Source organism: Mya arenaria, chromosome 13, assembly GCF_026914265.1.
Source record: "Mya arenaria isolate MELC-2E11 chromosome 13, ASM2691426v1".
NCBI lineage: Eukaryota > Metazoa > Mollusca > Bivalvia > Myida > Myidae > Mya > Mya arenaria.
In genome coordinates, this window is record NC_069134.1 from 46,306,904 (window position 1) to 46,378,992 (window position 72,089).

At 34.9% G+C, this 72,089-nt stretch overlaps 3 long non-coding RNA genes across 4 annotated transcripts in view; all 3 read left to right on the forward strand.

Moving 5' to 3' along the window:
* The first annotated feature begins 7,415 nt into the window (after positions 1-7,415).
* On the forward strand, positions 7,416-7,788 carry LOC128213465 (uncharacterized). Its single transcript, XR_008257739.1, has 3 exons — positions 7,416-7,499; positions 7,557-7,658; positions 7,769-7,788. It is a non-coding gene; the product is annotated as an uncharacterized LOC128213465 (long non-coding RNA).
* Positions 7,789-23,423: 15,635 nt separating this feature from the next.
* Positions 23,424-24,461, forward strand: LOC128213368 (uncharacterized). Of its 2 annotated transcripts, none has more exons than XR_008257719.1 (3): positions 23,424-23,512; positions 23,846-23,939; positions 24,289-24,461. It is a non-coding gene; the product is annotated as an uncharacterized LOC128213368 (long non-coding RNA). The 2 variants fall into 2 exon arrangements; XR_008257718.1 differs by lacking the exon at positions 23,424-23,512 and adding an exon at positions 23,563-23,588 and having other exon boundaries at positions 23,850-23,939.
* Positions 24,462-66,724: 42,263 nt separating this feature from the next.
* The window catches only part of LOC128214535 (uncharacterized), a 14,466-nt gene continuing 9,101 nt past the window's right edge, over positions 66,725-72,089 (forward strand). The window contains exon 1 of the long non-coding RNA XR_008257934.1: positions 66,725-66,959. This is a non-coding gene — a long non-coding RNA (uncharacterized LOC128214535). The remainder of the gene's footprint in view (positions 66,960-72,089) is intronic.

Here is a 72,089-nt window from a genome sequence, read left to right on the forward strand (position 1 = left end):
AACTGCTCGAACCAACTGAGCTTTCCGGACATGTAGGATTTCTTATCCACACACTCTCTAATTTTCCCCATATTTACATTTAAGGGTGATTCTGGCACTCGGTTTTCTCTTTTCTGACACCAATACAGACATCTATGGAGGTAGTGAAAGTACCCAGTATGGTGGCTGGACACATGAATACCAGAACAATAGCACAGCCCTCTAACCAATTTGCTATCTGGGCAGCTGGTTTTTACACACGCGCGCGCACGCACGCACGCAAGCACGCACGCACGCACACACACACACACACACACACACACGCACACACACACGCTTCATGCCTTCCACCAATAACCTTTTAGGCTGATCCAATTTCATATTTGAAAATTATGTTGATTTATACAAATTGCAGTGAATTTTATGAAAAAATCTTGACATGACAAACTTATTCACAGCATAATGTTTACATAAAGAAGTGATAACATGTCTATTTACCATTACCCACACACTGTTTACTCCACTACGCCATTGATTTTGTAGCTTGTTCTTGCTCACACATTTTACACTCCTTGGCCCCAATTAACCTATTAGCTGATTCTGGCATTTTTACCTTTTATTGACACAAGTAAGGAAAACAATTTTGAGGAAATATTGTTTGTTTGAATAATAGCCTTTTTTTGGACTCAAACCCATGGCGGCAGGAACACTAGCACAGTTCTCTAACCTATTGAGCTTACTTGGCTGGTGGTTCTTACCCACACAAGGTACAGATACATGTAGGCCAATATATTGCTAGAAGTAAAAATGTCATATATTGCCTTGTTTCTCAGCCATTTCATCTAAGCTCAAAGTACTTGTTAAAGTGATTGGTGTATACAAAATGTTTTTCTTAAGTTTCTAGTCAAAGACCTTCTTTCTTTTCACTTTTCCTGTTTAAACATCCCACATATCAGTCAAGCTAAACTGAATAATTTTTTATGTACATGGACAAACAAGAACTCCACACAACCACTTTTTAAACAGTTTATTACGTGAAAAGAAAAGGAAAAATGTTTTTTTTATTTAATACCAATTAAATTCCATGCGCCAATCATATCACAAAATATGGTACTGCGTATTCCATTCCATATTAATTATTGAATTAAATGTTTCTTGATTGATTTGAACCATCCAATACCAAAATAATATTATTAATGCATCAGTCAATTGTAACCACGCCCCCCACACCCTTTCGCACCAAAAATAGCAAGAAATGGTCCTTGCCGGGGTTAGGGTTAGGGTTAGCAGTTCGTCCCCACAGGGCTGGGGTTAAACCCGGGATTTGCTGGACCGAGAGTCAAAGTCACCGGTAATCTGGACCCAAAGGGGTGGGGGGGGGGGGGGTCGTGGTTAAAGAAAACATAAAAGCAAAAGCTACCATTGTTCAGTTTACCTCAATTGTAGGAGCCAAGTTTGTGAATGACAAGAAGGGATTTGTGGCAGTTCTGCAGCTTTCATTGAAGAAGGAGTTTTACCATGTGTTCATCTTGGCCCCAATGATGTTCAAGCCAGAGAGGATGTGTTTTATAGGTACACATTAAATATGTTTGATTCTATTACGTAAGAAGCAGTCTCTTCAATAAGCTTCGTCAAGGTACCAGTTTTTAAAAACTCCCTTTGGCGTACTCTATTTCTATGACAACCATTTTGTCTACTAAGTAACAAAACAATTTATGAAATTTTATTTAATCTCCTTTTTCTCAAGTTTTAATGTTATGAAATATGCCTGATTCAAGAAAGTTATGACAAAGTGTTATTACAACTTTATAATGCTTTATTTGAAGAAGTCACTACTTGTTTGCCTTGGCTTAATTAATAGTCTAATAATGTATATTTATTTCAGTAGAGTCACTGAGGTATGTGATAGTATCCACGAGACGAGTCCGGAAACTGAGATTGTTTTATGTTCTATTCTGCCACGAAAAAAGAATGACAGACGAGTATCTTCAACATTAGCGAGGAGAGTCTTCAACAGATGGATCCAGAATGCTAACACCATGCTAATGGACATTTCAGAGGCCATCCCATACATCAGATTCCTTGGATATGGAGCTCAGGTATAAATCAACAAAATAAGTTTATGCAATACAGAAATAAAAGTTGTAGATATTTGGCAAATTTAAGATGATCCTTATTTATATTGACAGGTAGAAATATGTAACTGTAATGCATTTTTATGCCTTTGTGGATATGGGTTGTCATAATGATATTGTTTATTTCATTGGTATACATATATCATTATTATAAGTCACGTGACCTGCCCATGTTAATTTCTCATATACAAATATACATCATGGGCAATTTCGTACTGTCACACACTGACAGTATCGTTTTGACCGGTTGACATGATACTGTCACATAGCACGCGCGTCTTAAATAGGCATTTTTTGGTTTCCCCAAGTCTGAGGTGGTAAGCGCTTATTAAAATGTATTGTGAATCTGGTTACAACCGGTGTTTGCCTTATTTCTAAATGACATTTGCAACAAAATGACAGCTTATGTAAACAAACAATAATTACAGAATAAATTGATAAAACTTGAAAGTTGTGTTATGGTAAAAATCTTATATATCATGTATATAAATGAAACTGTGTTCGGTATAATAAAATAAAAAAATGCATGGCTTCCAGTGTGACTGTACATATTGTCAACATTCGGGTAAATACTGTTACCCTCGGCTTCTCCTCGGGTAACAGTATTTCCCTCATGTTAACAATATGTACTGTCACACTGGAAGGCATGCAATATTTATATAATATTCACCAACTTTTTCATAAACAGTATATGAGCAATATCATGATTTTTGTTTCTGTATCTCGGTTAACAAGATATAGTATATTGAAGATAGCAAAGATGAAGACTTAATATTCCAATGATTGAAAAGTTTGTTAAACCATGCGTTCTGTTTTTATATACAATTAAGGACTGTGCTGATGTGTTGGGTCGTGATGGACTTCATCTGAGTCGTGTTGGTGGTAGACATTGTAGTCATGTGATTGAGGAGGATGTGTATTCCTGGAGTGAAATAGCCTATCAGCAGGATGTACATTGGAATGAAGACATACGCCAACCACATTCAGCAGAGATTGATGCATCAAGCTTTGACCAGTGGTATTTGTTTCAAATATATTTCAATTCAGCTGAGTTAAAAAAAAAATTGCCTGTGTAAAATATCTGAATATTGTCATTGCCTCAGTGTTGTTTAAGGGTATAAGATGAACATATCATGTTGATGAATTAACATGAAATAATTTACAATGATAAGAATTATATTAAATGTTGGCATTGTTCGATACTGTCTTACTTAATTGCTTGTTGTATGATGCAAGGTTAAGTATGACTCTTGTTCGGTTTGTAATATGTAAGTCAGTTAGAGAAATGATGTCCATTTAATTATAGTTCATATGGTGTTCCTATCTCCCTACATCTGAGATATTTTCCTGGTGCCTTATTGTTAGCTCTGACTATTTTCAAAGCCTTGCAGCTGCTGTTGAACCAGTCAGTGACCAGAATATCCAGGCCAGCAAGCAGCCTCTGTACTCGGAAATAGTCCGTTTGGTAAATACAACACTTGCTCTAAATGGATGGCATTTGCTAGATCAATAGTTATAATTTATCAAAAGCATTGAATTATCTGATAATATCCAGCTGATGCTTGTGTTGGTTGGTAGATATAGGATCTTCATTCATAAGTTACCATTTACAGGTAATTCAAACAATTATGAACCTTTTCTAATTTGATATTCGTAACATTTGGTCAGTCATCAAGTTCTTTTTGAACAAGCCCGAATTCATGTACAAATGCTTGACATTTGATTTTTGAACAAGCCCTGCAGTATAAAACCCAGAAATTGAGGAAGCCAAAAAACATTTTACCAGCGCAGTGATGGGGCTTGTGCTAATTTCAACCGCTGTTTTGTATTGAATGGCAACAAAAGAACAATTATATTAATTTTAAGATATTTTGAACAATGCCGAAATATATTTTATCTATTTTGTGTTGAAAGGCAAAAGAGGTCAATGTCAAGTGTTTTAACCTTAGCATGGAATAATGAAAATGTTGTTTTTTTGCCTCAACTCCTATTTTGTACCACTGTTCTTTTTATTTTGAAAAATCCTCTCTTCAGAGGAGATAAAGTTATTCTTTTATAGTGTTTGTTTTGAACTTAAAATATCTATTATAACATAACTATTTAATAAATATAGGTAATAGTGCAAAAAAACTTATGTCAATCTGAAATTCCTGTGATCGGTATGATACAGTGCTGCTGTTCTTTTTGAAAGCCTGTTAAGCTGTTTCAGATGGGCAATGCAACAATTTTAATAAAGTTTAATGAGCATTTACATAACTAAACTTAAATACATTTATTGATGAAATCATTTAAAGCATATCTGTTCCTTGTCTACCTTTGGTAGGGACAAGGGTTAAACAACCTGAAACATTTCCATATTTTGCTTATATTTTTATATATCCTGATTGAAGGATTAAATTAAATATATTTGCTGATGTTAAAGCTTCTGTTTAATTTCCTTGTCAAATCAATTAATTGATGTTACAATTTATGTTTCCACATGTATATTTGTAGATCTGAGCAGTATAAAGATCACGTTGAAATTCTGTTGACATCTGATGTAACGGTAAAGGTGAAGGCAGACAATGTACATAGTATCTGGATGGTAAGTTACAATATTCCTGTAGTGATGTAGTTTCTTCAAAGAAGATTAAAATCAACATAACTATCCTGATCCTTTTCTGAACCATAATAATGTCCTATTGTTCTGATTTGTTCTTGAAATAAAGAAAAAAACACTTTTGATGGTGGTTTTTGATAATAAATTCTTTGATATCTTGCATAGTTAGTGCCCGAAAGAAGACGCCATTACCACAAAGAAGCGCCTACCTGTCTGCTCTACAATGACTGGAGTTAGGAAGATAAACAAGGTAAGAACATGCTACATGTAATTGCAATTTGTAACAAATTGCAGCATCATTTAAATTAAATACAATTCAGTTTATTTCATATTTTTTTCTATGTATTTCTAAGAATGTTTTGGTGTAATGCTTTGATGCTTTCTGTTGAAATGTTTTAACGTGCAATATTACGAAAAGTGTCGAAGTGAATTGTAAACACCTCATTTTATAACTTAAAGCAAGAAATATTGAATGCATTGTGTCCGTTAACTGTAGCAGACATGGTTTGACTGCCCCCTATGCCCAGTAAAGTGTTCTAGAGAAGACTTCCTACTGGACCATTTCTGTCGACGCCATGTACCTGGAGGGACCAAATACAAGAAGAACACCGACAATTCTTTCTGTCATCGGGTATGTTAGATATTTACTGAGTAGTACGGTATACAAGTTTTTTTTATCAGTGAATGAGTTTTACCTCTTAGGCCTAAAAAAAAAATATGTCCGTTTCGGGTAACCCGACCCTGCCTATAAAAATGCGCCGACCCTAACTCTTTTTTTCTGTTTCTGAGCAAAAAAAATATTCGTTAGCGAATAGCATGTTACAAAGGGCGGATAAATGCAGGTTTTAATCAGAATTATTGTTAATATGATAAAACAAAGTCAGGCAATGACAGTAATGTAGAAAAAGACTGCCATGTGCAAGAAAACACTCTTAACTTAGGACAGATTTTGATTTTTTTTTATAAAAAAAGAAAAAAAAATCCCTACCTACCCTACCTAGAAATTTTAGGAAGGTTACCCTAAACAAACATTTTTTTGGCCTTAGTTTATAATAATACATTGTATAATAAATTTTCCATAGTCCTTGGCATCTTCATTTCTTACATGACTACTTTGTAAGTTTTCGGAAATTTCCCCCTGGCCCCTTAAATTTATTGACTGATATAAAAAAGCTAAACACGGGTCTAACCGTCTTGCATATTGGTCAGGTATTGGAAACAGCTTAAATTGATACCAGCTGGTGTTGATGTAAACATTTACATGTAAAAAGGGAGGATTGTTACATGGTGTTATGCAATAAGACAGAGCATGAACACATATCCAAATGTGATACAGTCATTTATAAAAAAACACAACCCAAACCCCTATTTGATGAAAATGTGGCAATAAATTTATATTGGCGTAAGATACATTGGATTGTCTACTTTCTCTATGTGACATTCCCCCCATCCCCAGTGAAAGATATGTTTATTATTGTATATATGCTTTAGTTTTGTTTATTTATGAATCTTAATGCTCATTAGATAATCAATGATTCTTGCTTGTCAACAATTGTCATTTCATTGTAATGTTAATTAAATTTAATTGAATTAATGCCAAAAATGACAGATTTATATGTAATATTCATTATGTGCTTTCTGTCTAATAAAAGAAATTTATCAGTAAAACAAAATGGTTATTTACACTGTGAAATTTTAGTCAGTTCTAATGTCAAAACTATACTTTAGTGCAAACAGGGTCCAGGAACTCAAATTATAAATTTATGATATCCTTTCTGAAATGACATTTATCTTGCTCGTTCAGTGAAACAAATTACAATATTGAACTGAAAAACAAAACAAGCATCATCTATATATAATGAACTTCCCCTTTGGGTAATTTTAATGTTAAAATAATAAAAAGGGATATTAATGTTTAATGAACTTATTTTATTACAATTTACGAACAAGAAATCAACGAAGAGCAGCAGAAGTCAGCCAAACTCGAAGAGCACCATTTCAACATCCAGCCTGAACCCTGTAGCAAAAACTTCACCTGTCCTCATCAAGGTTTAATTTCTTTCTTGGGTACTAAATCAAACATTGTTTAGATATTTTTTTATGTTATTCATGCTTCTTTTTGTCAACATGTACTTATCAACTTAATATCTGTGTAAAAATAAAATTTATTAAGGCTCAAGTGTACATGAATTCAGAAATTTGTGTTTTTCTTACAGATGAATTGGATATCGCAGATCACGTCGATTTCTCCAAATTGAAATTACTTTTATCAAATGATGTTGAGCAAAATCCTGGACCTGTGAGTTATAAAGTATGTTAACATGAAAATAACGAAGAGATCAAAATTTATGAAATATAAAGTTACTATAATTAAGTTAAGTGCCAACCTTCATCTTCTGCATGTTATCCTGAAGTTTGTTTATGACATTAAAAAAAATAAAACAGTTTAAACTGGTCTTGCGTTAATGACTAATATTAAGAAACATGCAATATAACAGATTTGTAATAAAATTTGCATGTTCTATGGTCTGATTGAAGGTAATATTTCAGAAAAAGATTAATTGATTTATTTACCATATAAACAAATTTCTTCTGTTTTTGTCCCCAAGACCTATCACTGTGAATGGAATAATTGTGGATTCATCGGGCTAACAACAACCAGAATGGGACAACACCTGCGACAACATGGACGAGAAGAGCAATGCAAATGGGCGCAATGCAATGGATTTCAGCGAACGAGCTACGAAGACCTGGAGTTACACATTATACACGACCACTTCTTTGATGTATGGTGCAAAAACATCTTTCTGTCAATTTTATTTCCCAAATGATTTTTTATTTAGGACAGAATCACCTTTCCTTCCCTAGATGATTGGCTGGAATATCTCCCAGAAAAAAGAATCGACCCAGAAACCACTGATTTACGCTTCTGTCCAAAACACCTGGTAAGACTTTTTCAATAGTTTTCATATTTGAACTTAATGTGGAAATAAAGGAGTATTTTTTCAGCAATATTTCACTCACAAATATGAGAAATATTCAATGTCTTTTACAGAGAAGCAAGCTGAAGTTGTTGCTGTTTGATGAGGACTACCTGGACATGCCGACAAACAAATCCTACACAATGAGCGACCACCTGTGTACACCTTTTCCTCTTCTTAGATGGCCTCTCTAGTGCAGGAATTTCTAAAACCTCACATTGAACCGCATTTAAATCTGGGTAATATGTTCTATACTTGTAAATAATAATTGTATTAATTTTATTCTGCAGAAAGAGACTGAAAGTAAGATATCTAAGTGATGTTCTGAGTCCAGGTTTTTTCTTGTTTATGAAGTTGGATGCAAATTTTGGATCACCTATGAATAGTTCGGTTTTTCTTTTGACGTCACCTGGTAAACAATTTAATGCCTTTAACTGACTTAAAACGGTTTCTTCTCCTTCATATTGCTGCTAAAATATTTCCCTCGAGTTTCGAGGAACCTGTTCCAATTTTGAGTGCCTAAAATCTAAAAGCAAAGCTTGAAGACGGTCTTCCTTTCCTGCAGTACAAGCATCCATAAACTTGGCAGTTGAGGTTGAAGAAAAGGGCAAAATTGATACTGCAAAGGATAAACAATTTATATTATCAGTGTCCTTCATTTGTCTTGTATCAGCAATACCTGGAATGAATTTTTGCTTAAAGAAATCATTAAGTCTGCTGCTGGGCTTATATTTATTCGGCTTTTCCTTTTTATCTTTTATATGATCAGATTCCATGTTCTGTATATCTTCCACTGTCAATGTATTATGCAAAAACATATTATTGTCAGTGTAATGAAATGTATCTTTGATTTCTTTCAAATATTTCTATTCCATTAGGCCAGCATACACTCCAGACTCAACAGAGCGAATGTACAGATATTCAGCATTGTCTACAATGATTTTAAATACATGACAAACAAAAATACCTTTGGTGCAGGTTTTGGCTGATGCTAATACAGCAGTGTCATATTCTAACTTAAGAAAACTTTTTTGCAATCAACAATTCCTCATTCTAAAATCAAATTCAGAAATAAGTTCTGCATAGTTATGGAATGAGAACAGAATTGTAAATTTGTCAGCAAGATACTTGACCATTCATTTGGAAACGTACAGGAAGCTTTTCTTTTTACAGGCTTTAACTTAGTTCCAGAATGAGAATTTGAACTTAATTCAGGACGTGAAGTTTGGACAAAGTGGAATTGATATTTTCCACCATGGAACTGCCTGTGCTTGCGGACTTTTGGATCTGGACTTAAAAGTGAATCAGTGTCATTTTCCTCAAATTTACTATTATAATCTGACCAATCTTCACCTAACAAAAGTCTTTTTTCAATATTTTTTTTCTCAATATTTAAGAAATTTTTAGTATAATGATTACTTTCAAAATCTAATCATATTTAATTAGAAAAAAACAACATAGGATATATTTCAACACATATAGGCGCACATATACTAAATGTTATAATACTTATCGTTTGAAATGTCCAATTGTTTTATAGATCAACTCGAAAATTATTTTTTGTTTTTGCATTTTTATTTGGAATACTAGTCCGTTTTATAGCAACCGCTGACTTTCCATTATGATGTTTCCGACGTTATCTTGAAAATGTCATCGCATAATCGCCCATTCTCCACGAGTCATACTCTAATTTGTCGTGTGTAAGCCTTTCACATCTTAAGTCGTCAAACGCGAAAACAAGGAATGATAAGCTGAATAGCTCAAACATGTCCGAAATATTAGCACCAGGATCGCTTAACACCTCTAGAATATACTCCACTTCAGCTTCCAACTTCACTTTGGAATAGTTCCATACTCTCATCATCCAACATATATCGATCGCTGAGCTCTAAACAACTTAATCTGCTCATCAAAGTACTTTTTTACAATCCGCATTTGATATTTTTAAAGTACGATTTTATTTTCAACTTTAAAAGTTATTGTGTTGAGTTTGTTTTGTGACGGCTTTTTATGAGCTGGACTTTATATAAAACTATTGAGAGAGGGGATAACTCATACGGCTCACATAGTTTGTTTAATTATTATGGGCGGTTACGATGGAAGCATTTTCAAAACACATGAATACCCGTTTGTAACAGGCCACTCAGTTTTGTGTTTTGTTTTGGTTACGGTGGAAACATCTTGAAATGCATAAAAGTGCGACTCTTTGCTTCCTCATACCTCCTCATTGCTTCCTCATACCTCCTCATTGCTTCATCACTACCTCCTCACTGCCCCTCCTATTTCCTTTGCGGTTCAATAGAGACAATGAGATGGACTTTTGAGGGATAGAAAACTTCGGCAAATATGGAACGAAATGCGCAAGAAAATAGCATATTTCAATGTCCCAAATGCGCCTACGTGTTCCTCTTTTGGAGAAATCTTTTGCATCATTTAAGAATATGGCATACTAGGACGTATTATTCTAATAAGTCCGTATGTTGCGATAAAACGTTTCAAGATAGGAAAACATTTTTTGATCATTTGAAACTCACCTGTGCAGAGTTGCTTTCGTGCTAACAAACTGACGTTTATATACAAATGCATTTGATATGAACGGTTAAAAGAAAAGGATAAATAGTGAACAAAATACGGTGTTTGCTTTTGTTTTTCATTTAGCATATGCAATTAGGACGGATTGCCATAACAACGCTATCAAACGCATAAACGAACAAAGTATGAATCGAATGAACAGAAAGAATTTAAAAAAAGTCAACTCGGGAATTGTTTAAAAATTCGGAAAAGATTATGGATTCAAACCAAGTACTAAAGAGTTAAATGGATCCCTTATCGAATACATTCTATACCTGAAAGCGCGACACTATAGTATCGCACGTTTTAAACATGATTGATTTTTAAAATTACCTCGCTTTTGAAAGCCTTATCATATCGGGTGTTTATCTAACAAAACGGTTTATCACATTTTGCTATAAAACAGACAACCACCTCTGATATGATTTTAATTTCATTTCAATAACGCCAGCAAGTTGCGTCATTCCATCATGTGAATACTTTCAGAAAAGAAAACAAAGAATACCAAAACGGAACCGTATTCAATAAATGTAATAGAATACTAATGAATATACTATTATCGGAAATTGCGCGCGAAAATGAAAACTACATTATTATCGCCGAGTCAGGCAACCTTTTCACATGAATGACATTCTGAAATACGACACTCGATTCGAAATTAGATTTGGTTAATGTGTTATAAGAATAACAACAGGATTTTAGGCAACATTTTTTTTAACCAAAATGAACTTGAAATATTGCTTGAGATAACATTTAAACAAAAAACTTCGAAAATTAGGACATTTTTGTATAATGACCTTTGATTTTGGTGTTGGTTCCTAAACTCCAACAGTCTCATTTGAGCATAAAACCCCCATGGAAAACGCAAATCGTGGCTTAGAACATTTCGCAACATGTATTGGAATGGCATTAAGTTTTTTAATATCATTAAATCGGACCCTTTCCTCTTTAAACCGAAATTATATTATATAATAACTTATATGACAACCGTTCCTGTAATCATTTTGTAAATGCATATGCCGTAATGAGCACTAAAAAACTTTCGAAATGGGATATAAACAAGAAATCTCAACTGCGAATCTTTTAGCAAAATATCAATCGTGTCATCGCCTTTTGCACCGTGTAATAGTTCGAAACCATGGATATTTAAGACAAAAAATAAAAACAATAACCCTAAAATATTAATTCAAATGAACAACATACCATTAACAGTTCTGCAACTACTTTTCACGAAAACTAAATATAACTAAATTTAAAAAAAGAAAGAAAGGTATATACGAACATTCTAAGGTATTTTTTTGGATTTTGACTTTGAAATGACCTTGACTTTAACCATAAGTTCGTCAATGTTATATGTCAATTTGAAGTAAATAACGGGAGAAGTGAAATCCATGTTAATATTTACTAGTATCATTTTGATAAAAATAGCCATATTCAAATGTAACATTCTATTTGAGTTAGTTGCAACTTATGGTGGCCATTTTGGGCGCTATCTTGGATAATTTGGTCTCCACCACGAGCTGGCAATTTATGCAACCATACATACTACATACTTTTCTGAACAATTTGGTATTAAACATCGTTTTTTAGACTATCTGCGCATGCGCGCAGGTAGTCTTAAGACCGCAAACTCCAAAGAACTACTTCTATTCATGTCGTTTTAACCCATTTTTTGTCTCGATGCGCTCTATGTTTAGTAGCAGAATGACGTCGAAACCATAATAATAGATTATCCGATTATGAGTTCTTGCTTGCTCGGCTATTTCCGCGCTGTATTTCTGTATTCCGGCGTTTTATTTTTAGCAGAATATAACTATTTATAGATCGTTATATTTATCAGATTAGTGTGGGTCAAAATAATAGATGCTTTGGTAGGAAGGTAACATACTGATATTCACTCTGAGTTCAGACCAAGATGTTTTAGAAATTATTACCGACCGCAAGTGTACCATCGCCTGCAGGGTTTGTTATTATAACCTTGTGTGACCATGAAGCACGCTTATTTGTAAGGGTGAATTTCTAATATAACTTTTATGAGATAAGAAACAAAAATGATTGTCTGAAAGTCAAAATAGTTGTGTCCCAGGTTTCGCTTTGCTAATGCTTCAAATACTATGATTTGTCTGCTATACAAAAACAAAATACTATTAATTCTATGATTTTTAGGCGTATATTTTTCTAATAAGATGTTCACATTTTTTTGCGTAAAAGCTTCGTTCCGGTGTATTATTGGCATAGTTTTGGACATTAGCCTTTCAATTTATTCTAACACACGTTCCCTGATACGACAGTGAGTTATGCATACTTTTGATGAAGCAAAGTAGTTCGGATTTAACCTGTAAAACACCCAAAGAGTGCGAAGCATTCATAACAGCACTAGTATTGTGTCTACACAGATACTTACATAAAACATAAATAGCATGTATTTATCAATAATAATTGAATCAATCATAGTCCCATTCTTAGAACAGACAATTTCCGATAATCTAGAAATAGTTTCAACTACATTAACTGACCACATGTTTGCCCTCACCGCGGGAAAACGACCATCTGATTGGCTCTGCATTTTTAATCGGATAGGAATTATTGCTAATAAAAGTTATTCGTAAAAATAAAATCAGTTAAAACGTGTATGTTCATAAAACTTGCATAACGTATGATATATAATCAAAGCACGGCAAATCTTTAGAAGCGATTGAAAGGTGCATGCATTGTCGGGGGCGTAGCCAGCGTCACGCACTAACGCATGTGCGTAACATTAATTTGAAAAATGAAAGGTCGAGGGCTAAGCTAAAAATTGATATCAGAATAAAAGGAAGAGCAGCCAAAGAAAACGTTGCTTCCCTGTGATAGATAGCTTTCTGAGCCGAAATCAATCCTTTGGTAACTACAAAGTCGGCGGCCTCGAACTTATTAATCCCTCCAAATACACCTCAGAGCTCAACATGTTCGTTCCATTTTCCATTGTTTTCCACTGGGTAGACCCCCCCCCCCCCGAACCCCCAACCGGCTACAGGGATATTCCCCATCCCACACCTTCCCCCTTTAGTGCGTAGCATTCGGTAAAGTCTGGCTACGCCTCTGACTGTATCTTTAAATACATGGGGATACGTCGACTTAAGTAATAAGCTGTGCATCTTGAATGGAATTATTGCTGAAGTTGTTTGTAAAAAAATGATTTTCCTTAAACAAAACGTGTATGTTCATTAAAGGAAATGATATATGATGTATTGTATTTTCCTATAGTATGATATTTAATAAAAGCAACGAAATATCTTTAGCATGCATTGTCACATTAAATACATGGGGAGGGGGTTTACGACGATTGAAGTGACATTTACATTAACATAATTACACAAGACGCCATAAAATAGGTAAAGATGTTGTTGTTTCCTCGCCCAGTGTGGGCAAAAGCGCCCTCGCCCTCGCCCTCGGCACATTTTTCACTTTTATCAATGTGCCCTTCACCCATTAGTTCAAATAAAATTTGCAGCTCTCACATATTTGCCCGCAGATAGTCTTTCACTCTTTCCCCACACTCCACTTATTGTCACTCCACAATTAATGTGTTTTTGAGGTTTAACATACAGGTGGTATGTCACCTTCAAATGACCTTAATAGTGGAAAAATTAAATTCAACTGATTCTTACATGACCACAGGTCATTTATTAACTAAGATTTGAAGCATCAATGCTTATTGATTAAAACAGCAATATACTACATTACCTTTAAAGTTTGTTAAAAAATGTTGCTTGTTTAACAACATTACAATTTGAAAAGTTTTAGCAAAAATTGGAATAAAGTGGTTGTACGTATTCACTTCCGCGTCTTACCTGTATATCTTATGCTGCCCTTTATCGGATTTTCTGATGGAATATGATAAAGTATTGAAATAAATTACTGCATTGACATTTTGACTCTGCCAAAGTGCATCCTTAATTCATGTTTCATTCTCATAAACACTATGTATGCATGTTCATCCACAAATAATATAATACAACGCTAGTATATGTAAGTAAGCATATGTCATCATAGTTCTGAAATAACGTTTATAAGAAGTATTTACCGATTTAGGAATTCCTAAAGTTGTCAAGGAATTGTCATTTCCGCCATTTTGTGATCTGGGAACTTGAAAGTGCGGCATGATACATCGGTTAATTTTCGGAATATGAATGTTATTTACAAGTTTTAATGTAATTTTAAACTGTCTTACAATGTCATTTGTTAATAGCAAATCGTAATTCTACAGATGAATTACATGATGCACTACTCTGAACTGATTATTATTTGAACTATTTTGTAACATCCGCGCGTTCCTTACTCTGAATGCCAAGGTTATGAAATTATGTTGATTGTGTCTTTTGCAAATGAACCAAGGTCTCAAAGCATCAAATTGATATCTCCATGACGACAGTTACTGCCCTTTGTTAATATCTGTATGTTCAACTCGATGTTTATACATACTATTTTTTGTTGCTTACTCGACCGAAGTACTGCTTTTAGTATTAGGAATTCCAAGCAGCGAAGCCATTGGCTGGTAAATTCCTAAAGACTTTTTGATTGGTCAGCATTTCTTATTCCTAAAATCAAAACCCACTGTCGAGTATATAAGGCGGCGCAATCTTGCAGTGGATCTGGATTTGTGGACCGTCTCCGTGGCCTTATGGTTAAGGCGTCCGCATACGGAGCGGGGGGTCATGGGTTCGATCCCGGGCCGCGTCATACCGAAAAACGTTAAAAGCTGGTACAAGTAGCTCCCTTGCCTGGCGCTCGGCATTTAAAAGGTAGTGCTTGGAGAAGTGGTGTACTTAGTACTGGTTCAACCCAAGAAAGTTGTATCCCGTGTATCGGTGCTTTACACCGAGCACGTTAAAGAACCAAGATGTCTCTTCGCAAAGAGCTAGGGTATCGCACCCAGATCTCTTGTATCTCACTCTGTTTCTTCAAGTCTTCCAATGTCTGGATTTGACTGCGAATTGCTGTCACTTCTATCTCATGTCACTTATGGCATTTAAACACAATTTAAGTCGTGATGGCGTCACGGCGGGGTCAAGCCATAATGCAGCCAATGGGCGCGGGCAGACCTTAATAAACTCAAATAAACAAAACAAACAGTGGATCTATCTTATATTTTGATCTTCAGCAACAATATCTTAGAGATCCTAAAATGGCATCGGCATATATAATTCCAAAACTGATAGGCACTAGCGCCGCTATGGATTCGTTAATGCATGTGTACCTGTATATTTAATAAGGAAGCTATAAATTGGACGTTATTGAAAAATGAAAGACTTTGTTTTTCCTTGTTGAAATTGTTTCCATCGGTCGACTAGAAGCCATCCTGACAAAGACAGATGTGTTACAGTATTTTAGAAATTTGCTTTTAAATAGAAAAATTGCATAAGTTTGTTAATTATTAAAAACTATTATAGGTAAATAACTGATTTTTCATCACTTTTTCACATTTCGACCTTGAAATTCCCTTGACCTTTTGAGACCATAATGGGTAGTATAACGTCCCCGCGACTTAAATTTTAACAATGAATGTGAGCGCCAAATACAGGTAATCAAGCGTAGAATTACCGAAAAGGAATGAAAAGGATTAGAGGTACAAGAGTTAACTCCCTTATAACTAAGCAAAAATTGCAAATGAATTTCAGACATCTTCCAACACAAAAACACAAAAAAGCGCCCGGGACAAAAATGCAAAAAACAGCTTTAACAGATGAACACCAAAAATACACATGATTATTAAATACTAATATTTACATTTCTACTGACATTCTTATCATTATACATATTGTTGCATTGTTCAATAGAAATTATGTGTATCTGGCTTTTTGATCATTTGAAGTCTGGAGGCGAATTCGAAAAACTCAGAATATGACATACAATTAGAATCTTTACATACAAGGATAAACATTTTGATACATAGAATAGGTCATTTTAAGCAGTTTGCAACTCATACCAGTTTGCATAAGTTTAATTCAAAGTGCTTCATGTATAACAGTGTTAAACGCCTTTTCAAACACTCATTCCAATTTGTTTTTATTATATTCTGAGTAATATATGTAATGAAAATACAATTCGTGATGCTACGACTATATCTAAACCCAAAATGCGATGAGTTAAATATCTCGTTAACACCACTTGTAAGTTATATTCCGTAAACATTATTTAACATACCAGAACTTTTGTGTTTATTCAAATTTGAAAGAGTGTTCAGAATTTCGGTAATTGTGAACGGGCAATCAAATTCATCCACATTTTATGTTTTATTGAATGACTTGAAATGTAGAGAATTCGATATTTCATGAAAGTGATCGTTTACAATGTTTTTGTTCTTTGCAAGTTACATCAAACCAGAGTGATTTTCTGGTGTTATTTTTACGTGAAGGGTTAACACTAACTTACCGAGTTTCCGCAAAACACCATGCGCGAGGGTTGGGATGAACATATCTAACACGAGCGGTTATGGTAGATACTTTTTCTCCCACCTCAGTTAAACAAAATGAAGTAAAAATGTATTTTTTGCTGTAACTCTTATGTGCGTATTGAAACTAAATGCGTGTGGATATGTGATAATTCGTGGTTGGCATGGATATGCGAGCAGTGATTCAGATTATGTTAATAGTCAAATCGGTCTTTAAATATGTCTGAGGAGAGTGCAGCATTATTTCTTGAATGGTGCGTAAAAGCTGTTTTATGGTGCCATTTGAAGCGAGAAATAATTAATTAGCATTCTAAATATTGCCACAAGACAAGGTTTCCATGATGCTACAGACGACGGTCTTAACAAGGAAGGTAATTGTGTGATGAAAATAAAAAGGGAGTTCAATATGGGTACTAACTTTATCTTTGCCCGAGGGCAAGATAAGAATTTCTAGCATGACCAAATTTTTGGATCTACTTATCTGAGGTTGGAGAAAGATATATCAGAAGGTCAATAAAAGCAATCATCAAAAGTTTTATCCTCATCATCGGTCATGCAATGGATTATAGGTAAAGTCATCATACAAATATTTATTACCGTCTAGAGAATGCCGTGAATCAGCAGGAGCACAATCTTCCCAAATAAACTAAGTTCAAATTTGTATCAGTATTAATAGTTTTACAATTTATCGTAAAATCAATAGGGCAATGATCAGAAAATTCAGTTATGTCAAGTTCTTTGAAGTTTCTAAACAAGTAAATTAATTGTAATTAAAATGACGTAGTCAACTACGCCAGCAGCACATTTGTTTCTAATTAAGTTGAGAGCGGCTATGCTATTCGAGCAGTGTATATGTCAGCAATGTGATGTTTCCGTGCTGCTCATTGTGTATTCCTTCCTTGAGAGCAACTATGCTATTCAGGCAGTGTATGTGTCAGCAATGTGATGTTTCCGTGCTGCTCATTGATAATTCCTGCCTTAAGAGCAACTATGCTATTCAGGCAGTGTATGTATCAGCAATGTGATGTTTCCATGCTGCTCATTGATTTTCCTGCCTTGATTGCGGCTATGCGATTCGGGCAGTGTATGTGATAGCAATGTGATGTTTCCATGCTACTCATTGATTTTCCTGTCTTGATAGCGGCTATGCTAATCGGGCAGTGTATGTGTTAGCAATGTGGTGTTTTCATGCTGCTCATTGTTTTTCCAGCATTAAAAGCGGCTATGCTATTCCGGCAGTGTACATGTCAGCAATGTGATGTGATGTTTCCGTGCTGCTCATTGTTTTTCCTGCCTTGAGAGCGGCTATGCTATTCGGGCAGTGTATGTGTCTGCAATGTGATGTTTCCGTGCTACTCATTGTTTTTCCTGCCTTGAGAGCAACTATGCTATTCGGGCAGTGTATGTATCAGTAATGTGATGTTTCCATGCTGCTCATTGTTTTTCCTGCCTTGAGAGCGACTATGCTATTCGGGCAGTGTATGTGTCAGTAATGTGATGTTTCCGTGCTGCTCATTGTTTTTCCTGCCTTGAGAGCGAATATGCTATACGGGCAGTGTATGTGTCAGCAATGTGAAGTTTCCGTGCTGCTCATTATTTATTCCTGCCTTGAGAGCGGCTATGCTATTCGAGTAGTGTATGTTTAAGCAATGTGATGTTTCCGTGCTGCTCATTGGTTTTCCTGCCTTGAGAGCGAATATGCTATTAGGGCAGTGTATGTGTCAGCAATGTGATGTTTCCGTGCTGCTCATTGTTTTTCATGCCCTGAGATTGTTTTTCCTGCCATGAGAGCGGCTATGCCATTCGGCAGTGTATGTGTCAGCAATGTGATTTATACATGCTGCTCATTGTTTATTCTTGCCCTGAGAGCGGCTATGTTACTCGGCAGTGTATGTGCTAGCAATGGGATGTTTCCATGCTGCTCATTGATAATTCCTGCCTTGAGAGCAACTATGCTATTTGGGCAGTGTATGTGTCAGCAATGTGATGTTTCCGTGCTGCTAATTGATAATTCCTGCGTTGAGAGCAACTATGCTATTCGGACAGTGTATGTGTTAGAAATGTGATGTTTCCGTGCTGCTCATTGTTTTTCCTGCCCTGAGATTGTTTTTCCTGCCTTGTGAGTGGCTTTGCTATTCGGCAGTGTATGTGTCAGCCATGTGATATTTCCATGCTGCTCATTGTTTTTCCTGCCTTGAGAGCGGCTATGCCATTCGGGCAGTGTATGTGTCAGCAATGTGAGGTTTACATGCTGCTCATTGTTTATTCTTGCCCTGAGAGCGGCTATGCTATTCAGCAGTGTATGTGTCAGCAATGTGAGGTTTACATGCTGCTCATTGTATATTCTTGCCCTGAGAGCGGCTATGCTATTCGGCAGTGTATGTGCTAGCAATGTGATGTTTCCATGCTGCTCATTTATAATTCCTGCCTTGAGAGACACTATGCGATTCGGGAAGTGCATGTGTCAGCAATGTGATGTGTCCATGCTGCTCATTGATAATTCCTGCCTTGAGAGCGACTATGCCATTCAGACAGTGTATATGTTAGCAATGTGATGTTTCCATGCTGCTCATTGATAATTCCTGCCTTGAGAGCAACTATGCTATTCGAGCAGTGTATGTGTCAGCAATGTGATGTTTCCATGCTGCTCATTGATAATTCCTGCCTTGAGAGCAACTATGCGATTCGGGCAGTGTATGTGTCAGCAATGTGATGTTTCCATGCTGCTTATTGATTATTCCTGTCTTGGGAGTGGCTATGCTTTTTGGGCAGTGAGTGCTATATGTCAAAGATGGTGATAGTGTGAAGCGGATGTTTTAGATACCTTTCTGTACCCGTAGACATTATTTTCCCGGCTTTGAAGGGCCCTTTCTTTTTCATTTATCGTTTTTATTGTGGTTGGTCCTTTGCCTACTGACAAACTTATTTATGGTGCACTTCCCTATTTCTAAAAGTGTTTATAGATTGGTTGCTGTAGTACACCAAATTCACATGTTTCATTTAACGTGCTATTGTTTATTTATCGCATATACATTAAGTAATTTTGGCAATTTGCAGTTGAGGCCGAAGCGGTCAGCGCCATCGACCATGGCATCATGTTCTGGCTGCCATGCCAAGTCGGCCAGCAAGTCGGTCAGTAGTACGAGCGGCTGTCCGGTTTAGGTGCCCCCTCATAAGAAACCGAGACCTCAGACTGGTTTCCACAAGTAAGCCCTAGGTCGCAGGCACGCCGGCACTGCGGGAAGTGGTCGGAACAGTGTTTCGAATAACGATCACGTTGAGCAACAGGAAGGTAGTCTTCATGTGCAAATTGATTTTGATTTACCTGCTGTCCACCCCATACCACCAACCAATTTGGTGTCCGTGTCCCATGATGACAGTGACTCCGAATCTGCTAGTGAACCCTCTTTTGAGGAGGACTTCACTTTGGATGGTCCTATAGCCCAACACACACATGGCATTACTGAGGGTAATGGCATCCAGTCTGTAGAACGATTTCTACCCCAATGCTGTACAGGTCAAGAAATCCATCCAGCGAAAGATTGTGCAAAACAAATTCGTAGACTTTGCATTGATATTGCCGCTGCAACAAGTGGACTCTAACAGTAAATTTACTTTACAATTTGGTCGCTTATCACAAGTAAGTCTTGTGCCATCTCGTAGACATAAGGACCTTGCCATAAACATGGCGGTTGGGTTTTCAACAATAGAGGGATGGAAACCGGATACCAAATCGGTATCCGGATATTCGTATCAAGTATTCGAATACTATCCGGATACTCGTATCAAATTGTTTTCATAATAAGTAAATTTCCTATTGTATGTCACCCACCTTCTGTTATTTGACATAATTGTCCACTTAATTTATAATTCGTCATATGGCAATTTCACTTTTTCATTCATTCTTCCTCAGTCTTAATAATTTATAATGTTATAATCAAAGCTAAACAACTCATTTTACGTCATAAAACTCATGAAGAATACCACATAAACACCTCGCGAATTTGATAGTCATTTCGGCCGAGGTGGTTGCTTGGTTACTGCCACGCGCTTTCGAGTTTGTTATTTATCAGCAGGCTTCATGTTAAATGACGCTTTGATTATTTGATAGTCGATTGTAATTTGAATGTGAAAAGTCCGTTCTTATTCCATGTACAAAGATTATATTTTTAGGCTTTGTATTGTGTTCAGTCTCAATGACAGTTGAGAGGTAATTTTGATAGCTTTATGAACGTGCCGAGAAGCATAGACCTAAATTCTTTACAGTGGTGGATATATAATGTTGAAAATGTTATAAAAACATCGGATCAAAAAGTCCAGAAATTGTTATCTATACAGACGTTTCTATACAAATCGTATGGCGCATACAATGTAACAACTGGTTCTAAAACGTGAGGATATTGGAGTCCAGTTGATCAAACATTTCACATAAATGTTTTAGAATTAAAACCTTGCGAGATAGGACTCATAACTTTATGTAAAACCGTTACAAATAAACATATTTGCCTGTATACAGATAATACAAGTTGTGCGTATATTAATAAGTATGGGGGGTAATTTGAATCATTAGATATTATTGCAAGAAGAATATGGTTTTGATGCATTGACAGAAAGATTCAATTATCAGTTACCCACATAGCGGGCACGGAAAATAAAACAGCAGACAAACTCAGTAGATCCACTAATGATGATATTGAATGGTCATTGGACAAAAGGGTCTTCAATAAATTGAAATTACATTTCCCATTAGATGGAGAAAGATTTATTTGCTTCAGGTTTGAACACCAAACTGTAGAAATTTGTATCAAGACATCCTGAACCAAAGGCATTTGCTGTAGACGCATCAACTTTACAATGGTCAGGGTATTTGTTTTATATATTCCCTTCTTTCAGTCTACTGTCGAGGATTCTCCAAAAGGTGGAAGAAGACAAAACGCAGGCAATCCTTGTCGGGCCAATTTGGCCAACGCAAAGTTGGTGGCCAGATCAAACGAAGATATGTAAAAAGTGTTTTCTCCCACCTCAGATAAGTATATCCAATAATTTAACCATGCTAGATATTCTTATCTTGCCCACGGGCAAAGATAAAATGCCCGTATGGAACTTCTTTTACCACATTGTAATTACCTCCCTTGTTGTCGTCAGTAGCATCAAGGAAATCTTGTCTTATGGTAATATTTAGAACGCTAATTATTTCTCGCTTCAATTGTCACCATAAAACAGTTTTCAGGCACCATTCAACAAATAATGCTTTATTCTCCTTAGAACTATTGAAAAAGACCGATTTGACTATTAAAATTAACTGGATAACTGCGCGTATATCCATGACAACCACGTGCTATCGCATATCCATACGCAATTATTTTCACTAAGCAAAAAGAGTTCCAGCAAAAAAATACATTTTTACTTAATTTTGTTTAACTGAGGTGGGAGAAAAAGCATCTACCATAGCCGCTCGTATAAGATAGGTTCATTCCGACCCGAGCGTAGGGTGTTTTGCGGAAACGAGGTTTACCGAGTTTCCGCAAAACACCCTACGCTCGGGTCGGAATGAACCTATCTTACACTCTCGGCCATGGAAGATACTTATAATCTGATCTTCTATTAGCAATCTTATATCACTGGTTTTCAGACATGTTTGTCAAAACGGTCAAGATATGTAAAAATGTTTTCTGATTTTTTTATCAGCAATCTTATATCACTGGTTTTCAGACATTTTTTGTCAAAACGGTCAGTCTGTTAGAATGCAGCTTTAAATTTCAGCACTGTATTTACAATGATGAACAATCTTAGTTATGAAAATTTTAATACATAGCAGCAGATGTATTAAATCATTCAAGTCTTGAAAGATTAAGTAAGGTTTTGCCGGACATAAGTCTCTTGTTTCTGGCAAATTGCATGTGTACCAAGTTTCATTTAAATATCAAGGCTGTTAAATGTTGAGATGGCTAGACGAGTTTGTAGTCGAGCTAGGAACTTAAAAATGGTGATAATTAATCTGAGAAGTAACTTGAAGTGTATATGCTTGAATTGTGAATTTGAGGACTTACAAATGGATAATTTTTGACATTTGTTGTTTTCTATGTAAGTACTAACAAATTGTATACTGCAGTACTTTAAAAGGAACAAATACATATTATACATATTATAAATGAATACATATGGAGCACTCTACGCCTACGTCAACGCCTGTTGGCTCCCCAGCAAACACATGACGTTGGATCAACATCGGATATAGGTTGGATTTAGGTCGCGACGTCGGCGACTTAAATACAACGTTGTATCAACGTCAAAATCACGATGTCAGTCCGACGTCGCAATTAGACATCGAACCGACGTTGTGATTTGGTTATTGTTTGTAATAAGTTGTATTTTTCAAGTTAATACATGATATACACATGATGTAACAAGAAGTTGCTCGAAAATCGTGATACTGCTGCAAATAAATATTAAAATTCGATCATGTTATTATGCAAGTTGCTTCCCTTGTCTGTGCCCTTGGTTTCTGTAATTGGAATTTCCGCATTGTGTCGCATGTTTATAGACTTTTTTCTTCTTTTTTTGTTGTTGTTTAAATTCATCTTGTTAAACAAAAATTAGCATAAATAATTATATCGATAGCTTCTAATCATGTCATTTAGATAATTCCGAAAAAAATGCATGTTTAATTCATTATCTTAAAATAGACGCGCGCAATTTTGAACCCATTTCGATCCGCCATATTGCTTATGAGGTGTACGAATATTGAAGAGAGAGAAAGAGTCAAATACTCCCCTAAAGACTCGACGGATCATATTATAAATAATACAACAAGGTTAGTTGATACAATGCATGATGGACGGTTTATAGCAATAATTTTCTGGTGTTTTACAAGGTTGTTTCAATGAAATGTTAGCATACATGTAATTCAACCCCATTCGCCCTCAATTGACATCGCGCCGATTTGTACTTTCTTGTATGAGAAAACAATGTTAATTGTTCTCTTGAATAATGTCTGTAAATACTAGCAGTTTTTGTGTAATTTTCATCTTTGATCAGGGTCCGAAAGGCCCATGTTATTTACAATTGTTTTTGTTAAATTTAATGTCATCCAGCAAAATTATATATATTGTTATCAATTTTATATTATTATGTACCCCTTTTCAAGACAGGTTTATGACGGATGATGTAATGCCTAGCTTTACCGTGAAGGGGAAAAGGAGAAAATGACTTTCCAAAAGCAGTTTTTCAAGGTGTTCAAGGTAGTACTTGCCAAGTCAAATCTGCTTCTTGACAGTAATCATTTAATTATGTTATTATTAAAGTGAGTACCAGGTATAGTCTTGTGGATTCACCTCTTATAAAAATACCACTAGTGCCCGCTCAAGGAAAACAAAGCAATAATTCACTGGAATTGATTTCATACGCGATAGCTTTGATCACAGATTCCAGTAACTGAAATAAGTAAAACAATTAAAAGATAATGAAAAAATACAGCAAATATTGTACCAAAACTGGGGAAATTTTGTTGTGTGGAATTTGATATCAAAACTTTATTCTCAGCAGTTTCAAGTCAATATACTTTTTTGACAAGATTGTTATGTATTTCAGCAAGTGTCACTGTGTTTACTGCTACTGAACATGAGGTTGATGGGGCAATTGGATCCTGTCTGAAGTACGCTCCAGACAGACAAGGAGGTGGAGGACGACGAACTATTTACACAAGTTAATGAACATACATCTCTAAATTTATAAATTAACAATGTGTCATTTTAATAATTTAATGTGCCTTTATCATTCAATACTTTTAGTGTCTGTACAGATTTGTTGTGGAAATAAAACTTGTACATCCTCTGAGTTGTTTGTTAATGAATGTAGGTGAATGCTGCGGTAATTCCTAATGACCTGTTACCTGTGTGGTATGCATATTTATGCTATGGATTTTGGTCGTTATCACGACATTGTTTCAACGTAGTAACTCCGACATTGTTTCAACGTCGTAACTCCGACGTTGTTTCAACGTCGTGATTTCGACGTCTAAAAAACTTTCATTTTCAACAACAATAATAATAATAATAATAATAATAATAATAATAATAATAATAACTTTATTTAAAGAAGGTAACACATTAAGACATAGGCATCATACTATAAACAAACATAACACACGACTTATTTACAATGTGGCCTTCTGAAAGAAACATACACACGCACACACACATAAATGCTTAAATGCAACCAATATACAACGTTTATCCAACGTCAGTTTCTGACGTTGTTACAACGTCTTTCCAACGTCAATTGTTTGCTGGGTCAGGGCCGGCCGCCAAACGTAATTTTTCACTTTCTCATTCGGAAATGGACATGCCAACTGACCATAAAATGTCGAGGCCACATGAGTCTATTGACATTTTGAACATTCCAGAGCATTCCAGTGACACATCCGCTGACGTCAGTCCTTCCAAAAAACTTTCTCAGCATGACATTACTGTCATATCAATTCATCTAAAGGCTCTTGTTCTTGTTGAAATTCAGAGTTCTATTACAACTGCAGTCGAATCTGCGGTTGAATCCCTTATTCCATAGGTAGTAAGTAATATTAATCAAAATCTTATCAAGGAACTTGATACCATTAAGTCGGAAAACAACTTGCTGAAAGCACGGGTCTCAGAACTCGAGTCAAGAGACCACTCCGAGCAATATAGCAGGAGAAACAGTCGTTGTGGAAGTCACTGACGATATAGCACTGTCTATGGTATCGGACTTGGGAGGCTCAATCTCTTTAGACGAGATCGACAGGTCTCATAGGGTTGGGAAACGGTATGTACCTGGGTCCTCGCAGGGGTCTGATCGGTCTGCTCGGAAGAGTAGACCACGCGACATCATAGTCGAATGCACGTCTTACCGCTCGCGCCAGAAACTCTTTAATATTCGAGCACATGCAAAGGGGAAGGAACTATACAACAGAGTCGTTCTTAATGAGGATCTGTCTATAGCGCGAAGCAACGTGTTCTTTAAAGCTAGGCTCCTCACACGCAAATGTCTAATCCAAAGTGAATGGACTTTTGACGGCACTATTTTGCTGCGAGATAATGACAAGAACGTCCACAGAGTCACGAAAGCGAACGAACTTGTCAAGTTTGAGAACTCGACAGTTCTTCACCCAATACCCCAACCACAGTCGTACGCATCTGTTCTTACGGCGGGCTCTCAGTGACTAACCATCTCTAGTGTTACGTTTTATTTTATCTGAAGTATATTTACATACATTGCATAAAGTTTACCATGTACATTAACATCGATAAACACTACTAACGGTATTTACTGTTAAGCTGTAAGACTGTCATAGGTCATGAATTAGCACAGGTTACGTGTAACGGGTAGTAAAGGGGGTACCAATTTTTAATTTGTTACCGTTCCGTTTAAGTAAGGTTGTGCTGGTTTGATTCAAGGAGTAAATGGGATTATTCAGGTATTATTTTATAACCATTGTCAGTATTAACTTTTCATCGTCGTTGATACATTGAGGTTTGTATTATTTTATGTTGTTTGTTGCGATAACACCACTCTTCGATACGATGCACGATGAGTTGAGCTAGTATGCAAGGCCAATAGAATATTCTGCGGTAAGTGTTTTACTCGTACAAGGACTTCACGTCACACAATGTGCAGTTGTGTTTGGAACCGGCCAATTCCTCTCACTAGACTGTGACTGGTGGATACCTGGAAATCCATAAGTCAAGGTATGTATACCGATAGTCTTAATGTACATCCAGACACGCAGAAATGGTCTCAGGGATCAAAGTATATTCTGTAAGTATGTCCTAAAGTCGATGTAGGGACAACATCTGTTAAGAGGGGGGAGAGTGTAACGGGTAGTAAAGGGGGTACCAATTTTTAATTTGTTACCGTTCCGTTATTTAGGTACGCGGAGCTCTCTTGGGGGAGGTAAATTTTGTATGAAAAGTAACTTCCGCCGTGGTGCGAGATAAAACCGCCAAACCTAAAACTATAGTCTTTTCCTCTCTTTTTAGGTAAGTTGTGGCCCAATTATTAGTGTAAATCAAGAGTGTGTTGTTTCTTTTGTTCATGTAATATATTGATTTAGAATTACATTACCAAATATTGAATCTCTGATCGCTTGTTTTACTGTGTCATATATTTCCGCGACCTGTATACGGGTACATTGACTTTAAACGAATCATTATTTTTCGGTTAAGAATGGTCACCCATGATTGGTTTAATGAGGGAATTGTTTGTTTAATTAGTGTTTGTATGAAGATGAGTTCTCAAAATTGTAGTTGTCAAGTTATACATTTTTGTAGAATGTGGAATGTTCAATTTTGGTTATTGATCTTTATAACACCGTCTTTATGTAATGATGTGTTACTTTGATATCTTAAAACGTAAACAGAAAGTGCCATATATGTGTCTTATGTGCCATATATGTGTCTTTTAGAAATTCTATGGAAGCCCGTAAGGACCATATATTGTTATTACTATATAACATTTAAAGTAAAGCGATACAATTCGTCCAAACTAATTTGAGTTTGTTCTAGTTATTTTTGAGATTGTTTCGAATTAACTAGTCTTCAGGTTGTCAATTTTTGAGATTGTTTCGAATTAACTAGTCTTCAGGTTACCATTATGTAAGTGCTAATGGAACAAACTATTTTATTATAGTATGTGTGTTATTGTTGTTGTAAAATTTTGTATGGAAAGTAACTTCCGCCGTGGTGCGAGATAAAACCGCCAAACCTAAAACTAGTCTTTTCGTTTTTTTATTTTGGGGCTCGTCCGGGATCTCTTACACTTTCTAAAGCTGAAGTATCATCATGGATGACGAAACAGTGGCAGCATTGGTAGAAGTACGAACAAAATTGTTGACAGCTTCAATTGAGGACTTGTTAGTTCTGGCGAAGACTCAGCTACCATCGTTAAAATTGGAGGGGGTAACAAGGCCAGCACTAATAATGGCATTGGAAGAGTACTTGGGCAATGTGCTAAAGGAAGAAACGTAAACAAAGATATTAAGAGAACTGTCAGACAAGGTGAACAGTCACGACGTTAAACCAGTTCTAACAACAGCTGTAAGCAAAGTGAAGGGTCCTGAGCTGCAAGATACCATAAAGACGCAGTTCAGACGAGACTTTAAGATAAGCGGGAACATTGGGGAGGGTCCAACCTGCATCGGTTATACAAGTTTTCAAAGACAGTTGGAAAGTGGAAGCCATCATGGTTACAGTGACCGTGACCTGATAGATGGTGTGATCAGGGCTATACAAGCAGGGTCCAAGCTTCGGGGTTACTTAGAGGGTCGAGATGACCTGCCACTTCCAAAACTACAGTCAATTATCAGAGCCTTTTACAAAGAAAAGAGATCAACAGAACTATTTAGGGCCCTAGAACTTCGACAGAAAATAAACTTTGCGTCCAAAGAATCCAAAACCTCGCATTATAATAAAGACTTAGTAGAACACCAGTTTAGACACAGTGTGTCCACTGGAATAAGGGATGACGAAATTCGCGGGGAAGCCCATGTGTTGTTCCAAAATTACAAACAAGACGAAGATCTGATTCTGGGTTTAAACGAGATTGTTAGTCGAAAAAAACGAGAGAGAGAGGCGAAGTTGAAGACTGTTAAAGTGGCTCAAGTGACAGAACATGAGACAACCGTACTGAACGAACTTAAGTTATTGAGAATAGAGGTAAATGAGCTCAAAGCTAGGCAAACCTCTAGTGAAATAGAAGTTTTGGCTACGCCGAGTGAGAAAAAAAGAAAACGGACATGTGATAGTTGTTTGAAGACAGTCCAAACTAGATGTCGAGACTGCTGGAAGTGTGGTGGAACAGATCATTTCATGTACAAGTGTTTAGGAAACGGAAACCGGTCACTGCAGGGAAAGAAGGGACAGTGACCAGCTAAACTCTACAAAGACCTTCTACATGTGCGCACTGCAAAAAAATCAACATCACTAACTAAACTTTGTATTGGGTGTCGTGCTGTTACATATTGTTCGGACAAGTGCCAGAAAAGACATTGGCATTCCCATAAGACATTATGTAATACTATTATGGAAGTTGAAGCACATTTTAAGACTAAGACAAATTACATTAACGAGGTAGATAATTTGACTGTTTATGAAATTACACCAAAGACAAAATCAAAGCTAGCTAAATTGGTAGGGCAAAAATGTATTGTTTACGAGTTAATTGAAGATGTAGATGAATGTGTTTGTTGGGATACTGGGGCGCAAGTAAGTTTAATTAGCTAAGAGTGGGTGCAGTCGCGTTCTCTTAAGAGTAGGGTAAAACCGATTGACAAGCTTTTTGATCAAAATCTGGTAAATAAATCAGTGAGTGGTGAGGAATTAAATTACCTGGGCTGGGTTGACATTGAGGTAAAGCCAAAACAAGGGGGTACATCAATTCAAGTTCCATTTTTGGTCACAACCATAGCATTAGAACATCCTATTTTAGGGTATAATGTGATAAAACATATGCAAGATGATGTTAAACTAATTTTGTAGGGATATGATCACCATATTGTTGAGTCTGTTATCGATGCTTTGTTAAATGATCAGTCTGGGGACATTGCCAATGTGAAGATCGGCAAACAGAGTGTAAGTATTCCTGCTGGGGCAACTGTGACAGTTAAAGGTATCGTCCATACAGGTACTGTACATAGTAACCATGTAGCATTGTTTGTACCAGTTGAAACAGGTAAGTGGGAAGAAGGACTTAATATCCATGAGACGGTGGTGTGCCTTGGTAAGGGTTCTACTAGTTTTGTTTAAATCCCAATAACAAATACCTCTGAGTCTGTTATTCATGTCCAAAGAGGCAGCTGTCTTGGTAATAAATATGCCAATATTTGTGAATTCAAGGGCAAAAACTCTGGTTGTACAATGTGCAGCAGGAAAAAAACAAGTGCACAACTTCATCGCTTAAACAAGATTCCCAAAAGGTTATTTGACTCTAGATGAAATAATTTGTAGTTTTGAGCTACACAATTCCAAATATGGAAATGTTTGCTTATTTAAGGGACATAAATCTGGATATACAAAGAGCAGCAGCAAACATTATTCAAGGGCCATAACTCCCCCTTTTCCATGAGCAGCTACAAAAGAAATAGCAGGTGCATAACTTAATCATCTACACAACATTTCCCTAAGGTTTCAGGACTCTATGTGAAATTATAGTGGAGTTTTGAATAACACAAGTTTGCATAGTACCTATGGACGGAATCACGGACGGACGGAATCTATATCCCCCGCCGTTGTTTTTTAGTATATTTTGTTTTTCTCGCAACCTGACTGGTACGTTGAATCTGACCAAAATTGTACACAACCACTGGTCAAGAGTGGGAATAAAGGAAATACAAGTTTTTTGATCGGTAACCTAAATATTCTTGGATATTTGAACATATTATCAAAAGATATTTATTGAAGTTATCCATATTGTGTGTAGTGTAGGCAAGATCATTGTCAAGGTTATTTTGGCTAAAAAAAGAAGGAAAAGGAGTCCTTGATTTACAACATCAATGGAATAGCAAGCCTTAAGTATTTTCGATAAAGTAATATGGTAATCTATCAATGCATAAGTAAGTTATAGCTTGGACACGAGCATGTGTACTCTGACCATTAAATGTCACGTTTTACCTTGACTTTTGAGGTATGGACCCGGGTCAAGGTCACTGCACATCGTCTCAATGAGGACAACATTTGTACCAAGTAATATGGTAATCCATCAATGCATAAGTAAGTTATAGCGCGGACATGAGCATGTGTACTCTGACCTTTAAATGTCTCGTGTGACCTTGACCTTTGAGGTATGGACCCGGGTCAAGGTCACTGCACATCGTCTCAATGAGGACAACATTTGTACCAAGTAATATGGTAATCCATCAATGCATAAGTAAGTTATAACGCGGACACTAGCATGTGTACTCTGACCTTTAAATGTCTCGTGTGACTTTGACCTTTGAGGTATGGACCCGGGTCAAGTTCACTGCACATCGTCTCAATGAGGACAACATTTGTACCAAGTAATATGGTAATCAATCAATGCATAAGTAAGTTATAGCCCGGACACGAAATGTTACGGACAGACAGACTGACGGACGGACGGACGGGACTGACTGACGGACGGACGACGGACAAAGACCGATCACAATAGCTCACCTTGAGCACTTCGTGCTCTGGTGATCTGAAAAGTACTAATCGTCTTCCGGTAGGGTCGTTAAATGGGGTCCTACGTGAAAGTGCTATACAATGATGCGCGTTAAAGAACCAGGGTAGCTCTAACCAGGGTTACAATCTGTCTGTGCACTATTTTCCAAAAAACCTAAAATGACTAACAATCTTAATATAGAGCACTCGCCGAATGGGCAAGGCTCGATTGCGAGTATAAAAAGATAAAACACACCACAACCAATGCAGTTACCAAACAGTAAACATCAAGAAATATTTGGTATTAAACAACATGAACTTTGAAGTTGCTTGTCTAAAATTTAACTATATTTACCGAAAAGCTCAGCTTTGACATATTGTATGGTTATTAGCTGACGAGTGGACCGGATTATTGTTGAAAGATACGATAGTTAGTTTAATGCCTTCACTTCTATGCTCTTGCTGGAAAGTTCAGTTATCCTGTGAGGCATAGTAAGTTGAAACTTCAACAATCTTTCAGAGAAATCTCTGCTTTTCCTGTTTGCGTATTTATAGCTTGCAGACGCAAAGAAAGTGAACATATTTTATGTATTTACCAAGAAAGCTCGGCTATCTGGTATTTCATAATTGATACGCATTTTAATTTTAAAAGTTACAACTCAGTGTTTTATTCACGAAAGCCCAGCGTCCTGAAAATATTATATAGTTTCATCTTTTGTCATTTAAGTTCTGTCATAAGTTTGATAAGATAGTGTACAGCCGCTCGGTAAACTCCACACACGTTATGTACAATACCAATGAAATGAAGCCCGAAACACAATTGTCTATTGAAACGCAATTTGTCAAATGTATACAGTCATACAATACCATTTTGTTTTAAATGGCACAAGGTATTCTATTTGGGTTTCCTGTTCATGTATATGTTTGAAACAACCGTGTGTACAATACGATACATATAAAGATTCATGCCAGTTAACAGGTAATTTGTGGTGGTGTATGACCAATTGTGGCATAGAAAAAATATGACATATTATAACAGAAGACGAATATTATAAACACACAATAACTAAAACATGGGTTACCTTCGTAAACAAAGAGTACCGTTCATTTGCATTACACGTTCCTCAAGGTTGGGTATAAAAGACTGGCCGGACCGCACTAATTCCGGACCATCGGAAATTTCCGTACCGGTCCGGAAATCGTTCGGAAGTCCTTAGAAATGCGAATGGGTATAAAAGAATGGCCGGACCGGACCAAAATCACATTTTAGTATGTGTTTTGACTATTTGAAATAAGCTTATTAAGCTTAAGAAGTCTCGAGCAATTGGGGCCAGATTATTAATCCCAGTAAATTTTGTATTTATTGCCTCTTGAAGGTATGGTTACCGGATAAAGATCGATGGTTTTGTAGGCGTATTGTATTGATATTTATGACTTATCTTCATGCCTGTCTAGTGATAATGTTTTGCCAAGTGCAAAGTGATACGAATTGCCAATTAAAAATTATCTTATGTGTCTTTGAAATTACACGAAAGGCAAATTACATAAATAAAAAAGTATATGAATATAATTGTGTATAATTATAAAGCATTGCAATATGCATTTTCAATCAATGTTATACTATTAACATACACATGTACATGCTGTTTAAGTTTACAAACATGCAATGAAAAATACAACCATTATAAAATATTTTATGTTGATAATAACATAAATGAAGTTATAATTAGTAATAAATAGTTAAACTTGAAAATGTTCTTACCATGACCTTTTATTTATCCAAGTTAGCATTGTAATGTTCCCGGAATCCGGAAAATAAACATTTCTGTTTTAGTGAAAAATTTGGGGGTTTTACGAGTTCCGCTGTTATCGCTATTTTTTTAAAGATGATTTTGTGAATTAAATATTAAAGTCATAGTTTTAGTATAAAATGTCTAAGCTTAGCTGGTAAATCATAAACTGATACGAAAGAAGTTATTATAGTTTGTGATAGGTTTCAATGTTGTACCATGGAGGATCACGTGATCAAAATAGACCAGCAACATTATTTTTGTAAAATAAAACTATGTTTGATAAAAAAAACTTTTATAAACAAATTATTGTATAAACTGATTAAAGAAAAGGGAAACATCGAGATACCAATGAAACGTTTGTTTTATATCGTTGTTACATGTTAAATTTTGGGCACATTAAATGGTTATTTAATAACTTGTCCTAAAACCCGTTGGCTACGTTTGTTTTCTTGGTTAAGGAACCTTAGGAACCGATTCATTAAAGCTCAGGAAAAACGTTTCGTATGATGTTTTTCTTATTTAAAATAATCCGATTTTTAATAAATGTGTAAACTTGAAAAATCAGTGCCAATCATTACATATAACACTATCAATGATATTATGTCGAAAATGTACGTAACCCAACATTTATATAGGCTCACACGTTAACCGAATCTCGGAGTGGCAATTAAATTGTATCTTGTTTCTTATATATTTGTGATAAAATTGAAGGTAAATCTAATTGTTTTCAAGTGATACTTACTCAAAAAGAGATGTAAAAATATCAACAACACATATTGTTTAGCCTTTTATTATGAATATACATTATGATCCAGTGGCGGGTCGCTCATCCGCCCCTACCAAACTCGGTTTCCGATCAATATATGAAAAACACTTAGACATTGAGACCTCGAACTTGCTAGAGACCCCTCAAACATGACAAGTACCTTATATATTGTTATGTCAGATGGGCAGGTCAATGTTACTGTTCTATAAACAGCGAAAGGCATAGGAATAGTTAGTTTGATTTATACACTTTCTTTTTTCTTTCAACATGATCGGTATTTACAACAATGTTATAGCGTATACAATCAAAGCGCGAAGCGCTGAAAGACTATCTGCGGGCAAATATGTGAGAGTTGCAAATTTTAGTTGAACTATGGGAATGGTTGAAGGCCACATAAATAAAAGTGAATAATGTGCCGAGAGCGCTTGTGCCCACACTTGGCAAGGAAACAAACATATCTATATCTTTATGGGGTTTTGTGTCATTTTGTTTTTGTAAATGTCACTTCAATCATCGTAATCCCCCATCCCCATGTATTTAGTGTTACAATGCATGTCCCATTTCAATCGTTTCTAACGGGTTTTCGTTGCTTTGATTAGATATCATACGATAGGAAAATACAATACATCATATATATATATCATTTCCTTTTATTAACATACACGTTTTGTTTAGGGAAAATCATTTTTTTACAAACATCTTCAGCAATAATTCCATTCAAAATGCACAGCTTATCACTTATGTCGACGTATCCCCATGTATTTAAAGTTACACTAAATGCTCTTTTCAATCGCGTCTAAAGGTTTTTCGGTGCTTTGATTAGATAGCATACGTTAGACAAGTTTTATGAACCTACACGTTTTAATTCTTTAAGGAAAATGATTCTATTTTTACGAGCAACTTTAGCAATAATACCTTTTAAAATGCAGAGCTTATCAGATGGTCGTTTTCCCGCGGTGAGGACAAACATGTAGTCAGTTAATGTAGTTGAAACTATTTTAAGATTATCGAACTTGTCTGTTTTATGAATGAGAATATGATTGTGCTTTTTAAAGTTTATTGATAAATTTAATGTTATTAATGTTTTATGTTAGTACCTGTGTAGAAATAGTACTAGTGCTGTTATGAATGCTTCGTACTCTTTGGATGTTAAACAGATTTAATCCGAACTACTTTGCTTCACTTAACGTATGCATGACTCACTGTCGTATCAGGGCATGTGTCCTTATATAAATTGAAAGCCTAATGTCTAAAACTATGCCAAGAATACACCGGAACGAAGCTTTTATGCAAAAAATGAAAACATCTCATTAGAAATATAAACGCTTTAAATCATAGAATGAATAGTATCTTGTTATTGTGTAGCAGGTAAATTGCAATGCTTAGTTTTTGAAGCATTAGCAATGCGAAACCTGAGATACAACTATTTTAACACTTAGACAATCATTTCTGTTTCTTATCTCATAAAAGACAAATAAAAAGCACCATTACAAATAAGCGTGCTTCAGGGTCACGTCAGGTTATAATAACAAATCCTGCAGGCGATGTGACACTTGCGGTCGTTAATCATTTCTGAAACATCATGGGCTAAACTCAGAGTGAATATCAATATGTTAGCTTCCTACCAGAGCCTCCATTATCTTGACCCTCATTAATCTGATAAATATAACGATCTAAAAATAGTTATATTCTGCTAATAATAAAACGCAGGGATACATAATTACAGCGCGGAAATAGCCGAAAAAGCAAAAACTCATACTCGGATTGCAATACAACCAATCTATTTTTATGGTGTCGACATCATTCTGCTAAACATAGAGCGCATTGAGACAAAAAAAATGGGTTAAAACGACATGAATAGAAGTAGTTCTTTGGAGTTTGTGGTCTTAAGACTACATGCGCGCATGGGTTGGACACTAGTTCGAACAACATTAGTAACGTCATCTTCAAGAGCACATAAACTTGATAGATATTTGGCGATAAATATAAATAAGAAAAGGGTAAGAAATTTCAGTAAAAGACAGTGGGTAAAAAGAAAAAAAGAAAAATTCTGACTCACTGCTACACAGGTGATATGTGGTAAACTGTTCAATAAAACCACCTGGTTCAGTTATATTTAAAGAAGGGGCTAATCCGTTAACCGTTTAGAGTGTTTTATAAATAAGTGTACATGATGGATAATACAATATTCATCGTCGGACAGTGAGGGTTTTCCAAATAATAACGACGTTATGTTAAGTGGGTGAAACGCACGTGTTGCAAAAACATGGATATACGTTCCTGAGTATAAAGATTACACCTAAAGAAATAATGCTCTGCATTTTTAACTGGGTAACCACACTGGCATCTAGTGCTATTAAGCAAATGATTATTATAGAAGTCGAAATTAAGATTACAAAATGGTTCCTTATACGAGCATGCATTACGGAGTACACAAGTTCTCCTAACAGAAAGTACTTGTGAACCACAGGACCTTTGAATTTTCCCCTTAAATTTGCTTTTAATGTTAAACCTGGAGGAGATGCTGTAACGTTATGTTCTAAATTAGTATATAAATATATTGTTGACGGAATAAAATACCATGAAAATAACTCTGTAAGGAATAGTAATGAAATTGCTATTATTTCGGAGATTATAGTTTGTTGTTGTAGAAATCGAAGGCGGTATTATTTCTTGCAAATTAACTGGTAGTGTGCCACTTTTAGCTTGATACACGAGAGTTAATTTTTGTTTTTTTCGTCTCTCTGCAAGTGAACCCCAACCTATTAATTTTATTAGATTATCAATCGGTGCATATCGTGTTAAGCCTGTGACTTTACGCGCGGCGGCTTCATATTGAAGTGTTTTTTTCATACAACGTGCATCCATGCCATACCACAGCGGCATATTCTAGAAGAGGTCGCATATTTTTTTATATAAAATACATATATTTTGTTGTGTGAGTTTTTCTGCTAACTCTGAATTTGATCATCCTCATTGAGCTCAATACCTTTGATGCTGATTTGTAATTCGAGTAATGTGCTCATGTCATTTACAGTCATCGCTGAGTGTAAGACCTAAGTGCTTGTGGTGCCTTACAAAATTTATTTCGACGTTGTTGAATTGTATATTTGGTAATCTTGGAAAATGGTTGGGAAATATCAATCCTTCAGTTTTACTTGCATTAAAATTTACAAGCCATTGTTTAGCCATTTGTTATAACTTCCATATCATTGTTTAAGACACGTTCAATTTCATTTAAATAAATAGACATAACTGAGAGTGAACTGTCGTCCGCAAATAGACGCGAATGCTTCCAAAATGTCCAGCAATATTATTAACATATATTAAAAACAATCAGGGACCTAGTACTGACCCTTGAGGTACACCAGCATTTGTTCGCAATAATGACGAAGTGGTATTTCCAACTCTAACTTGTTGTTTTCTATGACTTTTCTAACTGGGAGTGAACTGTCGTCCGCAAATAGACGTGTAATGCTTCCAAATTTTTCAGCAATATTATTTACATATATTAAAAACAATCAGGGACCCAGTACTGACCCTTGAGGTACACCAGCATTTGTTCGCAATGATGACGAAGTGGTATTTCCAACTCTAACTTGTTTTTTTCTATGACTTTTCTAACCACATTAAAAGTGTTTCTGTTTTACCACATTGTCGCAATTTGAATACTAGACCAGCGTGCCAAACTCAAACAAATGCTTAAGAAAAATCACAGAACAGTATACATGTTGTTTCCTTATTGTCAGCAGCATAACAAATTTGATGATATATGTCCATGAGTTGATACACGGTAGAATGCCCAGGAAGAATCCCGATTGATTGTTAAATATAAGTTCGTTTCTTACTAAATGGTTATAAATATACTTAAATACTAAGTATTACAGAGTATATCATTTGGCCTATTAGTCACTTCTTTTCGTGGAATATGTTTATCAATAAAATCTTTCATGAAAGCACAACATGAATCATCCACGGAATTTTGATCTATAAATGACCAGTTATACTCATTAATTTCGTTATTAAGTTGATCGTAATTTCCCCTTTTATATAACCAAACTTTTCTCTTGTAACTTAGAGAATTAAATTTAATATAAACGTGAATACTAAAATGGTTACTAATGTTCTCTGAAGTTTTTATTATACAGCTTATCTTAAAAATATATATTGTTAGATATTATAATTGGATCAAGTAATGTCTGTGTGATTTGAGTAACTCTTGTTGGTTGCGTTATACTATTTTTGAGATCAATTGCCATCATTGTCGGGGTAAGTTTATCATTTCTATTTAAGGGATTTTCATTCAAATCTCCTACTATAACTACTCGTGAGAAAATTGCAAAGGCTCTTTCTAATCTAGTTTCAAATCTGTCCCAAAATTTATCTATAGTATTTGGACGCCTATACAATGTACAAAATAAATATCTGTTAACACCGCCATTTAATTGAATTCAAATGTTTTCGGAAAGAGCATTCCCAAGCTCGCTGAGACGTTTCAATACTAAATCATTATTAGCGTATACTAGAATCACACCAGAGAAGTTATTTACATTTTTACGATAAAAAGTTATTCAGCTTTACAATTGAGTCTAAAACTTCTTTTGAAAGGTGGGTTTCAGTAACACACTATACATCAAAAAATGATATTTGTTCGTTTATGCATGATAATTTTTTTCTTATACAGCGAATATTCAGATGAATGATTGATAGCGAATTACACCCTTCTTCAGTAATCGGACCGGGATTCTGTTCAACGTCGTTCGATAGAACGATTAAAAATACAGTTATGTACATATACTTATGTATACCTGATATCGACAAAATACTGTCTACCCAATAAGTATTTATCATATTAGAATACGTTTCTTTCAAGTCACTTGACATTTGAATTGTATGAAACAAATATTTAGAAAAAGCTGTGAAAACAAGACAAGTAGATCAACAATACACACAACCCTCCGCTTTAAGGTAATTATAAAATCTAAGACAATAGCTATTGGTGACCGATGTAAGTGTTTGACCTAGTTACCCCATTTCTTTTAGCCTAGTGCAATCTGATTGATGCTCGCCATTGGTCTTCTTTAATACCCATGGTATTTTTCAGAATAATTAGAAATGTATGGAAATAGCGATGCATCAAGCGAAGTGACCACATATAACTGAATACCCAGACTTACATATATTGGACACACTATAGAAAACAATGAGTCAGACAGAGGGAAGAAAGAGTCAAGAGAGGAATGAATAGGTAGAAACTAGTCATTCTCATAAATGTACTGCGTGTAAGGGAAAATGTTGCATTATCATAGATAAATAATGATTTAAAGGCAACGGTAATATGATGAATACATAATTAGTTCATCTAAATAATTATTTAGATAACATGATTTGACATATGTGAATTATGTTACACGTGCTATTTCCTAGGCAAGGAAACGTTATGTTCATACCAACTTTAAATGCTTAAAGATCATTATCATATGTAGGTTTGTCTAGACCTTTGAAAAATCTTAGTATTACTTATTAAACATCTGTATACATCCTGGGTTTGCCCCAAATGTTCATATTATGATATTGAATTAAAATGATCGTGCAAATCGCTTTTTACAAGTTTTGTTAGGTAGTTCGTGTTTTAACAAATATAATGAGAAAATGTATCAGATGTATAGCTTGACTAAAATTGAATGTGCATATCAATCCTATCTGCAGTTTAATACAGGCATAGAATATATATGTATATATGTATTATATATTAATAATAATAAACAACTGTACAATGTGTATGTACATTGATAGTGAAACAGTGTCGGATTATTTACATCATTGTTTACAACAATAAAGATACTAGTACTGGTATTAAATATTATTTACAGTGTGCTATGTTATTATTAAATCAAGGAAGAGTTTAAAGTTTTGTGCTAAATTGGTAATAAACTCTTTTTTGGATAACATTTAATGAAGGATATATATAACAAACTGGAGTAAATATCAAAAGGTAACTTTTCATCATTATTTTTTTTGTAAATAAACGAGTATATTATCATCAAGTTAACACAATATGTAATTTAATACGCAGATAACTATGGCATGATGATATGGTTTCATCGTTTCATCTAACTACATTTTTAATACTTGTAATAAGGTTATTCCGCAAACCGAAATGATATAATTTCTGAAAAGTATTAAGATCTTAAATGAAGGGATATAATCCAAATTTGTTAACTTTAATTAAAGAACTATATCTATGAATTTAAATGCAATGTTTTGCATGTGAAATAAAAGTGTTATAAAGACATATTTTGAGATGAAAGTGCCATTTTTTAGTAAAAAACATATCCTATCTAAGGTTTCGTTTTTCTTAATAAATGTAAACGACACTGGTTTTAAAATATAATAATCTTACAGTAAGATAATCATTGTAGGGCCAATTAATTTTAATTTTCTGAAGAAATGTGAAACTCTCCAGTCTGCACAAAAACACGTGATATTATGTTGAAAATATGTCAGCCATTTTTTATTTTTGCAAAATTTCTCGATAGTCTTGTGCAACATTCAATGTAATAGAATGCCTTATTTTTATTAAGATCGCGTTTAAAAACATTGTTACAATGCAATTACGATATATATTAATACAGGTGAAGGCAGAAAAAAATGGCTAAAAGTACTTATTGTGAACAAAATTGCTTCATAAATAACTTGCTTTTTGTACACATTCTTCGTCAATTCTCCCACCGATTCAAGCTTTAAAATTACCCGACTTCTTTTTTTTTAATTTTGAATAATTTGTAATTTTAAAAAAAAAGTCTTTAAACACTCAATTTTAACTTGTTTGCAAATTTTTTTTTATTTTCGTAAATATATTAAAGTGACACTCTTATTCAAAATCAATACATACACATGTATAACAAACATAAATTTTGACTGTTAAACCTTTAACTTCTTACTAAATAATGCATTTATGGAAAGTTTTAATTACTAATAACAAGATTGCATCTAATAACAGAAAGCGCAAAAAAAAAGATTAACTGTGGTCTTCCATAGTCTCATAAGGTAGAATTACCGTGTTTTATGCTCATTTCTTTCAAATGAAACTCGGTATCCTTTATAAGAACCATTGTTTTTGACATTTATTTATCCTTTTTGGAATATTAAAACAATATTATTAAATGAAGTAAATCTTTTTTGGGAGTGCATCTTTAACATACATAGAGAACTTCTTTATATCCAGCCAATCCTTCGGTACGCTCATGTACGTACGGAAACGAAATTTTCCAGCATGGCTGACAATTGAGGTCGTCTGATCGCAACAAAATATTTTTTAACCGATAAAGACTTTATTTGGAAATATCAAGCATAGCAAGTTATACAGGTGAAATGGTTTGCTGTTGATAATGAAAGTTTTTTCTCTCAATTTGTTTTTCATTTTTAGTGATGTATGATGAATTTGGTGTATAATTAAAACTACGTTTTGGAAATCGTGACATTGTTTATGTTTACATTGTGATGGCTTTACCACGTTATGTATTGATTACGGCCTTTAAATTATATATAACTTAGTTTAGATATGTAATTATATTTCAAATGCTTATTCTGTATGTTATTTTTGACATTTATATACCATTTTAGAACAAAATTACATAATTGACATTAAAAAAATAAATAAATAATGTCATTGAAATCATAATTTAGCTATCACATGGCAGACATGCTTTTATAACATGAAATATGGTGGAACAATGGTGCTACACATGTGTTTCAAGATCTGTTTAAGTCAAAATATTTAGTGATTCATCTTGTTTTTTGGTGACATACATTGGGCTTAATTTGGATTATTCAACACCTATGTGCTAACATTTAATTTCTTTGTGGGCAAGCGGAACATATTTCTGACAATATTTTGGTGGATTATTTTTTAATAATTGGCGAATTAAAAAAGTAAAAGAAAACCACAGAAGAAATTTAATAAAGCAGGTGGAATGCATAGTGCAACTTGTAAAAGTAGTTATAAGAAAAAAATGATGTATCTAAATCACATGATAAAAAAGTTACAACATCATTCAAAACAAATCGCGCAAACAGGGGTTGAAAATGATTGTGAGCAGAATGTGTGTAAGCAGAGCAAAGAAATACGTGTGTATTAAACACTAGCAAGCAAACAAGATCATTTTAATCAAGAAGGAAGAACAACTAAATGGAAATATAATATTAAATTTAGAAAAAATTAAAAACCATATTATGGAAATAACTGCTCACAGTGCAGTTTGTGAAAAGGAGAGAATGAGGGCTGTTGCAGGGGAGGATGTTTTGACAATTGTGAGTGAAACTATGTTAACTATTAAATGTAATGGTTGTGGACATGTGTTTCATCTAGAAAACAGTGACCAATTAGGAAATACCAACCTTTAGGAAATTAATGTCAAGGGTGTTTGGGCAGTATGGTATCTGGTGGGGGATCATCATCATTCAATGAATGCTTGGGAACTATGGGCATACTATCTGTTAATAACAGGCAATAAAAGAATTTGGGGAACTTGGGAAAGATATATTGGAAAAACAAATGTTGGAGGCTGCTGCAAAAGAGAAGAAATTAGCAGAAGAAGATGAAGACTCTTTTGAAGGTGTGCCTGCCAGTTATTTGTGATGGTGGTTGGAGTAAAAGGACTGATAAACATTCATATAATGTTATTGGTGGTGTTGGTGTAATATTTGGTGCAAGATCAAAACACCTTTTACACATTGGTGTTAGGGACAAATTGTGTTATATTTGTAGTAGGGCCAAAACCCAGGCAAAAGAACCTCCAAATCATGACTGCTTCAAAAAATGGAGTGCTTCTTCACAGTCAATGGAATCAGACATTATTCTTGACGGATTTCTGTCATGTGAATCCAAGTATGGAATTCGTTACATGAGAATTATTGGAGATGGTGATAGCTCCGTGTACATGAACATATTGAACTTTGTTCCAGTTTAAGGGTTTCATTTTCAAAAAAATGAATGTGCCAATCATGCAACAAAATGCTTGAGACGTAGTTTAGAAAAAATAGTCCATGAAAAAAAACCATGACCAATGCAAAGGTGGATTAAGTAAAGCAAAAATTCAAAAAATAATCTCTGGAGTGCGTTGCGCAATAATCATGAGAAGTAAAGAAATAAAAGAAAATAAAAGGAATCTGTTAAAAAACTAAGACAAGACATCGGAATTGCTGGGAGACATGTTTAAGGTCTGCATAATTTGTGTTCCACTGACTTTTGGAAGCATAAAATTGTAAAAGAAAGTGTTGGTAATGTAGACCATGTTGATGATGAAGAGGAAGAGGACAATGTTACGGATGATGAAGAAGAAGAGGATGGCATTATCAATCAGTGTAATTATTGGCAGACAGCGTATCATACATACAGTAAGGGAAAAAATGAGATTTTGTGGGCTGGTAGTGAAAGTAAAACGAAAGTAAATGAACAAATGCTGAAGGATGTTTTTCTTTTTCTTAACAAAATGGCTAATAAAGCAGATAGGCTAATTGGCAATTTCACAAGCAATCTAGCGGAATCCTGGATGTAAATTTGATGGGGGGTAAAATAAAAAATAGATGTTTTCGTGGCTCTTTTTTTGTCAGATGTAACGGCAGTGCCCCCAGACAATCTTTGGGGTCAGCATGGTCTCCCCAAGTAAAATATCAGGCAATCAAGCAGACAAAGTATTTATTTCCACATACCATGAAAGAAGTCGAAATTATTACAACACAAAAAGTCATCAAATACAAAAGAATATAAATTAAAAAGAAAGAAAAGAAAACTTGAATCAAATCAAGGAAATCAGAACAAGAAAGCAAAATAAAACTATCGAGAACATGTTTTAATTGACTCCTCTGACATTTCAACCAAAGAATTAAAAAAAAAAGAATACCAGGCATTTCTTGATCAGAATGTAATGAAAGGTGATCAAAAGTTTATGGAACAATCTACTAAAGGACAATCAAATAATAATTGTTGGCATGCTGAAAGAAAAAAGGAGGCTGACCTGTTCAAATTTTGGTGGGGTGATGTGAAAGTCCATCAACAATAATAATACAAATTTAATAAAAATGATGCTTTACTCCAATTTCAAAGGAAATACGTTCACACTTTGAGAGGCTTAAATGAAGAGGAAAATGCCAGAATAGAATATAAAAATCTGAAAAATAAATCCAAGGAAGTTGTGAAAGAAATTGAACAAGCAGGAATAATTATTGATAGAAAAAAACAACATTTTAGCAACATCATGTGATGGAATTGTCGTTGGTGAAAGTGGGCGTGAGGGAATAATCGAAAGCAAGACATTATTACAAACGAAGTACAATTATGAAGTTCAAGGACTGCTGAATATCGTGGAATTGAACTGGTGTGATTTCATTGTAAGACGAATAAACCCTCACGGTATGTTTATATAAATAATTTACAAAGATAGTTCACTGTGGGAAAAACGTCACCAAAATTAATAGCTTTTTACAAATCACACCTCCTTACAGAACTTGCAGTTCCAAGACATAGAACTGTTTCAGGAATTAGAAAAACTGTTGTGCCATGGGTATGCATATATAGAAAAACAGGACATAAGATACTGTCATGTTGATACATTACAAATAATATATACTTTTATAATTAGGTTTATATTTTTAATATATGTGTGCATTGATATATATTGCTTAATAACATGATAACATTCATTGTTCACAGTATATGTAAATTGCAAAATTTTATAAATGTCCTGCTATATAAACAGTTTTTTTATATACATTAATGATTTTACCGTGTTTCATGAAATGCAACCACTTCAACAAAACTTTTGTTTTGCGGTACGTATCCGAAGAAAAGCCCAGAAAAAGTACTAGAAAACAGCCAGTGTTAACTATATGAAGGCAAAGCAGTGACACAGATTGACAACGATCCTATCAAGAAAGACCCTACCCAGAAGGACACACAGTTGTACAGGTTACATCGTTTATGTTAAATTATTACACGTGAAATTTTATAAATTAAGATATAAATTGTTTAAAGGTATATGAAAGAGCAATAATTATATTAAGGCATGTATTTTTTTTCATTTTCCATATAATAATATGTTATTTTTATGAGTTTTAAAAGATTAACATGCAATTATATCCAGTGCTCTTATACCATTGATCACATATTAGTGTATAGTAATTATTTTTTTGTATGCATTTCAGATGGTTATAATTTTTAACTTTTGTATTGAAAGGAATATTAAACAAAATACAGGAGAAGACCGAGAAAGGTTAAGTTTGTTGGCAGAGGGATAAAACATCAGTGGGTTGTGAGTGACGGCTCCTCTGGTACAGGGGAACCGTGCTGTTTGTTTTGAAGGGCTTCGATGGTGATAAAAATGCTGTCTATCAAGTTAAATATGATGGAGATGAAGACCTTTATGGTGTAGACTCACTTCATGCTGACTAGAAAGAAAGCACACTGAAATTCCATGATATATAAGGTATTTTCAATTAACAACAATTGTATTTATGCATAAATGTACTGATGAAGTGATTTTATTATAATTTCTTTAAATACAGTCACTTCAACATTTACATGTATGACATCATAAAATTGTATTGAATACATCTAAATATGTTTATATAGAGAGAGAAAGTTGCAAGAAAGATTGGTCAGGCGCAGTCGGGGATTGAACCTATATCTATACATTATGACCAATACAGTACACCATACTTCCAAATATTGACCACATATAAGTGCATGTAAATGGAACTACTTTTTGGACAGTTTAAAATGGAGGATAATATACAGTGATAGTAAGTGTACAATTCAAGTTGTAGTTTTTAATGCAATGAATTAACACAAATAATAACATCCCATGGCACTAAACAACAAATATATCTAAAACTGTTCATTCATGACTTCCTGTGTATTTCAATAATTACTTTGTATTTCAAAACCTCATTTTAGCAATCTTTGAAATAATATTTTTTTTAGAGCTAATTAATCAATTTTGTTTTTAAAACAATTAACACTTCTATTAATAAGCATATATTCATAAAAAAACTTCATTTCACGAAATAAATTTTCGATGAGTTTAAACTAAGTTTTTACAAAATCATTGACTTTTTTTAACAATATGGCAGCCATTGCAGAATAACCTTAACGTGTGTTTATACTTGACTAATACAACACAATCATTGGTGTGTCTACACAAGAGTCACTCCACACAAGCTGCAGATCCTGATCCAGGAGCGGCATCAGCACAGGTTGTCTGCCATGGGTAGTCCACAACAGCCGTTACTCGGCAAGAAATGTTCGACGCTGTACTTGTTTTGGAAGAGGATCTTGGGACCATCTACAGTTCTCTTGTAGATTATTCGACCACCATTGGTCCAGAAGGAGCTGACTTTGTTGCTTTTTCTGGCAACATTTAAAACTAATATGATAGACTGTCTATATAAATTGAGTGTATTCCTCAGTGATAAACACATTGTTATTTTCAGCTTTATGGTGCTTAAGATTAGACTTTTGTCTGTAGACTCTACTTTTTGTACTGCATAAGAGAGTTACAAAATATCTCTGTCTTTTGCCAGATGGATGGACTCTTTCAATAGTTAGCTCGTGTCTCAACGCCGATGGTAGGGCATCAAGTTAATACATAGGGAAACTTTATATGTATAGCTCTTATTCAATACCCATGTTTTACATGGTATTATTCAGAATAATTAGATATGTATAAAAATAGCGATGCATCAAGCGAAGTGACCACATATAACTGAATACCCAGACTTACATATATTGGACACACGATGGAAAACAATGAGTCAGACAGATGAGAAGAAAGGGTAAAGATAAATACATCAATAAAGGAATGAATAGGTGGAAAACAAGTCATTCTCATAAATGTACTGAGTGTAAGGGACAATGTTGCATTATCATAGAGAAATAATGATTTAAAGACAATGATTATTTGATGAAGATATAACTAATAATTATTTAGATAACATGACAGGCAATTTAGGAACTAAACATTTAGCATAATGACACTTACCAAATAGCTAACATATGTGATCAATATGAATTATGTAACACGTGCTATTTCCTAGACAAGGAAAAGTCATGTTAATACCAACTTTAAGTGTTTAAAGATCATTATTATGTGTAGGTTTGTCTAGACCTTTGAAAAATGTTGGATAATTACTTAATAAACAATCTACACCCTGGGTTTAACCCAAATGTTCATATTATGAAACTGATTTAAAATTATCGTGCAAATCACTTTTTAGCTCGACTACTCCAAGAATATGGAGGGCTATACTACTCGCCCCAGCGTCGGCAAGTTGGGATTTTCACTTGTAAGTCCAATACCTTTCATTCAATTGACTTAATACATCACACAGTTGTTCAGGGCCATAACATAATGAGGTACGATAATTCCATATTACCCTTTTTACAAATTATGGCCTCTGATTGACTATGGAACTTAGGTTAAAGTTTGAGGGCAGTTGGGATATTTGTTTATAACTTCTATACCCTTCATTCATTGACTTAATGCTTCACACAGTTGTTCAGGACCATCACACAATGAGGTTACATAACTCCATAATATCCTTAATACAAGTTATGACCCCTGAATGACTTAGGTTAAAGTTTTAAGGCACGTTAAAGTTTTATGGCAAGTTGGGATTTTCACTTATAAGTCCAAAAGCCGTCATTCAATTGACTTGATACTTCACACAGTTGTTCAGGGCCATCACATAATGAGGTTAGATAACTCCATATCTTCCTTTATACAAATTATGGCCCCTGATTGACTATGGAACTTAGGTTAAGGCCCCTGATTGATTTAGGTTAAAGTTTTATGGCAGGTTAAAGTTTTAGGTTAAGTTTGGTTTTTAATAAAAAAAAACTTCTATGTATATACCCTTCATTCAATGCTCTTAATACTTTGCACAATTAATGAGGTCCATCTTACAATAAGGTCACATAACTCCATTTTAACCCTAAATATAAATTATGGCCCTTTTTTAATTTCTTTTGACAGGCATATTTTATATTCTTAACCACATTTTCATAAAGGGAAAACATGTAATTTGAATGACTTGCGTCATTGTTCGGGCGGGCTGGTGGGAGGGCAGCGTCAAAGTCACCTTATGTATCGAATAATTTTAGCTGGGTTTGACATAAAGAGACCAAGCTTGGTATATACGAAGATATTATGAAGACCTTTAATTGTAATGCGTTTGAGGCCCCTAGGGTCAAGGTCAAGGTTACTATAGAAAAGGGGTTGGTATTGAATAACTTAAGTGAGGGTCTACATACAGTGACCAAACTAGGTATATAGGAAGAGTTTATAGAGACCTTTCCTAAGATTGTGTTTTGTGCCCCAAGAGTTATGGTCTAGGTCAAAGTCACTGTTGCTAAAAATAGAAATTTATAACTCAAGTAAGGGTTGACATAGTGTGGCCAAACTTTGTACATAGGACAAGTTTATGCAGAGCTTTCATTGCCTTGCCTTTTGCACCCTTGGGTCAAGGTCACTGTTACTAAAACAGATTACTGTTTAAGTTATGGTTCACAAACTGTGACCGAACTTGATATGTAGGAAGAGTTTATGGAGGACTTCCATGGGTTTGTGTTTAGGGCCCTTAGGATCAGGGTCACTGTTTCAAAAAATTGAAGAAAGCAGTTGAAACTGAATCTCTTCTGCCAATTATTAAAAACCCGGTTTTCTCACTTCGTGATTCTTGTTCACTTTTTAATTTGATTGTTTTATTGCTGTTGACAGGCACATATTACATCGTTATTGTATTCATTTCTAACTCAAAGCGGCTGAGTTGAGTGCGCTGTCTTACGACAGCTCTTGTTGCAAGTTTTGTTAGATAGTTCGTGTTTTAACAAATTTAATGAGAAAATGTATCAGATGTATAGCTTGATTATTGAATGTGTATATCAATCCTAACTCCAGTTTAATTACGGTGGAGATCCCACGTGACTTATTTGGTAAAGTGTACGGCAACAAATGTCAACAAGTCTCGATTCAGGTAAGGTTTTTAAAGATAACTTTCTTAATATTTGGAGAATTTTTGTGAAATAAAGACCATAAACCCCGCATTTAAGAGCTCTATCCACGGTAATAAAGAACTTTCTCTTATATCCTAAAGTTTTCCTGAAAATCTTGACCAACTGATTTCTCAGAGTTGAAATCTAAGGCAAAGTACACGGCTTTTGACAAATCTATCGGTTTACTTCATGTAAGCCGTAAATAATTCATACAAAAATCTTATTTTAAGCAAAGTTTATGTATTTTATAGTTTTAGGCGTGCATTGTTTACCTTCTAGTTATTTCAAAGCTAAAAATGAACTAAAACCAAATTGATAAAGTACACGGACATTTTAAGAAGATAAAGTACACGGTCATTTTAATTTATGTTTGAAAGAAGAGTGCGGTTTACAAACTAATCGTTATATAAGCATTTTCTATTCGTGAAGTCAGAATGTATAGTGTTTAGTTTTTATTTAAGTTGTATCAATAAATTTTGCATTAAAACGCACACCTAAATAACTAAATATTTAGCAATCATATTTAATGAGAGTTGAAAGATAGTCTATGGCATAATTTAAGAGAAAGTCTGCCATTATAAGTTCGATTACATTTAACTATGCAGATTAATACAGAATCCTACATACATTTCTTCAAAATTCAGATAGTGTTACTTATAAATTATAATCTGGAATGACGGCGAATAAAACATCTTTATAGTTAGCGGCCCGTTTGTGGTGATAATAAATTTCATGAATGTTCCTATTTTGATGTGATATAAAACAATAAAATAGGCACATCACAATTAGTTTATATATATTTCCACATTTAAAGCATATTTTTCATACCTTTCAGGTAACGCTGAATCTTTTATTTGGTTCAGTCTGAACAAATATTATCTGATCTACATCAGTAAAACTGCGGTCGTTCGAACAATACAGGAACTCATTGTAAAGATGGAGGCTCGGAGTTAGATGGGAAACAGCAAGGAGGAATGAGAGCACACTATATTACCAACTTACAGGCTAGGACTAAGACTTGAACATCTAGATTAAAGCTGAGCATGGAACATTAGAATGTTCTAGACTAAAGGCTTAAATGTGATTACAAAATAATTGTGTTTCAAAGCTTGCTGAATTATATAAGATACATGCAGTTAAGAGTTTATAGGACATCAATTGGAAAATGACAACAATGCATCTCTAAACCTTGTGAAAATGTTTTATGCTCAATCCGTTTCATACTAATTTTACACAGCATTTTTTTCAGTACTGTAAGACAAAAGAACATTTTGAAAGAGCACCATTTGGTAACAGTACGTTTTGCTATTTATCTTAATAAAATGTTAAACTCATCAAAACGTTATTTTAACTCGGCAACATACTGGAATGCACTTGTGTGTTTCGCCTTAACGTGCCTGCTGAGTCCAGATTTGAACTTGAATGCTGAGCGACACTGTAGACATTTGTGACGTGTCATTCCCCTGTGTCTAGTAGAAATCTGGTCACTGAGATTGGTCGTGTCACCCAATTTGAACCCACACACATCACAGGTTAGCTTGAATTGGCCGCTTTCGCGTCTTTCGTATATCTTCAAGTCCCGTCTTTCGTATATCTTCAAGTCTTGCAAGAGCAGTTTTGCCACAATATTTGCAAACGTTCAATTTTGTCTCGCCGTGATTGCTGCACCTATAAAAAAGACATGTTCTGTCACAAGTTAGCGATAAATGCTGGCAATGTCAGTACTTGAATATAATTTATAAAAAAACACTATATTACTGTCACGCAGTGAGTGTTTGATCGTGTACGTAATCAGCACCATAAAACTAATAAAACCCTGTCCACGTTGAAAACACAGTCATGAGGGGAGTCATAATAAAAGTATAACTGTTAGTATATTCTTATTTCTCTGCGAAAAAAAAATAAAGCTAAAAACTAACCTGTGTCTGTATAAACAATTTCCCGCAAAAACGATGGCAATTGACCAGAATGCCTTCTATCGTGGTCTACTAGATGTGTTTGGTTTTTTTAAATGCCATTCCGCATTCTTTGCATAAAGTCGGAGTCGTCATATTCTGAAATGAAACAAATATCACATAATTATAAGTCTTTCAAATCAGCTAGCAATCGAGGACATTAAAAGTACAAGAACACTTTTCTTTCTCAAAATTGACAAAATGAAGAGTTATTAAGCAGTTATGTGTTACTGTTTACCATGTATAATGAATACAAACATGTTTTACATATACGATACGAAAAAGAAGTGGAACACCCTTTACAAATACTTCAAGCCCTTTAGATGTCAATTGCAAATATATTGTTAAAATACGGGACTGAATTTTAGTGTGATAACACATGTTTCCATGATTCATGAAAATGAGCCCATCATTTAGGCGATTCCGTCGGTCTAACTGTTAAAACGCGTTCATTCTTCCATTGCCACTCCATTACAATGCGTCTTTTCAAACATGGAGCAATGTTCAATAATGAATTTGAAGAATAGAAATAATAAATATATTTATAATAACTCGGTTCAGCACCATTCAGTGAAATAATGAGTATATACACTGAAGGTTGTAAACGACTTTATCAAACCTAAAATGTCCGTGTACGTTATCAATTTGGTTTTAGTTCATTTTCGCCTTTGAAATAACTATAAGAAGTTCAACAATACACGCTGAAAACTTTAAAATTCATAAACTTAGCTTAAAATGAGATTTTTGTATGAATTATTTACGGCTTACATGAAGTAAACCGATAGATTTGTCAAAAGCCGTGTACTTTGCCTTAGATTTCAACTCTGAGAAATCAGTTGGTCAAGATTTTCAGGAAAACTTTAGGATATTAGAAAAAGTTCTTTATTAACGTGGATAGAGCTCTTAAATGCGGGGTTTATGGTCTTTGTTTCACAAAAATTCTCCAAATATTAAGAAAGTTATCTTTAAAAACCTTACCTGAATCGAGACTTGTTGCCATTTGTTGCCGTGCACTTTACCAAATAAGTCACGTGGGTTCTCCACCGTGTTAATACAGGCATAGATATACATGTATATATGTATTATATATGAATACTAATGAACAACTGTACTATGTGTATGTACATTGATAGTGAAACAGTGTTGGATTATTTACAAACTGTTTATAACAAGAACTATATATCAAAAGGTAACATTTCATTGTTATTATTTTTGAAAATATACGAGTATATTATTATTAAGTTAAAACAATATATTATTTAATACGCAGATAACTATGGCATGATGATATGGTTTCATCGTGTCATCGAACTACATTTTTAATACTTGTATTAACGAGTGTATATACTTGACTAATTCAACACAATCATTGGTATGTCTACACAAGAGTCACTCCGCACTAGCTGCAGATCCTGATCCACGAGCGGCATCAGCATAGGTTGTCTGCCATGGGTAGTCCACATCAGCCGTTAGGTCTTCACTCGGCAAGAAATGTTTGACGCAGTACATGTCTTGAACAAGGACCATCTGCAGTTCTCTTGAAGAATATTCTACCATCCCAGAAGGAGTTGACTTTGTTGCTTTTTCTGGCAACATTCAAACTGATATGATAGACTGTCTATATTGCGTGAGGTGATGAACACATTGTAATGTTCAGCTTAATGGTGCTTAAGATTAGACTTTTGTGTGTAGACTCTACTTTTTGTTTTCCAAGAACTACATAAGAGAGTTACAAAATCTCTCTGTCTTTTGTCAGATGGATGGACTCTTTCAATTTTTAGTTCTTGTCTCGACACCGATGGGAGAACATCAAGTTAATATATAGTATTCGCATTTTGTAAGCAGGTCTTGTTTGAAGATAAAGCATAGGTGTTGCCATGTTTCTGTTTGTGCGTTCTTGGTTTGGGGATAATCAAAAACTAATTCTTAAACCATAATAATAATAATATCTAATGATTCGGTTTTTCAAGCAACCATTGTTAATCGCGTGTGTATAGTCAGAGGCGGTAATCACGTGGTATATTGTTTTGATACCAAGCATTAAAAAATGGCAGCGCCCAGTGAGACAGTATGTATTTTTGTTTAGTTTCTCTCAATAATTAAACAATTAAATTTCGTAACATCGACCATGTTCCAGCGCCCAATTTTCCCAGTTATTTGGTACCTTTATTTTAATAGACAGTTCTGTAGTTTATTTGGAATGCGTGTCACAAATGTTCAATCGAGGCGAAATGTGCTTCGGAAATCTTAGAACCAAGCATGAACTGTCATTTATTTTAAATGTTGTCCTTAATATACGCAATTTCGTTTACAATGCTATTAAAAAACATTGCATGAACACCTATCGGTATGCCCTAAGTTTTGTTTCCACAGCAACGTACGTATGTTTCCGAAATAATGTTACAATCATTTTTAGAACCAAGCACTTACGAAATATTGTTCGAACCAAGCACTACGTAATCTTAAACGTGTTTTGAATTTGTTTTTCAGGCTGATAAACTAGTCGTTGAACAGCTGAAAATGCATACTACTTCTGCAGCATAGTACTATACAGGTTGTGTATCAATTAGTTTTGTCTTACAGTATTATTTCCTGGTCCTAATTGTTTCCACTTTGTTGATATTCTTAGAGATTGCTGATAGGTATTTTAACAGGAATGTTTTTAACTCGTTTTCGTTCAGTCCGTCAATATCCTTTTACAACAATGGTTCGTTGTAGAATTCACCAGAGAACAAGATTTGCTTTTCAACAAGAAGGTCAACCATTTGGTCTATAGAAGATAATTCATTTTTTAGATTATCTTGTTTGTCCTTGAGAGGCGTACCTTTGTCATAGCCTAGAAGGTCAACATCGCCAGAATCACATGTTTAACCTTGTTTAATTTTTGTTCCATCATATGTGAGGCAGGCTGAAATGTTTTTTTAAGTTTTCTCCTAGAAAAGAAATTGAGTCTTGAAAAATACCAGGTTTCTTGGCCCCGCCTATTTCATACGGATTAAAATCACGCAAAATCTTAACATCCGGCAAAGTTATTTTCAGATGATGCAGGTGAGTAGTAACCTTTATCAGCCATCTTCAGTATTTTGTCACCATGGCTTTTAAATCCTCCCATGAAATGGACAAATCTCGTTCCAAATATTCTCCACCCTAGCTTCCAGAATAGTTTTGTATCACTAGAGTATCGCATGCGAGTGGTTGAAGAACAATTGAACCATTTTACTACTTCAGTCCAAAGTACAAATGAAATGTTGTCAAGTGAAAATTCGTTAATAGAGACCATTTCAAAAAAGTTAATCATCACTTCATCCAGGCATCTTTTTCAGATAAGTTCTTCCTTTACCATGTTTTGCTGCTTTACACTCGCAGCGGGTTTAGCCCTAATTGCCATTGATTGATGTAGATCTAGTGCATTCGTTGAAGATGCTGTCGTGTCTTCAATGACTTCGTGTACACGCATTTGAGGTTTAACCTGTTTTCCTGAGTCTAAATACTCTTAACGATCAGTTTCTTCTATTGACAACGTGCTATTGCTTATTACTTCATAATCATCAGCACTATTTTCAATTATTTCGGCATTGCCAAATACCAGTAAATGTTTTCTGTCTGAATTCTGGACAGTACTATTGCTGTGAGTTGTCGCAAATTCATTGCCATATGCACAAGAAAGCGTTTTTGTCTCATTTAGACCAAATAATCTTCGAGATGACTTTACCTTTTTGCATAGAGGCGAATCTTTGTATAAAGGCGATTTGAATGGCGATTTTATACACAATGCTTTCGCGGGAGTTCTATCTAAATGTCTCTTTGGAGCTGATGGTTTTGGAAACAACATCACTGCACTCCTTCGCCGGACGTACTTCCTCAGTTTCGACTTCGTTTTTCCCATGGTCTGAAAAAGACATTTGTGTTATATTTACAATTGTGAAAAGTTAAATACCACTTATACATTGTCGGAAACTTTAGTTTCAACTTTTTTTAATCGCTTATATTACTCTGTGTCAAGTATATTTCACCGTTTTACCTGACTTCTATATAATCGTAAAATGAAGGAAATGACCATCCAAAAACTCCATTTTAAACACTTCAAAGGTTAATCAACATTCGTAGTAATGTGATAAATAGTCAATATTTACATTTATGGATTTTGCTTGCTTTTATGCCCTACTCGATGTACACAAATATATATATATATATATATATATATATATATATATATATATATATATATATATATATATATATATATATATATATATATATATCTACTTTTAGTGTTATAATTGTTTATGGATATTATAACTATGGGCGGAGAATCGGGTTATACAATTTTTAAATAACCTTTACTTCGATACAAAATTACGATTGCCCGGACTGTTCAATATAATTCTTATTTATACTAAAACAATACTAGAATATATATTAGAATAGATATACAACCTGTATAGTACTATGCTGCAGAAGCAGTATGCATTTTCAGCTGTTCAACGACTAGTTTATCAGCCTGAAAAACAAATTCAAAACACGTTTAAGATTACGTAGTGCTTGGTTCGAACAATATTTCGTAAGCGCTTGGTTCTAAAAATGATTGTAACATTATTTCGGAAACATACGTACGTTGCTGTGGAAACAAAACTTAGGGCATACCGATAGGTGTTCATGCAATGTTTTTAAATAGCTCTGTAAACGAAATTGCGTATATTAAGGACAACATTTAAAAATAAATGACAGTTCATGCTTGGTTCTAAGATTTCCGAAGCACATTTCGCCTCGATTGAACATTTGTGACACGCATTCCAAATAAACTACAGAACTGTTTATTAAAATAAAGGTACCAAATAACTGGGAAAATTGGGCGCTGGAATATGGTCGATGTTACGAAATTTAATTGTTTAATTATTGAGAGAAACTAAACAAAAATACATACCGTCTCACTGGGCGCTGCCATTTTTTAATGCTTGGTATCAAAACAATATACCACGTGATTACCGCCTCTGATAGTACTGATTTCATACTTTTTGGGAGAATGCAGTCCGAGAATAGGTTTGTAGCTTAATTTAAGGTAGCGTGGCCGAGCTAGCTATGGAAGAAACGTTACTGTATTAAATGCATGTACTTTTAACATGTGATATATGTATAGGAAGTTACTTCAACGTGTTTGCGAAAACATCTGTCTTTCACTTTTATTGTGTGTGTATTTGCACGCGACACATTGCCACTTCGACATCTTTCTCTGACCCATTTGTTACGACATCTCTTTTAACGCCGTTTATTTTCACAACTGACCGTATTGTCAATATATTCTGGGGTGTGACATGAACACCATATCATATGTCTTTATTTTCAAAGATTTTGGTGCTCCAGGAAAAGATATCTCGCTTTTGATTTGATTTCGATTTTGCGAAAAGCACATACTTTCTAAATGTTTTCACTTCTCAAGTACATTGTAAGTTGTGTTAAAATTAAACTTGTCTGTGTAAAAACAAAATTCGACTGCATTTACAACCGCAGTCGCGTCTGTTTGGTTGCCGCTGGGTCCGATGCATCTTATAATGTACAAGAAAGACCATTGATGCAAAGCATCAAAGGGAGCCGTTTAATATCTATGCATTTTTTATATGTTGAAAAACAAGATGTCAAGGCCAACTAGCATATTATGGTGCATCGAACCGCATCCATGAAATTCTCAAAATATTTGTAGTATTCTGCTTAACAACAGCACTCAATTTGAAGAGTTTCAAGTTGAAGATTTCATTAGGGTATGTGGTACATTAATGAACATGACAGAATTTGGGTGCTTGTGCACTGTACTTTTTGTCATTGCAACCATAAGTAAATTTAAAGTAATGCTTTGGTCAAGAAAAAGCCACAAAGTACAAAAAGTCTGTAATTAGCTGAAATACAGCTATAGTTATTGTGCACTGCACTTCCTCTCGTTGTGCTTTACCTTTGAATGATGTTTAATGAAATTCCAAACAGTAGTTTTCTAGTTATGTTCCGGACAGGAAAAGGTACAAAGGGAATAACTATGCAATTCGCTGAAAGAGAGTTATTGTTTTGTACACTGCAGTTCTAATTATAAAGGGGGGGGGGGGGGCACGTCACCATGCTGGAATGACAACTTGAGTGATTATGATAAGTACTGGTTATAATAAAAAAAAAATGTTTGAAATAGACTGAATTGCAGATTTTTTTTTCTGAATATTTTGAAAACTCGGTTGATATTTCACAACATTCTGGAAAGATACTTTAAAGGCTGATAATGAAATTTTGTCTTAATAGAAAATGTATACGTCTTATCTATCATTATCAAACCACTAAGTTTTATCATGAAAAAACAATCAATCAACATTACGAAATAATGAGTTTTGTATCTTTAGCAATTCATGATTTGATTCAGAAAAGTGTGCTTATAACGTACCTTTCATTCCACATAATGTCAATGCGTGTGATATATTTTCAAGGTGAGCCTAAAGGCGTTTTATTGAAAGGTGTATTGATACATAGAACACAAAATTCGTTGATCGATAAGTTAAGTATAATTGTTGATTATGATGATTATGGGACTTGTTGTAATTATTTCAATACATTGTATAAGCCGCATTATAAAGATAGTTTTGATATATCAAAAACGATGTTTAAATGTCGAAAACAATGTTTCTTATGAAGGATACCGAGTTAAATTTGAAAAGAAATGAGCATAACACATGGTATTTCTACTCTATGAGATGATAGTAGACCACAGTAAATCTTTAAGCATTCACCAATCATTTAATATTTTTGCGTTTAAAGCTATTAAATACACGGTTACACTCTTGTTCTCATTATAATATTTTCCATTAATGCATTATTCAGTAAGTAGTTAAAGGTTTATCACTTAAAAATTATGTTTGTTATACAAGTGTATGTATTGATTTCGAACAATACTGTCCCTTAATTAATGATTACACTCATAATTTGCCAAGATAATTAATTGTTTTGGACTCAGTTCACAGAGGCAGTTGATGCTTTTACTGTTTATTGGGGGGAAAGGACAACAATCTGTCGGTACCTCTAGTTTATTAGATACCAAAAGTTTTGAATAATTTGGCATATTGTAAAGGTGAGAATGCTTCATTTAAGAAATATATTATGAAGTTTTGATTTTAAGAAAAGACAATATTTATGTTCAAGCTAGAAATACTTCTACAATGTTTGGTACAGACGGATGTACCAGTGATGTTTTTTTATAGTAAGATTGGATTCTGATTTGTAATGGCAACTCATGGAATACATTACTCTAGCCTACAAGATATTGTTTTTAATTCATTATTGCTAATATTATATAGAAGTTGTTTTTCTTTTATTAAGTAAGATTTCTTTTTTGTATACGGGTTGTATATTCGGATCTGTTAGATGTCAGAAAACAGCTAGTATTTGTCAGACTGTCTCAAACAACCCAGAGGAGCTGTTCTCAGAAGTTAAAGATGTGATTTTGCCTTAGAGAGAAATTCTACTGTCTACTGTAACTGTTCCTTAGCTTTTAACAAATTTAGAGCATGTTATAAGAAATCAAATTTAAAAAGTTTACCAGCTTTACCTGTATTTATAGCCTTAAGTTTAGTGATCGTTATTCAGGAAGATAAAGTTAGTTAATTAAAACTAAAATCTATACTTAACGGTGATAATTGGGCAAGTGTTGTTGTTTATGAAAATTATCTTTGTGGTGATACTTGGTTGAAGTATCTTTTGGGTTGCATAAGGAAAGTGAAAAAAACAACAACAAAAAACGGTTAATAAAAAGGAGCTTATAAATAGTGGATTTTTTAAAAGAAAGATGATTTTGAAAGACGCTTCAGTTTCTGAGAACAGTTCTTTGGGAAACTTTAAAGATATTACTAGTTTTGTTCCTGCAATTGCAATTTTTTTCAGGATGAAAGAAGTTCTTAAAGTCGTTCCAATACAGTATAAGACTCACATTGTGAAATTTATATTGAAAAGCCAATGATTGGCGTTAAAAGAGAAGGAAATAACGTTGTTATGGGTATTTGCTTCTTCCATGGACAATTATGTAATAGAAATATTAAAAGAAAGGTTGTCAGTGACACTGATTTTAGATTTATGATACGTTTTATTTATGTTTGAAAGCATTTACTGACATTTACTAACATACTCATTAAAGGTCTAATGAAGAGAGATATAAAGAATTATTTTTGTGTGTGTGCCTTTTTGGGGGGATATTATTTTGTATTCAATTAAGGTTGTGATATTTGGCTTAGATAGCCTGGGCTAGCTGCCCTTTTGAGATTTTTGGCTTGGATAGCCGGGGCTAGCTGCCCTTTTGTGATTTGTGACTTGTGAGTGGCTTAGATAGCCAGGGCTAGTTACCCTTTTATGATATTTGACTTGGATAGCCAGGGCTAGCTGCCCTTTTGTGATATTTGGTTAAGTAAACCAGAGCTAGCTGCCCTTTTGTGATTTGTGACTTGTGAGTGGTTTAGATAGCCAGGGCTAGCTCCCCTTTTATGATATTTGACTTGGATAGCCAGGGCTAGCTGCCCTTTTGTGATATTTGGTTAAGTAAACCAGGGCTAGCTGCCCTTTTGTGAAAATTGGCTTGGATAACCAGGGCTAGCTGCATTTTTGTGATATTTAGCTTGAATAGCCAGGGTAAGTTGCCCTTTTGTGATACCTGGTTTAAATAGCCAGGACTAGCTGCCCTTTTGTGATATATGGCTTGGATAGCCAGGGTTATGGGCCCTTTAGTGATATTTAACTTAGATAACCAAAATAGAGGCCCTTTTGTGATAGTTTGCTTTGATTGTCGGGGTTAGAGTTCTTTTCGGATATTTAGCTGTGATAGTTAGGGCTAGATGCTCTTTTGAGATATTTGACTTAGATAGCCACGGATAGCTGCCCTTTTGTTATATTTGAATTGGATAGCCAGGGCTAGCTGCCCTTTTTGTGATATTTGGCTTAGATAGCTAGGGATAGCTGCCCTTTTGTGATATTTTGTTTGGATAGCCAGGGTTATTGGCCCTTTATTGATATTTAACTAAGATATCTAGGGACAGAGGCCCTTTTGTGGTAGTTGGCTTTGGTAGCCGGGGTTAGAGTTCTTTTCGGATATTTAGCTTAGATAGTTGGGGCTAGATAGCCTAGACTTGAAGTCCTTCTGTGATATTTGGTTTGGATAGCCAGGGGTTAAGACCCTTTTATGATAGCTAGCTAAAATAGCTAGAACTTGAGACACTTTTGTGATGTTTAGCTTAGGGCAGAATGCACTTTGTGAGCTTAAGTTTAGATAACTTTGGATATAGGCCTTTTTGCGATATGTTGCCAATATAACTAAAGCTAGAGGCCCATTCAAGACATTTAGCTTCGATAGCTAGGAGTAGATACTCTTTGTGATAGTAAGCTTTGATAACCAAGGATAGAGATATTGAGGTTTGATAGTTAGGTATAGAGACCTTTTAGTGATATTTCGGTTTGATAGTTACAGAGATCTTCAAGTAAGTGATCTAGGTTAGATGGTTATGTAATGAGACACGTTTGTCATATTATGTAGGTTGAGAAGTGTGTTGAGGACTTTAATTTGGAAGGGACACTGTTAAAGGTAATATTTACTTTTTATTGTATTTGTTACATATATTTATTTATCTGTTACATGAATAATACGAATAGATATAGCCATAATTGATTGGATATTTCCCTCTTTGTTTGTCTCGACATGTTTACCAAATACATTGCCAATTCCTAAACTGTTTGTGTTGTTGTATTTTGAGATTAGTGAATAATTAGTTTACTCACGTATTGAGTGAGTAACCATATATATTCTTAAAGTACAAGCTTTAAATTACCTTTTAAGCCAATCAAAGGGGGGGGGGGGGTCAAGTTATTCCTAAGGAAAATCGCTCCACTTCCCAAAAGACCTTTCAACTATAGGGTTTATGCTTTAATCTCAACTCTAAATGATAAATCAAGCAAGAATAGATACTTAAGGAATAAAAGTTTCAGGACTAATGATATTTTTGATTTACAGTGTATTGAGCATGTGAAAACATGTCTATCAATCATAAGAACATTTTTTTTATTGAGAATTTTCCACACAACGGAAGTACATATGACGTAATGGTGACGTCATTCCTTAAGACCGCAAACTCCAAAGAACTACTTCTATTCATGTCGTTTTAACCCATTTTTTTTGTCTCAATGCGCTCTATGTTTAGTAGCAGAATGACGTCGAAACGATAAAAATAGATTATCCGAGTATGAGTTCTTGCTTGTTCGGCTATTTCCGCGCTGTATTTCTGTATTCCGGCGTTTTATTTTTAGCAGAATATAACAATTTATAGATATTTATCAGATATCAGATTTATCAGATTAGTGTGGGTCAAAATACTAGATGCTCTGGTAGGAAGCTAACATACTGATATTCACTCTGAGTTCAGACCAAGATGTTTTAGAAATTATTACCGACCGCAAGTGTACCATCGCCTGCAGGGTTTGTTATTATAACCTTGTGTGACCATGAAGCACGCGTATTTGTAAGGGGTTCTAATATAACTTTTATGAGATAAGAAACAAAAATGATTGTCTGAAAGTCAAAATAGTTGTATCCCAGGTTTCGCGTTGCTAATGTTTCAAATACTATGATTTGCCTGCTATACAAAAACAAAATACTATTCATTCTATGATTTTTAGGCGTATACTTTTCTAATAAGATGTTCACATTTTTGCGTAAAAGCTTCGTTCCGGTGTATTATTGGCATAGTTTTGGACATTACCCTTTCAATTTATTCTAACACACATGCCCTGATACGACAGTGAGTTATGCATACTTTTGATGAAGCAAAGTAGTTAGGATTTAACTTGTAAAACACCCTAAGAGTGCGAAGCATTCATAACAGCACTAGTATAATTTCTACACAGATACATAAAACATAAATAACATTTATTTATCAATAATACTTGAAAAGGCACAATCATATTCCCATTCTTAGAACAGACAATTTCTGATAATCTAGAAATAGTTTCAACTACATTAACTGACTGATTTTCTAAAAAAAAAAGTTTCTACATACATAAACTGACCACATGTTTGCCCTCACCGCGGGAAAACGACCATCTGATAAGCTCTGCATTTTCAATCGGATAGGAATTATTGCTAAAGTTATTCGTAAAAATAAAATCATTTTCCTTAAACAATTAAAACGTGTATGTTCATTAAACTTGCATAACGTATGATATATAATCAAAGCACTGAAAATCTGAAGCGATTGAAAGGGGCATGCATTGTCAGGGGCGTAGCCAGCGTTACGCACTTACGCATGTGCGTAACATTAATTTGAAAAATGAAAGGTCGAGGGCTAAGCTAAAAATTGATATCAGGATCAAAGGAAGAGCAGCCAAAGAAAACGTTGCTTCCCTGTGATGGATAGCTTTCTGAGCCGAAATCAATCACTTGGTAACTACAAAGTCGGCGGCCTCGAACCTATTAATCCCTCCAAATACACCTCAGAGCTCAACATGTTCGTTCCATTTTTCCATTATTTTCCACTTGGTAGACCCCCCTCCCCCCCCCCCCCCGAACCCCCAACCGGCTACAGGGATATTCCCTATCCCACACCCTCCCCCTTAAGTGCGTAACATTCGGTAAAGTCTGGCTACGCCTCTGATTGTATCTTTAAATACATGGGGATACGTCGACTTAAGTGATAAGCTGTGCATCTTGAATGAAATTATTGCTGAAGTTGTTTGTAAAAAATGATTTTCCTTAAACAAAACGTGTATGTTCATTAAAGGAAATGATATATGATGTATTGTATTTTCCTATCGTATGATATCTTTGGACTAGGGCACTTGTGGCCTAGTTCATATCCATAAACACGCTATCTGCATTTTCAAGCCGCATCTGGGGGTTCACTGACGTAATGTATTCATACGCTGTATTTTGATTGGATTGCCGTTAGCTAATTTGAATAATCAAAGTAGTACCAGAACTGATTACAATGAAAACATCCAATAAAAATAGTTCTCTTAACAATTCAAGCTAACTGTATGTTCTTTTAAAGAAGCACAAGAAATTCATACGTAGCGAGTGAGTTATCGGGTTAACTACATGAATGTTCTTGCATACGGTCAGATTATATGCAATAAGAATATGAACATATTGGAAAAGTACGCATTGAAATTTTTCCGTTCAATGTTCTGTATTGATAGACTGGTACCCTCTTTCTCTTTTATCCGAAAAGAAACCAGTATCAGCTAACTGCGGTGCCCGTCGCGCATTCGAAATGTCTTGTGAATTCATACGTAGAGCCAATAAAGTGTGCGGTCTAAGTAGAAAACAACCAGGAAAGTTGGTTTAACAAAAGTATTGTAATCCTTTGTATACAATGTTGGTATCCCGAAGTCGGTCCCTGTTCTTTTTTTTCGATACAAAGTTTTTTTTAACTAATGGCACTTAGCACTTTTTTAAGAACAACATGATTTTTGGTATTTATTGTTCAAATACTATTAATGTTTACTAAAAACCATATGCCGGGTACCAGTATAACTTTATATTTTTGAGGAAAAGTAAATCAGGGTACCAGTCTACTTATTGACCTCAAAATTTACTCTGATCAGAGCGGCCCAATGATTCAGACATGTATGTTATCACTACTTCCGGATGCTGATGATGTGAATTTCATAGAGTTTTATTGAAGAAATTTATCAATAAAGCCGCCATTGAATGATTACCACTTAGCATTTTTAATTTGATACGTAAATTTTCAAGCAATACAAGTTCGTTTGAAAAAATCATTTGATTTCAATTTTGCAAAATGGAGATAAAAAATATCAAATATGCGCATAGTTATTTATGAAGTTTCATTCTAAATGAAGCCATATGTATGAATATGTGCACAGCATCTGTGAATCAGATGATTGTTTACCTATGTGCATAGAAAAGTCTTCGAGCCACTCTCAGTGTAAGTACATGACATTATGATAAACCATCGCCATTGATAAAACAATCTTGCATGCTCAATTTTAATTTCCTCTCTTATAATGCACCAGTCAATTGTTACCACGCCTCCCTCGGGGATATACCAGGGAAAAGGGCTGTATTTTTACCTTTCAGGTGTCCTCGTAGCTAAAGAACTTCAGCGAACACATTCTATATTACCTTTTTGGACGTGTTGTAAACATCAAAAAAATAAATATCAACATTAAAGTTATGGAAGCCAGAACTAGTGTCCTCGCAATGCCGGGTGATTGCGGTGGTTTTGTCTTCCCTCAAAATATATCAGGGAATTGCTCTAACCTTAGATCCGCGGGGTGCGGGGTTATTCACGGGATTTTACCACCAGTTCGTTCTCGCAGGGCAGGAATTTTACCGGGGATTGGCTGGACGGAAAGTCGGGGGCGGGGGGGGGGGGTGGTGGCTGGTTACAATTGACTGGTGCATATTTTACAAGTTCTTTTTCTGAAGACGCTTTGTGCTCACTTTTTGTTATCTAGCCAAGAATGAAAATCAAAAATCAGTCAGAGATACAGTATGGTGATGCATTGTTGTTGATAGATCAATATAAATTTGTGAAATATTTGAGGGGAAGGTATTTGGTTAAATAATTTACAAGTGTAACTTTTGAGTTTTATTTAACAATGCAGTGCCGAATATTGTGGAGATAGAATTGAATTTGTATTAATTAATCAGTTGACTTGTGGCGTTTAGGGAACAAAATTAAAATCAAAATATTCAATAAAGTTCCCGTTATCACCCAATGTTGTGGAATAGTAAAGTAATGATGATTTAACCTCACAAGAGTCTTTCTCAAATGCTGTCCAGGCTTTTTTATGCATAAGAATAACTAACCTCGCGATGTCAGACCAGAAATCATCTTGGCATAAGATTGGATCACTGTGGATCAGTATGCACCAGTCCATTGTAACCACGGCTCCCACATCCGGGGGTATACCGGGGATAGCCGGCGAAATGGCCCATGATTTTACCTTTCAGGTGGCCCCGCAGTGCCAGGTCTTCCCGAAAAATACAGTGTGGATGGGGCTTAACCTAATGTCCCTTGGGTGCAGGGCATTTGGTGGGGACTTTACCATCAAATTATCTCCGCAGGGCGGGGATTTTAGCTGGGGTTGGCTGGACCGAAAGTAAAAGTCCCCTTTCCAATCGCGTACACAATGCAGTTTAAAACCTGGATAATTAAAACAAATCTTGGTTGTAGACCATTACTATTAAGTATTTGATAAGTCACAGACATAATAAGGTACAGTTTAAAGGGGCTGTACTCAGTTAATGATGAAAAAGCCAAAATTTAAAGAAAATTGTAGACATAAACTTGGTATCGATGTGTAAAATTAATGCATTGAAACTTACTGATGATTCCGATAGTTTACAAATGATTTATTAATAGCAGTTATTTTGTGCTTTTCCATTAAAAACAGATTACTAGGTATGTCTACCGAGTAGAATTCATTCCTTATGCGTGATCTGCCGTTGATGTTATTACATGATATTAGCGAGTAAGGTATACATCTGGAAAATTCCACCCAGAAAAAGTAAGTCTTCATAGCAGAGTGGATACGACACTTCACTGCATTTTTTTTTCATTTTGGTATTTTATTTACAATAATGATATCAAAGAGTAAAATATTGTATTAAAAAAGTGTCCTTAGATTCGTTACAGGAAAAAAAACTTTTTTGGTGCCAATCTGGTGTACACCCCGGCGAAATAATGACCATGGTCGACCATGGTCCCCACGGTTTTTGACAGTTTTTGACGGTCAACCATGTTTTATCATGGTTAACCATCAAGTACCGTGGGAAAATCATTGCCTGGACCACGGTCGACCATGGTCGACCGTGGTCGACCATGGTCTACCATGGTACAAAAAAATATCACCATGGTATACCATGGTTTGACCATGGTCGACCATGGTCTACCATGGTACAAAAAAAGATCACCATGGTATACCATGGTTTTTGAAGGTCAACCATCAAGTACCGTGAAAAACCCCACAGTAGACCATGGTACAAAAGTTTTACTCCGAGAGTCACCATTTCAACCATGGTCTACCATGGTACACCAAGGTTGACCATGGTCAGCCACTGTGACAGTTTACCATAGTCTACCATCATCCTTTTTTATCTGATTCTTTACTTTGGATAAGTCTAAAAATGATTTGTTGATTTTGGTAAATAACAGAAATAGCAACTTAATAAATGTGGTCTTATTCTTTACTGATATTTAGTAAACACACAACTTGTCAACAACAGAAGTTGTGTTTCAGTATTAACCCTTTACCAGCTGTTCTGCTAATTTTAGACTCATCCACAACGAAAGCATCTGATGGAAAGGAAGAATATCTATTGGAAAGGAAGAATGCCAAATTTGAAAACCTTTTAAAACAATTTGTGGGAAATAGAGCATTTGCTCATTAATGAGCATCTATGCTCCATTCCTCTGTGAAATGATGTTCTTGTGTTTAATTACTGTTCAAGAACTATGCAAAACTGTACTAGAACAGTAACTGATCACTTTTAAGAACAGTTGTACTTGAACAGTTCAAGAATACTTTTTAAGAACAGTTCTTGAATTTTTTAAAGACTATTGTTGTTCTAATACTGTTCTATATTAAAGTCTTAAGTACAATATAAGAACAGTTCATGAATAGTGTTTGCACTTAAAATGTTCTTGAACTGTTCATAAAGACAAGTTGGCACATTTAAAGAATAGTTTATGAACTTTTATGTTCTTAATATGTTCTTGAAATGTTCTTTTTAAACAATTTGGCACATCATAGGAACAGCTTATGAACATGGCAAGTTCTTAAAATGTTCTGCATATGTCTTTGAAAGGAAACTTGTACAAAAACAAGTAGTTGCATCAGCAACATGCAGGAAGTTGAGGTAGCTGTGGTTACAACTGGCTGGTGCATTTAGTGTAATACATTTGGCCCAGTTATAACCCAAAGATTATAAATAAAAAATAACAAACGTAAAGAAAATTCCATATCAAAATAATATGAACATTAAAATTAAATTTATTTTAATTAAAGCACCACATATATCATATGTATCATGTAAGGTGCCATGGATTGCTGGTCACATTGCATGGATAAAGTAATTTATATTTTTTATATATATTTTTTTTAATAGATTTTTTTATTTATTTTTTGTCAAGATTTTGTCAAGTTATTAGTAACTTTTTTTCATGAAAAATGTGGAATATTTTTTAAAATGACATATATTCACTATCTTGTCAAAAAAAATAAAATAAAAATAAAAAAAAATAAAAAAAAAATATTTTATTTTATATAAAATTACTGTATCCAGGCAATGTGACGAGCACCTGTGGTCAACACTGGTTAATTAGTTGTTAAACCGGTTAAATATAATATTTACAAAATACTATAGCCATATTCTAACGTAGCTATATAACTATATTCTAACGGTTACGCATTTAAGACGAAACGCTCTTCACTGGCGGAGATAGTTTCGAACGCCCGCCATTTTTGTCGAAATAATGCGCCAAATAAACTGATGTCTTGTTTCGTTTATTTAAGGTAAGTTCAAGCGATGTAAGGAGTATAATTCAGTAACGTTTATAACGATCTTTTACGCTAATATTATTGTTTAAAATAACATAGCAACATTTTGAAGTAATGAGCAAATATGTTTTGTTGTAATACATTTTCGCGACAAACATACGAAATACGTTTGTGTAGAAACACAGTTAAATGCTTGTTTTTGACTAGCGTTCAGCTAATACTTAATTTATATATATATTAAAGCAGCTTTTAAATTTGTTTCTTAACGTTGGTAAGCTATTTTTGTCGAGAAAAAGGATCAATTGTAATGGGCCGGTGTAACGTTGTAAAGTGACCCCCATAGAATAATGACCCCCCGGTCATTATTTTATATAAAATAATGACCATTTTCTATAAAATACTGACTCCCCTTATAAAATAATGACCCCCCGATTTTATCTGTAAAATATTGACCCCCCCCCCCCCCCCACTTAGCCTGTTACTAACATATCTATATCAATTCAAGTCACTGTCGTGTTTCTATGGCTTTTATATTTGTTGTTGTTGTTTTTGCTTCTGGAGCCGCTGCATGTTACTGCTGCAGAAGCTGCTGTGTCTACATCTATTGAAATGAAATATAAAATTGCTTCCATTTGAATTTCATTTAAATTATCATCAATGTAATACAATATACATAAGTCGCTTTAACGTAGCTGTATATGATTCAACTTCAAAGACAACATTGTTCTACTTCATCTGACGTTAGATAGCCTTTGTTCATACCGTGGAGGCATTGCTTAAAACGAATGTGTTAAAAATGCAAGGCTTTGAGGAGCTATTTAAGCAGTCACTGTTCGTGCCATGACTTACATCAAAGTCCATGATGTCACTGAGCGGTGTTTTTTATGTTTTATGCAGACTGCATCATTTCTAAAAATAGTTCCTTTGATTTACCTCAGAAAAGCCGCTCGTTCAACATCAAAGAAAACGACAGCGACACCGAAAGCAGTTCTACGTAAACGCGTGTATATATAAAGGTCTGTGGTAAGCAGTCAGTCCAACCTTGCAGCATGGACGAGAAAGATTACACAGATGTTGTAGAGTTTGTAAAAAATGGGAAGTATCCCGTTTCTGTAAAAGACAAGAACAAAAAGAGGAATTTTCGTAGAAAGTGCAAACCTTTTATTTTTGATGACGGGTTGTATTATAAGAAAACCAGCTCATCAAAACGTTTGCAAGTTGTTAAGAAAGGGAAGACAGATGACATCATTCAGAGCATGCATGCATCAGATCACGGAGGACATTTGGGAGTTTCAAAAACGTAAGTTTGATATAATGATTTCATTATCATGACCAAAAAGGAACTTGTGATTCCTGTGAGCCTGTGTTAGATATGACATTTAAGATTATTTAAATTAGTACGAAAGCTGAATAACAAAAGCGTCAAAACGTGACTGAACTCGTAATAACGAGATAAATATCTCGTAAAAACGACTAAGTATCTCGTTATAACGAGACAACTATCTTGTTATTAGACTTGTACGGATTATGACGGACACGGACACTGAGAGCGAACAACCGACAGGCAGGGGATACTCTCAAAGTTATTTCATGCTTTAAAACAGTCATGTATGTATAAATAAGGCGTATCAGATGAGTCGTTTTACAAACTAACATTAAGCTCTAGATCTTTGTATCAGTTATGATTAATTTTCGATTATAATAACTGTAAATATATTGTGAGAACAGTCCGAACGCAATATTTTGGTTTTCGCTGACAAAACCATTATACTGAAAAAGGTAAAGAATATATAACGGTACTTGATTTTAAAGTTTATAATATAGGTGAACAGGTCTTTGGATCATTCCATTATTAGATAAAACTGAAATAAAGTGTTTTGTCTATATATTGTCCGCTTTTCATGCCAATAGTAAATGATACTGGTTTATTTTGATATGCAGTGTGCAATATTAAAGTATAGTCCGTTTAAAAAAGCTGATTATGAGATACGAGTTTATTGTCAATAAATAGGGGTGTAATGATCGGATGACTCCAGGTAAATGTTATTGTTTTGATAAGTATTTTATTTACTTGATGCATTAGCATATTCACTTTAATTTAATTGTCCTCTAAAATGCTCTGTACTTAATGAAATTACAGATATTAATTTCTCATATAGAGTCGCTGGCCCAGTGGTATCGTTCAGATCTATGACGATAGCGGTTGTGGGTTCGAACCTCAAGTGAGGAAGTTTTTTTTATGCCCCCCCCCCCCCCACAAAGTGGGAGGCATATAGTGATTGCACTGTCTGTCCGTTCGTCCGTTCGTTCGTTCGTCCGTCCGTCCGTCCCGTTTCGTGTCTTCGTCATAACTTCTTAACTGTTGAATGGATTCGAATCAAACTTCACAGAATTGTAAAGCACCATGAGAAGGTGTGTCGCGTCCAACTCTCAGTTCCCCAGGTCCAAGGTCAAGGTCACACTTAAAGGTCAAAGTTCAAATCTTTCGTGTCTTGGCCATAACTTCTTTACTATTGAATGGATTTGAATCAAACTTCACAGAATTGTAAAGCACCATGAGACGGTGTGTCGCATCCAACTCTCGGGTCCCCCAGGTCCAAGGTCAAGGTCACACTTAAAGGTCAAAGTTCAATTTTTTCGTGTCTCAGCCATAACTTCTTTACTATTGAATGGATTTGAATCAAACTTCACAGAATTGCAAATTTTGAGTTCAAACATTTCAAGGTCAAGGTCATCCTTCAAGGTCAAAGGTCAAATTAAGGTCAATGTGCTAGGGGGGCATTTGTCTCTTACAGTGACAGCTCTTGTTATTTCATTTTTGGAAAGAATTACATAGTTTGTATTTAGTAATGTTATGTAAAAATCTAAATCACGAGAACCTCACTTATCTCGATTTTGCATGTATAATTCAAATAAGGTCCGAGTACACATAATAAGTAGACAGTATCCTCCAAGTAAACTATAAGAATGCCAGGAAAGTATTTGAATTCCGCCGAAAAGGAAAAGGTTGTATCTGTGCACTTATGAGGATCGAACCCATGATCATAACATGTGTAGTGTTCCGCATTCTTCCATTATACCACTACGCCACAGTCATTGAAAGTTGCTTATGTAAACTCAAAACTAATTCTAATAATTCTATCGTCATTTAGAACATTTAGAACAACATGTATTGGATTTCAACTTGTCTCAGGTGCATCCATGGCTAGCTTTATTTTTAGTAATGATACTACAGTGAAACTTGTAATAGGTGACTTTCCGTGAGACCTTAACAAAAAGGTCACGTATGACTGGGAGTCTTTTAATTCAGGTCCACTAACGTCAAGTGTTTCAATTTATTATTTGTTCTTGTAAATCCTGATGCCTGTCTTTTTCTTGGATTATGGTATTTAAATTGATATAAGATATTCCCTATTTAGAATATGTATACGTATTTGCATTATTATTTGTCTAATTCCTTTTTACTTGTTTTGCAAGCCATTTTGTCTGCCGTGATATCATATTACTGCACATCGGTTGAGTTTTCAAATCCCGCGTTTATTCATCGGGTAATGGATAGGTTTATATGAGATTATATTTCCATCATATTTTATTATTGTTTGGTAATACTAAAAGGAGCAGGGATTTTGAAATTTCGAAATTTTAATTAGGTTGGTAGCTCCAATTCGATTTTCTCACAAGAAAAGTTGTTCGTACGGATTATATAAAATGAACTCGTGCATCCACAGATCGTCCAATTTTGGACATATTAGAAGTTATGGTTAAATTGACTTAACTCAGATAATAAAAGAGAAAAATAAACATTTTTGCCATAGCACACAGTAAAGTTAACACGCTGGTAAGAAATCCAAGATCCGAAGCGCTATATGTTAATGACTGAAAAATGCATGAAATTCGTTTAATTAAGCCATATTATCATCACGGGGTGCAAACATTACGGTCGTTTGTGGCGTCAGACAGGGAGTCTTTTAATTCAGTCAGTGACTTTATATAGATTTTTTTACGTCAGGCGGTCGTAAACAGGGTCGTATACGGCAGGAAGTTGTCTAAATCAGTGAGTCGCTAAGGCAAGGTTGACTGTATTTTGGTAACTTATCTGGACTAATAGTTATGTTTGCTTTGTTTCAGATGGGAAAAGATTTCGACTAGGTTTTACTGGAAAGGATGTTTCGAAGATGTACACACGTTTATACAGAACTGCGACAACTGTCAAAGAAAGGTGAACCTGAAGAAAGCAAAGAAGCCACTGCGACCTATCACAGTTCCCGCCGAGGCTTTCAAGCAAGTGGGCATGGACCTTATAGGTCCTCTAGAAACCTCTTATCAGGGTAAGTTTTGTCTGTCGGTTTGTTGGGCTGCTTTGGTAGACCCTGGTGACTTTGACTCGTAGACAATATATGTCGGGGCATTGTGGTGCCGCATAGCGGTGTTGCTGCATAAAGATGGTCAAACAAAATTATGCGGCGATTTTCAACGCATGCAGAGGGCATGTTTAGGCGGCAGAAAGGCCCCCTTTCGCCGCATAAAGAAACCCATTAAAACATAAACGATAATTACTAGTTACTTCTATGAAGTTTCAACCAGACCAGGATCTAGTTTTATGTACTCACTCTCTCTTCCTCTGAAAAAGTCTTAAGTTCCGAAGGTCATTCCATCTTAAGTGGGGGCATATTTTATTCACTATACATTATATAGGGAAAAAAATTGTGAACGCAACTTCTCCTACACCGCTTGGTGGATTTTGTTCAAACTTTCACAGATGATCAACCTTAATGTGTAGATGATCGTAAAGACAGGAATTTTGGCTGTGATTGGTTTTAGCAAAATTATGGCCTTTTGATGTTTTATTCACTATACATTATATATGGAAAAAAAAATTGTGAACGCAACTCCTCCTACACCGCTTGGGGGATTTTGTTCAAACTTTCACAGATGATCAACCTTAATATGTTGATGATCGTACAGACAGGAATTTTTGCTGCGTTTAGTCTTAGCAGAATTATGGCCCTTTGTTGTTTTATTCACTATACATTATATAAGGAAATATTTGTGAAGTAATAATTTTGGTATTAATATACTTATTAATTTCATATTTGAACACAACAAAGCTTTGAACTGGACCTTCAAAAAATTAATATGAAGATA